At 42.6% G+C, this 72,089-nt stretch overlaps 2 pseudogenes; both read right to left on the reverse strand.

Moving 5' to 3' along the window:
* Nucleotides 1-18,331: 18,331 nt before the first annotated feature.
* LOC115176505 (uncharacterized) lies at nt 18,332-19,547 on the reverse strand (annotated as a pseudogene).
* Nucleotides 19,548-37,389: 17,842 nt separating this feature from the next.
* On the reverse strand, nt 37,390-38,733 carry LOC115176955 (protein rapunzel-like; annotated as a pseudogene).
* Nucleotides 38,734-72,089: the final 33,356 nt, after the last annotated feature.

Raw genomic sequence — 72,089 nt, forward strand, 5'->3', positions numbered from 1 at the left:
GGTTGTAATATCTTACCCACAGAGCTTTCACATTCCCTAATTGGAAAGAGCAGGGTCAAAAATACTCTATGAATAAACTGTCTGGAATAGACTTTTATGTTTTGTTGATACAAATGTGTTCAACATGAAAACTAGACTAGCGTATATTCATTGCCAAATAGGCCTCTCTCTAGTTTGTAGGGCGCTGTCAATTGTGCTGATAAGGCACAGCGGAGATGGGCTACAGATTTCACGCTAACCTATCACTTCAAAAGCAATCAATGGGGCTATTATGTTTCATTTGTTAAGGTCAACAGCATCCTAAACTTTACCCAGTTTCAGGACATTTTAGCCCAAACCTGGTTGCCTCGCCAGGAAGCTGACACTTGGCCGCTGTCACGGGCTGGCTCAAGAAAGCAGGAGAGGTAGAGTCAGGCGCAGGAGACAGAGAATTCTTGACCACACTTCTTTATTCCAGAAAATAGATATGGTCGCCAAAAAATAGGGACGCAGCCCTTAAATACTTCTGCGGTGGTGAACACCAAGAAACCAACCACAGGCAGAGGAAAACCAGCACAGGTTCCTCAAGCACACAAAACGGACAAGAAACATAACCACGCACAAACACAGACATCCTACGCTAAACTAAATAACCCCCCCCCTACTAATAACTAACCCAAAACAGGTGCGTGCCTACCTAGACCTAACCAACAGAAAGTGAAACAAAAAGGATCGATGGCAGCTAGTAGGCCGGCGACGACGACCGCCGAGCTCCGCCCGGCCGAGGAGGGGCGCCACCATCCGTCGGTGTCGTGACAGTACTCCCCCCCTGACGCGCGGCTCCCGCCGCGCGCCGACGCCGGCCTCGAGGACGCCCCGGAGGGCGAGGCGCAGGGCGATCCGGATGGAGGCTGTGGAACTCCCGGATGAGCGCTGGGTCCAATATGTCCTCCACCGGTACCCAGCACCTCTCCTCCGGGCCATACCCCTCCCAGTCCACGAGGTACTGCAGGCCCCTCGCCCGGCGTCTGGAGTCCAAGATGGACCGGACTGTGTACGCCGGGGGCCCCCCGATGTCCAGGGGGGGTGGAGGGACCTCCCGTACCTCATTTTCCTGCAGCGGACCAGCTACCACCGGCCTGAGGAGAAACACATGAAACGAGGGGTTAATACGATAATAAGAAGGAAGTTGTAATCTGTAACACACCTTGTTTATTCTCCTCAGGACTTTAAATGGCCCCACAAACCGCGGACCCAGCTTCCGGCAGGGCAGGCGGAGGGGCAGGTTCCGGGTCGAGAGCCAGACTCTCTCCCCTGGGGTGAACACGGGGGCCTCGCTGCGGTGCCGGTCAGCGCTCGCCTTTTGTCGCTCCCTGGCTCGTTCCAGGGATTCCTGCACAGCGTCCCAGGTCTCCCTTGAGCGCTGAACCCATTCCTCCACCGCAGGGGCCTCCGTCTGGCTCTGATGCCATGGCCCCAGGACCGGCTGATAACCCAACACACATTGGAATGGCGACATGTTGGTAGAGGAGTGGCGCAAAGAGTTCTGAGCCATTTCGGCCCATGGCACGAACCTTGCCCACTCCCCTGGCCGGTCCTGGCAGTAGGACTGCAGAAACCTGCCCACCTCCTGGTTTACCCTTTCTACCTGCCCATTACTTTCGGGGTGAAACCCCGAGGTCAAACTGACCGAAACCCCCAGTCGCTCCATAAACGCCCGCCACACTCGGGACGTGAACTGGGGGCCTCGATCTGAGACGATATCCTCGGGCACCCCGTAGTGCCGGAAGACGTGGGTGAATAAGGCTTCCGCGGTCTGCAGGGCCGTAGGAAGACCGGGTAACGGAAGCAGACGGCAGGACTTAGAGAACCAGTCCACAACGACCAGGATCGTAGTGTTGCCCTGAGACGGCGGGAGATCGGTCAGGAAATCCACCGCCAGGTGGGACCATGGTCGTTGTGGAACCGGGAGGGGCTGTAATTTCCCTCTAGGCAGGTGCCTGGGAGCCTTACTCTGAGCGCACACTGAACAGGAGGAGACATAGTGCCTCACGTCCCTCACCAAGGTGGGCCACCAGTATCTCCCACTAAGACCACACACTGTCCGCTCAACCCCTGGGTGACCCGAGGAGGGAAGCGTGTGAGCCCACCGAATCAGACGATCGCGAACACCGAGCGGAACGTATTTACGACCCACTGGACACTGCAGAGGAGTAGGCTCCGTCCGTAACGCCCGCTCGATGTCCGCGTCCACCTCCCAGACCACCGGTGCCACCAGGCAGGAGGCTGGAAGTATGGGAGTGGGATCGGTGGACCGTTCCTCGGCGTCATGGAGACGAGACAGTGCTTCGGCCTTAGTGTTCCGGGAACCTGGGATATACGAGATGTTAAACTGAAATCTAGTAAAGAACATCGCCCACCTGGCTTGACGCGGGTTCAGTCTCCTCGCCACCCGGATGTACTCCAGATTGCGGTGGTCAGTCCAGATGAGAAAAGGGTGACGCGCCCCCTCAAGCCAATGTCTCCACACCTTCAGGGCTCTGACCACAGCAAACAGCTCCCTGTCCCCCACATCATAGTTACGCTCCGCCGGACTCAACTTCCTAGAGAAGAAGGCGCAGGGGCGGGGCTTGGGGGGGCACCCGAGCGCTGGGACAGCACGGCTCCTACCCCAGCCTCTGACGCATCCACCTCCACTATGAAGGGCAAAGAGGGATCCGGGTGCGCCAGCACCGGAGCGTCGGTGAACAAAACCTTCAGACGACTAAAGGCCCTGTCCGCCTCCGCGGACCACCGTAACCGCACCGGGCGCCCCTTCATCAGTGAGGTAATGGGAGCCGCCACCTGCCCAAAGCCCCGGATAAACCTCCGGTAGTAATTGGCAAATCCCAAAAACCGCTGCACCTCCTTCACCGTGGTGGGAGTCGGCCAATTACGCACGGCTGATATGCGGTCACATTCCATCACTACCCCTGATGTGGAAATGCGATACCCCAAGAAAGAGACGGCTGGTTTGGAAAACTCACATTTCTCAGCCTTGACGTATAGGTCATGCTCCATCAGTCGCCCAAGCACTCTACGCACCAGAGACACATGCTCGGCGTGTGTAGCGGAGTAGACCAGAATGTCATCGATGTACACCACTACACCCTGACCGAGCAGGTCACGGAGAATCTCGTCCACAAAGGATTGGAAGACTGCGGGCACATTCTTTAACCCATACGGCATGACGAGGTACTCATAATGGCCAGATGTGGTACTAAATGCCGTTTTCCACTCGTCCCCTCCTCGGATACGCACCAGATTATATGCACTCCTGAGATCCAATTCCGTGAAGAAGCGCGCCCCGTGAAATGACTCTATCGCCGAGGCGATGAGAGGTAGTGGGTAACTGAAACCCACTGTGATGGCATTTAGACCTCTGTAGTCAATGCACTAGCGCAGACCTCCCTCCTTCTTCTTCACAAAAAAGAAGCTCGAGGAGACGGGTGAGTTAGATGGCCGAATGTATCCCTGCCTCAAAGACTCAGTGACGTATGTTTCCATAGCCGCTGTTTCTTCCTGAGACAGGGGATAAACGTGACTACGAGGAAGTGCAGCGCCCACCTGGAGGTTTATCGCACAGTCTCCTCGTCGATGAGGTGGTAATTGGGTCGCCTTCGTTTTACTGAAGGCGATAGCCAAATCGGCATACTCTGAGGGAATGTGCACGGTGGAGACTTGGTCTGGACTCTCCACCATAGTCGCACCGATGGAAACTCCTATGCACCTGCCCGAGCACTCATTTGACCACCCCTTAAGAGCCCTCTGTCCCCACGAAATCTTAGGGTTGTGAGTGGCTAGCCAGGGAATCCCTAGAACCACTGGAAACGCTGGGGAATCAATGAGGAAAAGACTAATACGCTCCTCATGATCCCCCCCCGCATTACCATGACCAGTGGCACAGTGACCTCCCTGACCAGCCCTAACCCTAGTGGTCGACTGTCTAGGGCGTGCATGGGGAAGGGTTGGTCCAACTGGACCAGGGGAATCCCTAACTTAGCCGCGACCCCACGGTCCATAAAACTCCCAGCCGCGCCTGAATCAACTAGCGCCTTAAACCGGGAGTGAGGGGAGAAACAAGGAAAAGACACTGACACATACATGTGACGGACAGGGGGCTCTGGGTGAGGCTGGTGCTGACTCACCTGAGGTGTCAAAGGAGCGCTCTGCCTGCCTTCTGGACTCCCAGGTGAGTCTCTCCAGCACCGGTCCACAGTGTGCCCTCTGCGACCACATGAGGTGCAGGAGCGAACTCCCCCTCCAGTCTTCCTGGCTGCTGCCCCCCCTATCTCCATAGGCGTGGGAGCAGGAGGGCTGGAGGGTGGAATGAGCAGGGCCCGGGTCGGACATCCGCGGGCGGCCAGCAGATTGTCCAGTCGGATGGACAGGTCCACCAGTTGGTCCAGGGTGATGGTCGTGTCCCGACAGGCTAATTCCCGGCGGACGTCCTCCCTCAAACTACAACGGTAGTGATCTATAAGGGCCCTCTCATTCCACCCTGCTCCCGCGGCCAGGGTCCGGAACTCGAGAGCAAAATTCTGCGCGCTCCTCGTCTCCTGCCTCAGGTGAAACAGCCGCTCACCCGCCGCTCTCCCCTCCGGGGGATGATCGAACACTGCCCGAAAGCAGCGGGTGAACTCTGGGTAGTTGTCCCTGGCTGAGTCCGGACTGTCCCACACGGCGTTTGCCCATTCCAGGGCCTTACCCGTGAGACAGGAGACGAGGAGACTGACGATCTCCTCCCCCGAGGGAGAGGGACGAACGGTCGCCAGGTATAACTCCAACTGGAGTAAGAAGCCCTTACACCCAGCGGCCGTCCCATCGTACTCCCTGGGGGGAGCGAGTTTCACCCCACTGGTACTGGGTGCTGTGGGTGCTGGTGGGGGCGCAGGCTGTTGACCTGCCACGTTCAGGGGGCCGAGAGCGCTTCGGTCCCAGCTCTCCATGCGCGCCAACACCTGATCCATGGCGGTCCCCAGACGGTGGAGCAGGGTGGAGTGTTGGGCTACTCTTTCCTCCATGGACAGGGTTGACGCTGAAGCTCCTGCTGACTCCATCAAGTTTGGTGCGTGATTTCTGTCACGGGCTGGCTCAAGAAAGCAGGAGAGGTAGAGTCAGGTGCAGGAAACAGAGAATTCTTGACCACACTTCTTTATTCCAGAAAATAGATATGGTCGCCAAAAAATAGGGACGCAGCCCTTAAATACTTCTGCGGTGGTGAACACAAAGAAACCAACCACAGGCAGAGGAAAACCAGCACACGTTCCTCAAGCACACAAAACGGACAAGAAACATAATCACGCACAAACACAGACATCCTACGCTAAACTAAATAACCCCCCCTACTAATAACTAACCCAAAACAGGTGCGTGCCTACCTAGACCTAACCAACAGAAAGTGAAACAAAAAAGGATCGATGGCAGCTAGTAGGCCGGCGACGACGACCGCCGAGCTCCGCCCGGCCGAGGAGGGGCGCCACCATTCGTCAGTGTCGTGACAGCCGCAAGTGGATTTTCCAGCAAGACAATAACCCCAAGCATAAAATCCCTACCAATGTGCTCTTTAATACCATAAAACATTTTATAAAAAGGCTCAGTGCCGTTATCTTTGCAAGGTGAGGAATTGAAAGGTATTGAAATCAGGGGTGCCAATTATTTTGACCCTCATCTTTTTGAGAAAGAAAAATCGTATTACTTGATAAACAAAAAGTATTTCTCTGAGCAATTGTATTAGTATAAAATAATGTAATTGTCCTTTTTTTCATACAATTTAGCTCAGTATTTGTATTAATCAGTAGAACAATAATGAAAGATTTACATGGAAGTTGGCATCACTCAGAATACATTTGGTTGTAGCTTCTGTTTGTTTTACACTGCAGCTGTGGGATTGTGAGCCAATCAAAAGACTGAAGATTAGCCTTTCCACGTAACCCAATCAACTTGATTTATTGTACTTTGTCATTGCACTCCCCATTCCAGTAGAACATAAATGAAACATTTCCATGGAAGTTGGCATCACCAGACCCAATTCCAGTAGAACATTAATGAAACATTTCCATGGAAATCGGCATCACCAGACCCCATTCCAGTAGAACATTAACAAAAAATGTTCCATGGAAGTTGGCATCACTCAGAATAAGTTTGGTTGCAGCTACAGGAGTGTTAGGTTCTAATGAAACTCACAGACGATTAGTAAAGCTCAAACCAAGCTTATTCACCCACTGGGTCATACAGTTGCATAAGGCAAATACATGTTTCCACCAGTGGTAGTATATTTTGGGTGAAGCATCCTCCTTCCCTCTAAACATGACATCTTTATTTTTAGGCAGGAAGTTAAGTGATGCTGGCCATAAACGGTTCCTTCTCCCTTAATGTGACCAGGCCTGACCTCCATTCTTCAGTAAACCACATCTCTCCACCCTTATCAGTCCCTGCAACCATGTGATTGTCTTTCCTTTACTCAATACATTGCAAGCTTAATTGCCCCCACCATATACATTCCTCCTACAGATAACCATTAACTTCTGGTGTAGAAACCTGTCACGACCGTCGTATAAATAATTGGACCAAGGTGCAGCGTGAGTAGAGTTCCACATTTTTATGATAGTGAAACTTCAAAAAAACAACAAAGGTATAACGATCATGAAGTACGTAGCGCACATAAGCACTAATCCTAAAACAATATCCCACATCGCAGGTGGGAAAAAGGACACACTAAGTATGATCCCCAATTAGAGGTAACGATTATCAGCTGTCTCTAATTGAGAACCATACACATACACCAACATAGAAATATAATCCCTAGAAACCCCCCTGGTCACACTCTGACCTAAAACACCATAGAGAACCCCGAGGGCTCTCTATGGTCAGGGCGTGAAAAAACCACACTATGGCACTCAATATTTCAAGTTTAGGAGTCAGAACCCATCAGTAGCCTACAAAATATATAGGCTGTTTGTAATAGGTTGATTACCCTATGTGAATGCAGCCCTGCACACAGTGATAAAGCAAACTAAATGCTAAACGTAGGAGCCTAGTTATTCATGCTAAACAAAAATACTAAAAAGCAGATTGGATTAGAATGCCGACACAATGTTAAGGACTGAATGTGAACAAAACCACGATACATACAAACACTCAGGTCTATGCAGGACTGATTTCCACCTCACATACCCACAGCTTTTCATACCACAACCGTCGGCAGCCAATGGCTTTGCCCCACCCGTTACTGCAAGATCTGATCCCGAACCCATCCGCTCGTCCTGCAATGTTATTTTAGGCGTATGGGACTTAACTTGCCTGCCATGGTCCCAGCAATTTTGAGCCCTATAGGCAATATCAAACTATGCAAAAATAACATAAGAAATAGGTTAAATTACCAGAGATACTCAAGTGGCACATTATATTAATCTATCAGTATTACAAGACAGTAGCTTCAGAAAGTATTCATACTGCTTTACTCATTTCACATTTTGTAGTGTTACAGACTGAATTCAAAATGGATTAAAAAAAAATACCTCACCCATCCCATAATGACAAAGTGGAAATATGTTTTTAGAAATGTTTGCTAACTTATTCAAAATTAAATACACAAATATTAATTTACAAAAGTATTCACACCGTGGGTGCAAAATGGTTCAAGTTGAAAAGTACTATTCACTGGTAATTTGTCAAGTAACCTCTTCATACACCACACAAAAGAGAGATTTGTTATTGGTTCCTTATCTCTAGTGCACTAAAGGTTAAACCAGGCTCAATTATTGTCCTGTCTGTTCAGGCTCTCAAGATCTTATCACTCGCCCAAGGGTGCCAACTTTTGAAGAAAGCTTGAAGTTAGACTTGCTATATGAATTTCATTTCCCCCTCGCACAACCCATAGACGGGTGATCTGGGGGTTCTCCCCAGGAACAAATTACTGTTTTAAAGCTCATTTAATGTAATTCTATGTATTTTGACATGGCTTAAGCCTATGACCAGGGTGGAAGATATATACAGTTAAAGTCGGAAGTTTACATACACCTTAGCCAAATACATTTAAACTCAGTTTTTCACAATTCCTGACATTTAATCCTAGTAAAAATTCCCTGTCTTAGGTCAGTTAGGATCACCACTTTATTTAAGAATGTGAAATGTCAGAATAAGAATAGTAGAGAATAATTTATTTCAGCTTTTATTTCTTTCATCACATTCCCAGTAGGTCAGAAGTTTACACACACTCAATTATTATTTGGTAGCATTGCTTTTAAATTGTTTGACTTGGGTCAAATGTTTTGGATAGCCTTCCACAAGCTTCCCACAATAAGTTGGGTGAATTTTGGCCCATTCCTCCTGACAGAGCTGGTGTAACTGAATCAGGTTTGTTGGCCTGCTTGCTTTTGTTGGCCTGCCGAGTGAGTCCGCCTGCAGTCCGGAGCCGAGTGAGTCCCCCTGCAGTCCGGAACCAAGTGAGTCGCCCTACAGTCCGTTGCTCCTAGAATCGCCCTATAGTCCGGAGCTCCGAGAAGACAGTCCAGGGTCTATAGTGACACGTGTCAGGCCTAGGTATTTGGGAGGAGTGGACTGGTCAGGCGGTGGTCTTAGGCCCGAGCCTAAGCCACCTCCACTGTAAGAGGTTTGGGGAGGGGGGGTGTAGCACAGGAGCCGTCGTTGACGGCCACCCTCCCTTCCCTCCCTTTAGTTAGGGGTTTATTTCGTTTTTTTTTGTTGAGGTGCACCTTTTGGAGGGGGGGGGGTAAATGTCACGTTCTGACCAGTATAGGGGTCTATTTGTTATTGTAGCCTGGTCAGGATGTGGCAGAGGGTATTTGTTTTCATGATTTTGTGTATATGTTTAGATAAGAGGGATATTTTGTGTAGAGTGTTTTTGGGGATTATTGGTTATGTGTATGTAGAGGGGTATTGTATTTATGTGTTCCGGGGTTTTTCGTATATGTGTTCTAGGTTTTCTAGTTTGTGTATTTCTTTGTTGGCCTGGTGTGGCTCTCAATCAGGAACAGCTGTACATCGTTGTTCCTGATTGAGAATCATATTTAGGGAGCTTGTTTTCACCTGTCTGATTGTGGGTAGTTGTTTTTGCATTGCTTTGTGTATAGCCTGCAAAACTGTTACTGTCGTGTTTTTTTTTTTTTTTTTTGTGTTCTCTTTAATAAATAATAATGATGAGCATGCAACCCGCTGCGCCTTGGTCTAATTCCTACGACAGCCGTGACAATCCTCTAGTGCAGTGTCAGCCCTTTCCTCAAACATACTATACTGTGGTGACCAAAGACAAACAGCAAACCAAATAAATCAAGATAATTTATTTTAGCATAGTAATATCCATCTTTGTTTTTATTTGATACAGTAATTTGTGTGATAAGAGTAAGGCATATTGACAGAGATACTAGAACAAAATAATAATAATGAAGTGATGATAGTGCCTTATATTATAATTTGTGTTGTTTAAGGCTCATATACGCCTATGTTGACAAAGTAATATAGACATGGTTTAACCTCTCTTGGGTAAGGGGCAGTATTTTGACATCCGGATGAAAAGCGTGCTCAAAGTAAACTGCCTGTTACTCAGGCCCAGAAGCTAGGATATGCATATAATTGGTAGATTTGGATAGAAAACACTCTAAAGTTTCCAAAACTGTTAAAAGGAGGAAAAATGCAATTCTAGTTATGCAAAATATTGACTGATTTTGTTTTACAGACAATACAAACATTAGGCAGTTATATTTACACACTTCATAAAAAGTATGTGATTTGGTCAATATAGAATTTGCATCAAGACCCAAAGTTTAATTTATATTCTCAGAGGCATAGACCATGACTATCAGTTATTATGAGGTATATTTTCTGGGTGATTTCAATATTGACTGGCTTTCATCAAGCTGCCCACTCAAGAAAAAACTTCAAACTGTAACCAGTGCCTGCAACCTGGTTCAGGTTATCAGTCAACCTACCAGGGTAGTTACAAACAGCACAGGAATGAAATCATCAACATGTATTGATCACATCTTTGCTAATGCTAAAGAAATTTGCTTGAAAGTAGTATCAAGATCCATTGGATGTAGTGATCACAATGTACAGTGAGGGAAAAAAGTATTTGATCCGCTGCTGATTTTGTACGTATGCCCACTGACAAAGAAATGATCAGTCTATAATTTTAATGGTAGGTGTATTTGAACAGTGAGAGACAGAATAACAACATAAAATGATTTGCATTTTAATGAGGGAAATAAGTATTTGACCCCTCTGCAAAACATGACTTAGTACTTGGTGGCAAAACCCTTGTTGGCAATCACAGAGGTCAGACGTTTCTTGTAGTTGGCCACCAGGTTTGCACACATCTCAGGAGGGATTTTGTCCCATTCCTCTTTGCAGATCTTCTCCAAGTCATTAAGGTTTTGAGGCTGACGTTTGGCAACTCGAACCTTTAGCTCCCTCCACAGATTTTCTATGGGATTAAGGTCTGGAGACTGGCTAGGCCACTCCAGGACCTTAATGTGCTTCTTCTTGAGCCACTCCTTTGTTGCCTTGGCCGTGTGTTTTGGGTCATTGTCATGCTGGAATACCCATCCACGACCCATTTTCAATGCCCTGGCTGAGGGAAGGAGGTTCTCACCCAAGATTTGACGGTACATGGCCCCGTCCATCGTCCCTTTGATGCGGTGAAGTTGTCCTGTCCCCTTAGCAGAAAAATACCCCCAAAGAATAATGTTTCCACCTCCATGTTTGACGGTGGGGATGGTGTTCTTCGGGTCATAGAAAGCATTCCTCCTCCTCCAAACACGGCGGGTTGAGTTGATGCCAAAGAGCTCCATTTTGGTCTCATCTGACCACAACACTTTCACCCAGGTGTCCTCCAAATCATTCAAATGTTCATTGGCAAACTTCAGACGGGCATGTATATGTGCTTTCTTGAGCAGGGGGACCTTGCAGGCGCTGCAGGATTTCAGTCTTTCACGGCGTAGTGTGTTACCAATTGTTTTCTTGGTTATTATGGTCCCAGCTGCCTTGAGATCATTGACAAGATCCTCCCGTGTAGTTCTGGGCTGATTCCTCACCGTTCTCATGACCATTGCAACTCCACGAGGTGAGATCTTGCATGGAGCCTCAGGCCGAGGGAGATTGACAGTTCTTTTGTGTTTCGTCCATAAGTGAATAATCGCACCAATTGTTGTCACCTTCTCACCAAGCTGCTTGGCGATGGTCTTGTAGCCCATTCCAGCCTTGTGTAGGTCTACAATCTTGTCCCTGACATCCTTGGAGAGCTCTTTGGTCTTGGCCATGGTGGAGAGTTTGGAATCTGATTGATTGATTGCTTCTGTGGACAGGTGTCTTTTATACAGGTAACAAACTGAGATTAGGAGCACTCCCTTTAAGAGTGTGCTCCTAATCTCAGCTCGTTACCTGTATAAAAGACACCTGGGAGCCAGAAATCTTTCTGATTGAAAGGGGGTCAAATACTTATTTCCCTCATTAAAATGCAAATCAATTTATAACATTTTTGACATGCGTTTTTCTGGATTTTTTTGTTATTATTCTGTCTCTCACTGTTCAAGTAAACCTACCATTAAAATTATAGACTGATCATTTCTTTGTCAGTGGGCAAACGTACAAAATTAGCAGGGGATCGAATACTTTTTTCCCTCACTGTAGTAGACATATCTAGGAAAACCAAAGTTCCAAAGGCTGGGCCTAATGTAGTGTATAAGATGTCATACAATAAGTTTTGTAATTATTCCTATGTTGATGATGTAAAGAATATTTGTTGGTCCGTGGTGTGTAATGAGGAGAAAACAGACACTACACATTTATGGAATTGCTTATTCCAGTTACTAATAAGCATGCACCTATTAAGAAAATGACTGTAAAAACAGTTAAATTTGGATTGATGAGGAATTGAAAAATTGTATGGTTGAGAGGGATGAGGCAAAAGGAATGGCAAAGTCAGGCTGCACAAGCGATTGGCAAGCGTTATTGCAAATTGAGAGATCATTTACATTTTAGTCATTTAGCAGACGCTCTTATCCAGAGCGACTTACAGTAGTGAATGCATACATTTCATACAATTCAATACATTTTTTTTGTTTCTGTGCTGGCCCCCCGTGGGAATCGAACCCACAACCCTGGCGTTGCAAACACCATGCTCTACCAACTGAGCTACAGGGAAGGCCCAGATCATGTGACTAAATAAAAAGAAGAAGAAACTATACTATGAAACAAAGATAAATGCCATTAAGAATGATTGTAAAAAAGCTTTGTAGCATCTTAAATTACATTTTGGGAAAAATAAGCAATCTCATCACAAAACCAACTGATATTGCCAACTACTTGAATGATTTTTTCATTGGCAAGATTAGCAAACTTAGGCATGACATGCCAGCAACAAACGCTGACACTACACATTCAAGTATATCTGATAAAATTATGAAAGACAAATTATTGTTTTGAATTCTGTAAAGTGAGTGTGGAAGAGGTGAAAAAAGTATTGTTGTCTATCAACAATGACAAGCCACCGGGGTCTGACAACTTGGATGGAAAATTACTAGCGGACAATATTGCAAACTCCTATTTGCCATATGTTATATTTAAGCCTACTAGAAAGTGTGTGCCCCCAGTCTTGGAGGGAAGCAAAAGTCATTCCGCTACGTAAGAATAGTAAAGCCCCCTTTACTGGCTCAAATAGCTGACCAATCAGCCTGCTGCCAACCCTTAGTAAACTTTTGGATAAAATTGTATTTGACCAGATACAATGCTATTTTACAGTAGACAAATTGACAACAATCTTTCAGCACGCTTATAGGAAAGGACATTCAACAAGCACAGCACTTACACAAATGACTGATGATTGGCTGAGAGAAATTGATGATAAAAAGATTGTGGGGGCTGTTTTGTTAGACTTCAATGCGTCTTTTGATATTACCGATCATAGTCTGCTGCTGGAAAAACATATGTGTTATGGCTTTACACCCCCTGCTATATTGTGGATAAAGAGTTACCTGTCTAACAGAACGCAAAGGGTATTCTTTAATGGAAGCCTCTCCAACGTAATCTTAACAGAATCAGGAATTCCCCAGGGCAACTGTCTAGGCCAATTACTTTTTCAATCTATACTAATGACATGCCACTGTCTATGTATGCGGATGACTCAACACTATACATGTCAGCTACTACAGTGACTGAAATTACTGCAACACTTAACAAAGAGTTGCAGTTAGTTTCAGAGTGAGTGGCAAGGAATAAGTTAGTCCATTCACTAAACCCTAAACCTCAACTAAATCTTGTAAAATATAATGTGGAAATTGAGCAAGTTGAGGTGACTAAACTGCTTGGAGTGACCCTGGATTGCAAACTGTCATGTTCAAAACATATTGATACAACAGTAGCTAAAATGGGGAGAAGTACAGTACCAGTCAAAAGTTTGGACACACCTACTCATTCAAGGGTGTTTCTTTATATTGACTATTTTCTACATTGTAAAAGAATAGTGAAGACATCAAAACTATGAAATACACATATGGAATCATATAGTAACCAACAAAGTGTTAACCTGTTAGTGATCCCTTACCGTGCCAATCCCTTTAGCGGGATCGATTTGACAACCTCCAGTGAAATGGCAGAGCGCCAAATTCAAATTAAATTACTATAAATATTAAACTTTCCTGAAATCACACATGCAGTACACCAAATTAAAGCTACACTTGTGGTTAATCCAGCCATCATGTCAGATTTCAAAAAGGCTTTACGGCGAAAGCAAACCATGCTATTATCTGAGGATAGCACCCCATCAAACAAACACAGACAATCATAATTCAACCCGCCAGGCGTGACACAAAACTCAGAAATAACGATATAATTCATGCCTTACCTTTGACGAGCTTCTTCTGTTGGCACTCCAATATGTCCCATAAACATCACAAATGGTCCTTTTGTTCGATTAATTCCGTCGTTATATATCCAAAATGTCAATTTATTTTGCGCGTTTGATCCAGAAAAACACTGGTTCCAACTTGCGCAACATGACTACAAAAATATCTAATAAGTTACCTGTAATCTTTGTCCAAACTTTTCAAACAACTTTCCAAATACAACTTTAGGTATTTTTTTACGTAAATAATCAATGAAATTCAAGACGGGATAAACTGTGTTCAATAAAAAATGAAAGCAAAGTGGAGCGAGCTTTCAGGTTGCGCACACCAAACAAAAGAGTACAGCAGGCTGGAGCCTCGTTCTGAATCGCCGTACTTCTTCATTTATCTAAAGAAAAACATCAACTAATCTCTAAAGACTGTTGACATCTAGTGGAAGCCATATGAACTGCAACCAGGTCCCTTATAAATCTAGTTCCCCATAGAAAACCAATTGAAAAGACAGTGACCTCAAAAAAAGAAATCCTGAATGGTTTGTCCTCGGGGTTTTGCCTGCCAAATCAGTTCTGTTATACTCACAGACATCATTTTAACAGTTTTAGAAACTTTAGAGTGTTTTCTATCCAAATCTACATGCATATCCTAGCTCCTGGGCATGAGTAGCAGGCAGTTTACTTTGGGCACACTTTTCATCCGAACGTGAAAACAGTGCCCCCTAGCCCAAAGAAGTTTTAAACAATAGTAAAAATTAAGAAATACCCTGGAATGAGTAGGTGTGTCCAAACTTTTGACTGGCACTGTATGTCCATAATAAGGCGCTGTTCTATCTTCTTAACAGCACTATCAACAAGGCAGGCCCTAGTTCTGTCGCTCCTGGACTACTGTTCAATCGTGTGTTCAGGTGCTACAAAAAAGGACTTTGCAATTGGCTCAGAACATGGCAGCATGGCTGGCCCTTGGATGTACACAGAAAGCTAATATTAATAATATGCATGTCAATCTCTCCTTGCTCAAAGTGGAGGAGAGATTAACTTCATCACTACTTGTATTTATGAGAGGTATTGACATGTTGAATGCTCCGATCTGTCTGTTTGAACTACTGGCGCACAGGTCGGACACACATGCATACCCCACAAGACATGCCAATAGAGGTCTCTTCACAGTCCCCAAGTCCAGAACAGACTATAGGAGGCGCACAGTACTACATAGCGCCATCACTACATGGAACTCTATTCCACATCAAGTAACTGATGCAAGCAGTAAAATTTGTTTTAAAAAAAAATAAAAAAATACACCTTCTGGAACAGCTAGGACTGTGAAGCAACACAAACATCAGATCAAATCAAATTGTATTTGTTAAATGCGTCGAATACAACAGGTGTAGACCTTACAGTGAAATGCTTACAAGCCCTTAACCAACAATGTAGTTTTAAGAAAATACCTAAAATATACAGGAGGTACCGGCACAGAGTCAATGTGCAGGGGCACTGGTGTCGAGATAGTTGAGGTAATATGTATAGGTCGGTAGAGTTATTAAAGTGACTATGCATAGATATTAACAGAGAGTAGCAGAAGCGTAGAAGACATGGGAAGGGCAATGCAAATAGGCTGCTTAGCCATTTGATTAGATGTTCTGGAGTCTTATGGCTTGTGGGTAGAAGCTGTTTAGAAGCCTCTTGGACCTAGACATGGCGCTCCGGTACCGCTTGTCCTGCGGTAGCAGTGAGATCAGTCTATGACTAGTGTGGCTGGAGTCCTTGATGATTTGTAGGGCCCTCCTCTGACATCACCTGGTATAGAGGTCCTGGATGCAGGAAGCTTGGCCCCAGTGATGTACTGGGCCATATGCACTACACTCTGTAGTGCCTCGCGGTCGGAGGCCGAGCAGTTGCCATACCAGGCAGTAATGCAACCCGTCAGGCGGCTCTCGACGGTGCAGCTATAAAATCTTGGTGCTCAGTCCTCCTTTACCTGTAGTCCACAATAATTACCTTTGTCTTGCTCACGTTGATGGTGAGGTTGTTATCCTTGCACCACATGGTCAGGTCTCTGACATCCTCCCTATAGGCTGTCTCATCGATGTCGGTGATCAGGCCTACCTCTGTTGTGTAATCAGCAAACTTAATGATGGTGTTGGAGTTGTGCCTGGCCATGCAGTCATGAGTGAACAGGGAATACAGGAGTGGACTGAGCACGCACCCCTGAGGGGCCCCCGTGTTGAGGATCGGCGTGGCAGATGTGTTGATACCTACCCTTACCACCTGGGGTGGCCCGTCAGGAAGTCCAGGACCCAGAGGTGTTTAGTCCCAGGATCCTTAGCTTAGTGATGAGCTTTGAGGGCTGAGCTATAGATTGCATCATCTGTGGATCTGTTGGGGCAGTATGCAAATTGAAGTGGGTCTAGGGTTTCTGGGATAATGGTGTTGATGTGAGCCATGACCAGCCTTTCAAAGCATTTCATGGCTACAGACATCAGTGCTACGGGTCGGTAGTCATTTTGGCAGGTTTCCTTAGTGTTGCTGGGCACAGGGACTATGGTGGTCTGCTTTAAACATGTTGGTATTACAGACTCAGACAGGGAGAGGTTAAAAATGTCAGTGAAGACACCTGCCAGTTGGTCAGCGAATGCTTGGAGTACACGTCCTGGTAATTCATCTGGCCCTGCAGCCTTGTGAATGTTGACCTGTTTAAAAGTCTTACTCACGTCAGGCAGCGGAAAGCGTGATCACACAGTCGCCCGGAACATGCACAGTCGCCCGGACTGTGCAGTGTTACTTGTCTCGAAGCGGGCATAGAAGTTATTTAGCTCGTCTGGTAAACTCGTGTCACTGGGCAGCTCTCGGCTGTGCTTCCCTTTGTAGTCTGTAATAGTTTGCAAGCCCTGCCACATCCGACGTGCGTCGGAGCCAGTGTAGTACGATTCGATCTTAGTCCTGTATTAACGCTTTGCCTGTTTGATGGTTCGTTGTAGGGCATAGCAGGATTTCTTATAAGCTTCCAGGTTAGAGTCCCGCTCCTTGAAAGCGGCAGCTCTACCCTTTAGTTTAGTGCGAATGTTGCCTGTAATCTATGGCTTCTGGTTGGGGAAGGTACGTAGTGTCACTGTGGAGATGACGTCATCGAGGCACTTATTGATGAAGCCAGTGACTGATGTGGTGTACTCCTCAATGCCATCGGAAGAATCCCGGAACATATTCCAGTCTGTGCTAGCAAAACAGTCCTGTAGTTTAGTCTCTGCTTCATCTGACCACTTTTTTATAGACCGAGTCACTGGTGCTTCTGTTTGCTTATTGCGGTATACAGCTCTTTGAGTGTGGTTTTAGTGCCAGCATCGGTCTGTGGGGGTATGTAGACAGCTACGAAAAATACAGATGAAAACTCTCTAGGTAGATAGTGTGGTCTACAACTTATCATGAGATACTCTACATCAGGCGAGCAAAACCTCGAGACTTCCTTAGATATCGTTCACCAGCTGTTGTTTACAAATATGCATAGGACCCTGCCCCGTGTGTCACATTGGTATGAATGATACGGGAGACAAGCGAAGGAATGCGTAATAGGGTTTTTATTTATACCCAAATTACGGCGTGCACAGGGAGGAAGACCAAACAAACACTATACAAAACACAGGTTAGAAACCCAAACAAAAGAGCGAGGAGTACCTCAAATAAATAACACAAGCGCACAATGATTAACACACTGGACGAGACCCGTAATCATCTGTGCAATCCACAAGCGGCACGAAAGCCAAAACACGCAGCACAGGTACTCACACGACCAACGGACATAGAAACAATAGTGGACAGCCTAATGGAAACCAAAGGGCACACTTATACAAGTACTAATCAGTGGGAATTGGGGACAGGTGTGCCTAATGAAAGCTCTGGAGGGATAAAACCAGTAAATTGGCAGCCATCCCCTCTGGAGCCATCAGACACCAGCATGCACACACACACGATAACAAATGCACTATAAACACACGTACACGTGAATTTTGTATTGTACTGTAGATATGTGGTAGTGGTGGAGTTGGGTACACAATGTGTTGTGTTTATTGTAATGTTTTTAAAAATGCATAAACTGCCTTAATTTTGCTGGTCCCCAGGAAGAGTGGCAGCAGCTAATGGAGATCCATAATAAATACAAATTCAAATGTGTGGTTTATCTGAAAATGTACAGTATTTCTACAAACAAATCATTTTAGTTACACTATTTTAGTAGGGGGGATACATATTTTTTTTTTACAAAGAATAGATTAACAGGTAAAACAGTTGTTGGTAAGTATCTTGCATTATTATAAGTGTTATGCCTATGTTCCTCTTCATTAGTATAGCTGGGGATCAGAACTCAACTGAGAAAGAGAGAAAGTACTTGGCAATGTCAGCCTTAGTGCAAAGATCAAATTGGACTGAATATAACCCCGGGAGCTATGGCTAATTATTCATGAATTTTTAAGTAAGAAAATTTAAATTGTAGTGAATGCAAACATAAAACGTATTGTGCTCCTCCCAGTAGTGTAGCTCTTTGGCAAAGTTCCAGGCACAGGCCAGGTCTTTGCAAGTCTTGACCATGTGGACTGCACATGGACCTGGCAACTGCTGAAACAGGAGCTCAGCTGTACCCACTACGGTGAGATTCTTCTGACCCTGGATCAGCTACTGGATGTGGGCCTTGTTCAGAGGCTCGGGCGAGGCATTGTAGGACACCATGACGTTCAGCTTCTCGTCTGACACTGCCACCTGAAAGTGATTTTTTCCTGTGGGGCACTGGATGTCTTTTTTGTTGGAGAACAGGCCCGAAGGGGAGCTGAATATACAGACAGACAAGCGCACCCAGTCATACTTTTTCTTCAGCTTCTCCAAAATGGTGTCAGCCAGCTGCTGGTTGTTCAGGTCAGAGTGGTCCATAACCAACCTCCAGGAATCCAGTTCAGCCTGCTTGGAGACGCTATTGATGCAGTCCTCGATGACAGCATTCATTATCACCTGTGTATCCTTCATCTTTTTGCCCCAGTCTTGAAGAAGCATCTCTTCATCACCACAGTCCTTTAGAGCGGTGTTGTCCATCAGAGCGATGAAGCCTATGTAAAATATTGGATTCAACCTGGCACATAAGTCTTATATTGCGCGTTGACTTTTCTCCTCATAGTTAAGAGCGATCTCCAACACTGACTCTCCAGAAAAGTTGTCTCACGTCACGGCACTGCAGAGGTTAATTAGGTTTTTGTCACCACCTGTTTTGACAAAATGCTCCATGAAAAGCTTCTTCTTCACCTCTTCATGAATAGCTTCTTCTTCACCTCACAAAACTTGTGTTTGGCATTGAGGATGTCCATGTACTTGCGGAACTGGTTGGAGATGTTCTCCTCTACAGAAAATTAGGCAGCGTCCACTCCGCTCTACTTGATCCCCTCGTTAATCCGTTGCATCTCCTCTGAAACCACCTCCAGGCATTCACAAACGTTCTGGAACTGCTCCTTCATGAACCCAGCTTCCTTGCTCTCCACATTGTCCAGGGGCAATTTCATTACGGGAGCAGCGATGGCGAAACAAGGAAGAGGTCACCTGCGATACTGGCCACCACCTCAGCTCCCTGTTCAAACACTTCCATTACAGTCTCTATCACGTTCTTCTTCTCTGCTACGATCTTCTATAGCTGGCTGACCATTTTTGCTGGTATTGTTATTATTCAGTGCATAACACATACCAGTATTACATCTGAGAAAAGACCATAAGGTCATGGTCAAGAGGATGTTTAATTTACATTGGACATAATAAAGTCTATGGTCTATAGAATTACTTTTGACTAAATGGACACCTTTCTACTGACACTTAACTAAAGTATTATTGAAGAACCATTTAAAATATAGACAACCAATCATCACCCAGTTCAAGACCTTAGTTAAAATGGAGGAAAGGTTCAACAGCAATACCAAAGTCTCTGAACTTCTGGTATTGTTGGACTGTGGCCTGCTTCCTTGCTCAAACTCTCAACTAGAGTGAATCCCTGCATGCATCACAGTGAGAACTGATAAAGAAAGCGAGAGAGAGATGGAGCGTTGTAAATTTCAGTACACAAGCAAAGCCTACTGGGATTACAGCTGGGTACACCCAGTGAGCAATAAGGCAACTATGCAAAGACAATTCACCAGTGAGGAAAGACACGTATAGGTAGGTACTCTATGGAGTGTTTTAATGGTTTTATGTTATAGAATTTTTTTAAGTATTCACAGTTTGTTGTCTGCATTATACACTCAATTCAAGTGTGTTGTATATCACATCATCAAAGTGCCAAATGAGGAAAAAACAACCAACCAATGAAGATCTGAAATACAGTATGAAGTATAAACAGCAAGCAGGAGGCCAATTAGCAACTTCAAACACTATGATGTACTAGAGTAGACTGTGACTGAAGGGGTGGTGCTAAGTGCATTGTAACAGTGTCCATTTAAGGAAATCGCGTATAGTATCTAGCATTGGAATAACATAATACAAGCAGTGATTAAGACTAATTTCAGCCTGGAGGCCATTTTAGATGTAATACTATCATTATATGTCACAGAGGAAGTTACAGAACATTTACTACACAGTATATTATGTATTATACAGTAGAATGCATATACCTCTTCTGCAATAAATCAAGGCAAATTGTATTGACTAATCATCAAAATTATTGAAATAATATAAAAGCACCAATTTGACAACTGGCGTGAAATTATTTCAGGTCAAAATACAATGTTATGAGCTTAATAATGAGCTTAATAACCTTAATAATAAAAACCTAATCCATTCTCCTTTGGCCCTTCAACTACAACCACCATCGCCACCACGGTCGCTTGTCAGCCAGTCCAGTCAATTCCAAGTAGGGTGTTGGCGTGATAAACTGTCTGTATGAGATTAAACTTGCCAAGCTGAAGTGCATGTTCCACAGAAACACCTGGAACAACAGCAACAAGACAATGGAAACTATTCTGTCAGCGTCTTAGTCAGCCTTTCTCTGCTGCTGAGGTCTGCCCCAAATGGGTTTACACCGCAGAAGATTAGGGAAAATGTCACCCTCATATCTCAACCTGATCTATCACCTACTTTTACAGCTGTCAAAGGAGGCACAGTCTTTAAGACCATAGAGAACAGTGACTACTGAGTGAGATGTCTAAGAAAATCCAAGAACTCTAGAACAGTCTAAATAAAGCCACAATAAGAGATTTTCACTCTGTATTTGTATTTATTATGGATCCTCATTAACCTGTTGTGGTATAGGGGGCAGTATTTTCAGGGCCGGATGAAAAAAATGTACCCGATTTAAACTGGTTACTACTCTTGGCCAGAAATGAGAATATGCATATTATTAGTAGATTTGGATAGAAAACACTCTGAAGTTTCTAAAACTGTTTCTCTAGGGATTCAAAAGTAGAACTACAGTTCTCAGACCGGCCTCTTCCTGCTTGGAATTTTCTCAGGTTTTTGCCTGCCATATGAGTTCTGTTATACTCACAGACACCATTCAAACAGTTTTAGAAACTTCAGTTATAATTATAATAATAATAAGAATATTATTGCATTTTTACGAGAAAAATACCATAAAAATTGATTTTAAACAGCGTTTGACATGGTTCTAAGTACGGTAATGGAACATTTTTACTTTTTTGGTCTCGAAATGCGCTCGCGCATTACCCTTTGGATAGTGACCTGAATGCACGAACGAAACGGAGGTATTTGGACATAACTATGGATTATTTCGAACAAAAACAACATTTGTTGTGGAAGTAGCAGTCCTGGGAGTGCATTCTGACAAAGATCAGCAAAGGTAATACAATATTTCTAATACTAATTCTGAGTTTAGGTGACCCCGAAGTTGGCGGGTGTCTGAATAGCTAGCCGTGATGGCTGAGCTATGTACTCAGAATATTGAAAAATGTGCTTTCTCCGTAAAGCTATTTTAAAATCTGACACAGCGATTGCATAAAGGAGTAGTCTACCTATAATTCTTAAAATAATTGTTATGTATTTTGTCAATGTTTATGATGAGTATTTTTGTAAATTCACCGGAAGCTTTTGGTGGGAAATACATTTTCTGAACATCAAGCGCCAATGTAAAAGGCTGTTTTTGGATATAAATATGAACTTTATCGAACAAAACATACATGTATTGTGTAACATAATGTCCTAGGAGTGTCATCTGATGAAGATTGTCAAAGGTTAGTGCATAATTGAGCTGTGTTTTTGGTTTCTGTGACATATTTCCCTACTTGGAAAATGGCTGTGTGATTATTTGTGTCTATGTACTCTCCTAACATAATCTAATGTTTTGCTTTCGCTGTAAAGCCTTTTTGAAATTGGACAATGTGGTTAGATTAACGAGAGTCTTATCTTTAAAATGGTGTAAAATAGTTGATTGTTTGAGAAAATTGAATTGTGGTATTTTAGTAGTTTTTGTATTCTGCGCCATGCGATCCCATTGGCTGTTGGCTAGGTGTCCCACTGGCGGAACGGGGTTCCGCTAGCGGAACGCCTAGATGTAAGAAGTTTTAACTGCTGCCAAGGCAAAAATTAAGGCAGTTATACAATTTTAAAACATAATACGTTCACAAAATATTTCATAACACATAAAGTGTGTGCCCACAGGCCACTACTCTACAACCGCATACAGTTGAAATCAGAAGTTTACATTCACCTTAGCCAAATACATTTAAACTCAGTTTTTCACAATTCCTGAAATTTAATCCTTGTAAAAATTCCCTGTCTTAGGTCAGTTAGGATCACCACTTAATTGTAAGAATGTGAAATGTCAGAATAATAGTAGAGAGAATGATTTAGTTCTGTTTTTATTGCTTTCATCACATTCCCAGTGGGTCAGAAGTGTACATACACTCAATTAGTATTTGGTAGCATTGCCTTTAAATTGTTTAACTTGGGTCAAATGTTTCAGGTAGCCTTCCAAGCTGTTTAAAGGCACAGTCAACTTAGTGTATGTAACCTTCCGACCCACTGGAATTGTGATACAGTGAAGTGAAATAATCTGTCTGTAAACAATTGTTCAAAAAATTACTTGTGTCATGCACAAAGTAGATGTCCTAGCCGTCTTGCCAAAACTATAGTGTGTTAACAAGAAATTTGTGGACTGGTTGAAAAACGAGTTTTAATGACTCCAACCTCCAGACATGACGCTTGGCATTCGGGCCAAAGAGTTCAATCTTGGTTTCATCAGACCAGTGAATCTTGTTTTTCATGGTTTGAGTCCATTAGGTGCCTTTTGGCAAACTCCAAGCAGGATTTCATGTGCTATTCATTGAGGAGTAGCTACCGTCTGGCTACTCTACCATAAAGGCCTGATTGGTGGAGTGCTGCAGAGATGGTTGTCCTTCTGGAACGTTCTCCCATCTCCACAGAGGAACTCTAGAGCTCTGTTAGAGTGACCATCGGGTTATTGGTCACCTCTGACCAAGGCCATTCTCCCCTGATTGCTCAGTTTGGCCAGGCGGTCAGCTCTATTAAGAGTCTAGGTGGTTCCAAACTTCTTCCATTTAAGAATGATGGAGGCCACTGTGTTCTTGGGGACCTTCAATGCTGCATAAATGTTTTGGTACCCTTCCCCAGATTTCACACAATCCTGTCTCGGAGCTCTATGGACAATTCCTTCAACCTTATGGCTTGGTTTTTACTCTGACATGCACTGTCAACTGTGGGACCTTACATAGACAGGTGTGTTTCTTTCCAAATCATGTTCAATCAATTGGATTTACCACAAGTGGACTCCATTCAAGTTGTAGTAACATGTCAAGAATGGTCAATCGAAACAGGATGCAGGAACTCAATTTCGAGTCTTGTAGCAAAGGGTCTGAATTCTACTGTAAATAAGGTATTTATGTTTTTTTATTTTTAATACATTTGCAAAAAATTCTAAAAACCTATTTTTGCTTTGTCATTATGGGGTATTGTGTGTCGATTGATGAGGATATTTATTTATTGAATCCATTTTAGAACAAGGCTGTAACGTAACAAAATGTGGAAAAAGTCAAGGGGTCTGAATACTTTCTGAATGCACTGTCCCATCAATATTTAGGCCTATATAGCATTTGCGATGTCATCAACAGCTATTTTGTCAATTCAAACAAGGGTTCAACAAAAAAAATTCAATAAACTACATACTGTATATTACCCAAATGTCCGCTTTGAAATTATTTGGTGTGCCGAGTGGGACCTGTACACATTTTTTTTTAATGAGAATGTTTAAATTATAGGTTGAAGTTGAAATTGTTGAAGTTGAAGTGTACTGCTCTGTCTTCATCTGCAAGGATAGCTTCTCTGTCCTGTAGATGTGTCCAGGTCACAGAGAAAACATGTAATATGATGACAGATGACTTAAATGTAGGCGATTCAACACCACTCGGTTGATTTGAGGCAGTCGAGGGATATGGAACCGAATGAAATGACGTCCTCTGCTGGATGAGGGAGGTCCCACAGGAAATTAAATTAAAGTGACCAAAAACGTGGACCACTCCTTCTTGTGGATAATTCACTGCACTACACTTGAGCAATTGTTGTTGAAGAAACTGTACTCAGTGAAACAGAGCAAGTGGATGTTGAACACATCAACCAGGCTGAGTACGTCAATGTTACTGACCAGCGCCTTGTACAAATTAGACAGCACACAGACAGGGACGAGCACCTCCAGGTCTGTGATTCCAATGGCCTGGCCCGACTGCAAGGAATAAACAGCTCTATCCTCCAGAGAATATTTGCCAGTCAAAGAGGAGCCCGGTGTTCAAAATTGAGAAATATTCAAGGGTCAGAGAGTCGTTATTCCCCGGTCCCTGCGCCCTGAGATGTTGGCACGTATCCACTCAAATCACATTGGAGGTGAGGCCTGTTACAGACAAGCAGGTGACACACTGAATTGGCCAGGAATGCAGAGTGAAATAAAAGACTATGTAAATAGTGTGCAGAAAGTTGCACCACGCTCTTACTTGGTCAAATTGAATGTATTGCTGTACCGTCATAACATCACCTACTCAGAACACTGATGGTCATAGGGATCGCGTGACAAAGGACGGAACCCCAGCAAGTCACATGGGGCCTGAGGCACTGGTCAAAGAGCCAGGGTATCACAGGACGCCCGCTCCCTCGTCCATCAATAGCCCCTCAGACAGTCAGGTGACACACCTGTGCGTGATCCCACAGTCCTCACAGAAAAGCCCGCTGTCTTTTCACGCTGCAGGTAGCTGTCCCAGCCACCTAAAATACTTAATCTGTAGGTTTCCTATTATGCATTGCTGACAGAGGTTTGAAAAAAGGAAGAAATGGTCAAAGTGAAGAGACTATCAACATGTGTTGTTTATTTTTTCTATCTGAAAAAAACCTAAACTGTTCATGTTGGATATTATTACTAGGTTTGCTTTGTTAGTGTATTGACATCTCCTTTCCTATTTTATAAAAGGGGAGATGTTATGGGTGTAAGATGGCAGGTTAATGCCATCTGTTGGTAAATGTTAATTGCTGCAACACCAGTGTTTTTACCAGTGTGCTTGACATACCCGGATGTATTACAATGTGCTGAACAAGACTGGTTACTCGCATCAATGACTCCTTCTCGTCATTTAACATCCAAACAAATGCTGGCAATGAACTATTTCATAATGATTAACGTCACTAACAAATACAATTTCTCACTCTCCCTTTCCCTCTTTGTCATGTGTTGTTGTGTACAGTAGACTAATAATCCATAAATGCTGTACTCTAACTGAACTTTGACCCATCTGAGTCATAACCTAATGGGCACACACTGGTTGACTCAATGTTGTTTCCACGTCATTTCAATGAAATTACGTTGAACCAATGTGGAATAGATGTTGAATTGACGTCAGAGCTCAGTGGGAAGCCACTGATCTGTATGCACACAGCCGCCCTGGTGGTGAGGGATGCTAGTCTGTGTCTCCATCACAGAGACAGGCCCAAGCCATCAGTCAGTTCAACGGATCGATACAAACTCACGTTGGATCAGAGGAAACAGATAAAGGTTCAGAGGCTAGGATAGGGCAGCTTATTGATTGCAGACAAATTCACCCCAGAGGTCATCCTTGCCCCTACAAACCAAGTGAACCACCTTCAAACTTTATGCAAATTAAAACGTAATTACTCTGACTGTCGTGAATCTTGTTTAAGCATATGTTTTTACTCCCTAATTTCAGGATTGCTTTTTGCTGTAAGTTTCAGCAGAGCCGCTCATACATTAAAATGTCTCTGATGCATGCAGATAGAAGCAATGTTAGAAAATGTGGACAACAGCCACATTCCAATAATCTGTTTAATTGTAACCAGATTAAATCAAATCAAATCAAATTTATTTATATAGCCCTTCGTACATCAGCTGAAATCTCAAAGTGCTGTACAGAAACCCAGCCTAAAACCCCAAACAGCAAGCAATGCATGTGAAAGAAGCACAGTGGCTGGGAAAAACTCCCTAGGAAAAACTCCTGAGAAAGGCCAAAAACCTAGGAAGAAACCTAGAGAGGAACCAGGCTATGAGGGGTGGCCAGTCCTCTTCTGGCTGTGCCGGGTGGATATTATAACAGAACATGGTCAAGATGTTAAAATGTTCGTAAATGACCAGCATGGTCAAATAATAATAATCATAGTAATTGTCGAGGGTGCAACAAGCACGTCCGGTGAACAGGTCAGGGTTCCGTAGCCGCAGGCAGAACAGTTGAAACTGGAGCAACAGCATGGCCAGGTGGACTGGGGACAGCAAGGAGTCATCATGCCAGGTAGTCCTAGGGCTCAGGTCCTCCGAGAGAAAGCAAGAAAGAAAGAAAGAAAGAGAGAATTAGAGAGAGCATATTTACATTCACACAGGACACCGGATAAGACAAGAGAATACTCCAGATGTAACAGACTGACCCTAGCCCCCCGACACATAAACTACTGCAGCATAAATACTGGAGGCTGAGACAGGAGGGATCAGAAGACACTGTGGCCCCATCCGACGATACCCCCGGACAGGGCCAAACAGGCAGGATATAACCCCACCCACTTTGCCAAAGCACAGCCCCCACACCACTAGAGGGATATCTACAACCACCAACTTACCGTCCGAAGACAAGGCCGAGTATAGCCCACAAAGATGTCCGTCTATTGTGTCTCAAATCATATTCTGAGGTCTATTTGCTTGATGAGTTGCTCACAACCCAGTGAGGCTGTGTAGCTCTCTTTAGAAGCTGGCCTCATCAGTATTTGAGTGGGGTAGGTGGTCAGCTAGACAGTCACCTGATTCTTTCACGTGCCTCATTGTTCCAGTATCATTTGTCACGGCCCCCTGCTGTGGACCCCAGTCTACCACACACAAGCCCACGATTTTCCGGCCAAACAACTAATACCATTAACAGGAAGAGAGGAGTGCCACAGTGCTTAGTAGAGGCCACATATGGTAACCATGAGTGTCCACCAAAGTCTGCTAAATAGTTAAATACAGTAATACTTGTACGGTGGCTTGCGAAAGTATTCACCCCTTTGGCATTTTTCCTATTTTGTTGCCTTACAACCTTGAATTAAAATAGATTTTTGGGGGGTTTGTATCATTTGATTTGCAAAACATGCCTACCACTTTGAAGATGAAAAATATGTTTTATTGTGAAACAAATAAGAAATAAGACAAAAAACAGAACTTGAGTGTGCATAATTATTCACCCCCCCAAGTCAATATTTTGTAGTCACCTTATGCAGCATTTACCGCTGCAAGTCTCTTGGGGTACGTCTCTATAAGCTTGGCACATCTAGCCACTGGGATTTTTGCCCATTCTTCAAGACAAACCTGCTCCAGCTCCTTCAAGTTGGATGGGTTCCGCTGGTGTACAGCAATCTTTAAGTCATACTACAGATTCTCAATTGGATTGAGGTCTGAGCTTTGACTAGGCCATTCCAAGACATTTAAATGTTTCCCCTTAAACCATTTGAGTGTTGTTTTAGCAGTATGCTTAGTGTCATTGTCCTGAGGGAAGGTGAACCTCTGTCCCAGTCTCAAATCTGTCGAAGACTGAAACAGGTTTCCCTCAAGAATTTCCCTGTATTTAGCGCCATCCAGCATTCCTTCAATTCTAACCAGTTTCCCAATCCCTGCCGATGAAAAACATCCCCACAGCATGATGTTGCCACCACCGTGCTTCACTGTGTGGATGGTGTTCTCGGGTTGATGAGAGGTGTTGGATTTGCACCAGACATAGCGTTTTCCTTGATGGCCAAAAAGCTACATTTTAGTCTCATCTGACCAGAGTACCTTCTTCTATATGTTTGGGGAGTCTTCCACATGCCTGTTGGTGAACACCAAACGTGTTTGCTTATTTTCTTCTTAAGCAATGTATTTTTTCTGGCTACTCTTCTGTAAAGCCCAGCTCTGTGGAGTGTACAGATTTCAGTGATCCTATGGACAGATACTCCAATCTCCGCTGTGGAGCTTTGCAGCTTCTTCAGGGTTATCTTTGGTCTCTTTGTTGACTCTCTGATTAATGCCCTCCTTGCCTGGTCCGGATTTGGATTTAATGGTGCTCCGTGGGATGTTCAAAGTTTAGGATATTTTTTTATAACCCAACCCTGATCTGTACTTCTCCACAACTTTGTCCCTGACCTGTTTGGAGAGGTCCTTGGTCTTCATAGTGCCGCTTGCTTGGTGGTGTTGCAGACTCTGGGACCTTTCAGAACAGGTGTATATATATTGAGATCATGTGACAGATCATGTGACACTTAAATAAAGTCCACCTGTGTGCAATCTAACTAATTGTGTGACTTCTGAAGGTAATTGGTTGTACCAGAGCTTATTTAGGGGCTTCATAGCAAAGAGGGTGAATACATATGCACGCACCCCTTTTCCGGTTTTATTTTTTTAGAATTTCTTGAAACAAGTTATTTTTGTTCATTTTACTTCACCAATTTGGACTATTTTGTGTATGTGCATTACATGAATTCCAAATAAAAATCAATTTAAATTACAGGTCGTAATGCAACAAAATAGGAAAAACGCCAAGGGGGGTGAATACTTTTGCAAGGTACTGTACCAGTTTTGTGATCCAGAATGTTGATTTGTCGAACAGACAGACAATTTTACACCATTCGATTTGCACACATGGAACTTGCTATGGTGTCAGTCTCAAAGGACAAGGTAAGAAATTCTAACTATTTAAAGAATATGTATTGTATTTTATCAATGCTGAAGTTCTGGAGTGACTGGTTGTACATGCCTTATATGTGTATGTAAGAGAGTGAGGAGAGAGAGCGAGACTACAGAGAGAGCAAATGTTTTACAGAGCGCACTGGGTTGTTCAGATCAATCTTTTTCCTCCAAACATACCGATGGTTATTATGGCCAAACAATTCTATTTTTTGTTTCATCAGACCAGAGGACATTTCTCCAAAAAGTACGATCTTTGTCCCCTTGTGAAGTTGCAAACTGTAGTCTGGCTTTTTTTATGGCGGTTTTGGAGCAGTGGCTTCTTCCTTGCTGAGTGGCCTTTCAGGTTATGTCGATATAGGACACGTTTTACTGTGGATATAGATACTTTTGTACCTGTTTCCTCCAGCATCTTCACAAGGTCCTTTGCTGTTGTTCTGGGATTGATTTGCATTTTTCGCACCAAAGTACGTTCATCTCTAGGAGACAGAACGCGTCTCCTTCCTGAGCGGTATGACGGCTGAGTGGTCCCATGGTGTTTATACTTGCGTACTATTGTTTGTACAGATGAACGTGGTACCTTCAGGTGTTTGGAAATTGCTCCCAAGGATGAACCAGACGTGTGGAGGTCTACCGTTTTTTTCGGAGGTCTTGGCAGCTATACTTGTACCAGTGTTGTGATCCAGAATGTTAGTTTGTTGAAAAGACAGACACCTTTACACCATTTATGTTGCACACATGGAACATGCAATGGTATCATTCTCAAAGGACAAGGTAAGAAATTGAAACAATTTGAAGAATATGTATTGCATTTTTTCAATGCTGAAGTTCTGATGTGACTGGTTGTAGATACAGTATATATGCATGGAAGAGAGTGAGAGGTGAGTGTGTGTGGGGGTGAGTGAGAGTAAAGAGAGAGAGAGCTAGAGAGAAAAAAGAGAAAGAGAACAGAGAAAGAATAGAGAGAATAGAGAGAGAACATATTTTACAGAGCACAGATCAATATACAGATTACAACTTTAATTTGCTAATGGTTTTGTGGACAGACAAATAAAAGGAAGCCCGGGGGACTATTTATAGTCCTGCTACAGGGAACCACCCAGACTGAGGTTGAAGCTGGTTCTCTACTGTACATGTAACAATTTCCCTGAAAGTCTACTGTCAAATTAGGAATCCACACAGCCAGTTATAATGTGGATTGTTTAGATGGGGATTCAATGTAGATTCCAAATGTTGCCGATAATAGACAGCTGCTGTGTGGTTTCCTGATTTCCCTTCCTCCATTTCCGTAGCCCCTAACCCCCAGCTCATACAAGGCTACAGTAGATAAGTCCTCTGAATGAATTGGTTGATGTGCTGGACAGTATAAAAGAGGAACTATCCTGTGTGTAGTTTGGGGAGGATGTTAAGTGTGGGAGAAGAGAGCAAACAAGAAGTTCTGGAGACAGAGAGGGCATATAGGGTATAGAGAGAGAGATGACACAGACAAATCTGCTGAGATTCTTGGCTGCTGACGTGATGTATGAACCGCTATGAGGAGAGGAAATTGGCTGGGGGAAATCTATTCTACACTACTAACACAAACTTCATGGGGCCTTGAGGGGAGAGCACTGGGGGCTTGAGGGGAGACTGGAAGTGTTGCCCAACATCAGGGAACTGTTTGAGGCAGTGCAGATGGCAAAAACACATGTTTTATATTCCCTGGACACACTTTCTCTATGGTATTTCACCATAAAGATGTGTTCTACAGACATTCCATACACTATTTCATAGAGTCCCATATACCACTACTCCTAGCTGAACACTCACAAGACTACAGCCCCAACCTCTAAATGCAGATCCTCCACACAGGAGAGAGACCTTTTAGAGAGTTGATCCTGAGTGCTGAGCTGCACCTGCTACCGCGTGTCACTGAACAAATGTTTTAATGCTTTTTATCAGATTAGCCCCCTTAAACAGTAGCGGGCTGGTCGATGGTCCACTCCGATGGGTAATAACATTATCCTGGCTGGGATTGGCAGAGACAGCCAGGCAGAGCCATCCTGCCATTGATCCAGACCCTACAGGGCCACTCTGATGCTGCCCTCCATCAAATCAGTCATTTGTTTATGAAATATTGATATTAGGTGCGATCTCTTCCTGAAGACGGGTAAACGTGGCTAGTAGGGGAATAACATGTCTCTGAACAGGCCTTGGATCTACTAGATAGGGTTTATTAGAATGTCTAAGCAGGGTAAAATATTAAGTCCAACAAACCTGTTGCTGATTGTTCTTTAATTAATGTCTCCTAACATTCGGGGGCTCATCTATTCTGTGCAAACAACATGATGGATTTTGTTTCCTGTCTACTCAATGCTGATTGTCACAGAGTGGAAGTGCATAGACATAGATTCCAATGGAAATGTCAGCCGTCGCGTCGTTTCTATTTCATCTGTATCTAGGGGAAATTTGGAGATGGAAGACAGGGATCAATACTCTGATTTTCAATAGTGCCACTGCTTACATCAACTACATGTGGTCCTGTTGAATTATGTGAATCTTCGAATTCTTTATGAAAGTGAAAATAAAAATCAAGCATTTTCAGGTTTTGAAAGGTTTAACATTTTACCACATATTGCAAATAATCTGGTATTAAAAGTCAAACATAGTCATGCGCAATATATGTTAAATAGCCTCAAATTGTAATCGCTAACTACTTTGAGACAGCTGTAGATTGTGGAGAATCACCATGCAAAACCTGTCTTAGAGAAGACTGTTGATCTGTTTGTTGATAGCGCCCTCTGTCGTCAGAGTAGCACTTCTCATTCATGATGGAGAAATCCAGATAATCTTTTTAACCAGATGAACAAGGTAACCTTGAATCCTTCACCACAACGCAGATTCCCTCAATAGAGCAGCCTAGCAAACAGATGCTTTGGTCGTTCCATACTGGCAGTTGGAATTGACGTGCTATCACAGGGAAAGCTCTTTATACAGGAGTAGAGCTCCATGGATCAATAGATGTTACCCAGGAAAAGCCCACAGAACCACTAATGAATACAAGAGGTTCCATGGGCTTATGCTGTATGGTTTCTGCAATAAGATCTGAACTAACCACCAACCTACAGTGATAAACAGACCATGGACAGTAACAACATGGCTCCAATCCTGTATTAAAAAACATCAACAAAAAAACACAAACTCAAATAACCTATGAATTGAGAAGTTGCAATTATTTCAATACTTACAGTGCCTTCGGAAAGTATTCAGACCTCATGATTTTTTCCACATTTTGTTACGTTACAGCCTTATTCTAAAATGTATTAAATTGTTTTCCTCATCAATCTACACACAATACCCCATAATGACACAGTGAAAATATCACATTTACATAAGTATTCAGACCCTTTAATCAGTACTTTGTTGAAGCACCTTTGGCAGCGATTATGGCCTTGAGTCTTCTTGGGTATGATGCTACATGCTTGGCACACCTGTATTTGGGGAGTTTCTCCCATACTTCTCTGCAGATCCTCTTAAGCTCTGTCAGGTTGGATGGGGAGCGTGCTGCAAAGCTATTTTCAGATCTCTCCAGAGTTGTTAGATCAGGTTTAGTCAGGGCTCTGGCTGGCCTACTCAAGGACATTCAGAGACTTGTCCTTAAGCCACTCCTGCGTTATCTTGGCTGTGTGCTTAGGGTCCTGTTGGAAGGTGAACCTTCGCCCTAGTCAGAGGTCCTGAGCGCTCTGGAGCAGGTTTTCATCAAGGATCTCTGTGTACTTTGCTCCGTTCATCTTTGCCTTGATCCTGACTAGTCTCCCAGTCCCTGCCCCTGAAAAACATTCCCACAGCATGATGCTGCCACCACCATGCTTCACCATAGGGATGGTGCCAGGTTTCCTCCAGACGTGGCACTTGGCATTCAAATAAAATTCAATCAAATCAAATTGATTCATATAGCCCTTCTTACATCAGCTGATATCTCAAAGTGCTGTACAGAAACCCAGCATAAAACCCCAAACTGCAATTAATGCAGGTGTAGAAGCACGGTGGCTAGGAAAAACTCCCTAGAAAGGCCAAAACCTAGGAAGAAACCTAGAGAGGAACCAGGCTATGAGGGGTGGCCAGTCCTCTTCTGGCTGTGCCGGGTGGAGATTATAACAGCACATGGCCAAGATGTTCAAATGTTCATAAGTGACCAGCATGGTCAAATAATAATAATCACAGTGGTTGTCGAGGGTGCAACAGGTCAGCACCTCAGGAGTAAATGTCAGTTGGTTTTTCATAGCCGATCATTGAGAGTATCTCTACCGCTCCTGCTGTCTCTAGAGAGTTGAAAACAGCAGGTCTGGGACAGGTAGCACGTTCGGTGAATAGGTCAGGGTTCCATAGCCGCAGGCAGAAGAGTTGAAACTGGAGCAGCAGCATGGCCAGGTGGACTGGGGACAGCAAGGAGTCATCATGCCAGGTAGACCTGAGGCATGGTCCTAGGGCTCAGGTCCTCCAAGAGAGAGAAAGAAAGAAAGAGAGAAAGAGAGAATTAGAGAGTGCATACTTAAATTCGCACAGGACACCGGATAAGACAGGAGAAATACTCCAGATATAACAGACTGACCTTAGCCCCCCGACACATAAACTACTGCAGCATAAATACTGGAGGCTGAGACAGGAAGGGTCAGGAGACACTGTGGCCCCATCCGATGATACCCCCAGACAGGGCCAAACAGGCAGGATATAACCCTACCCACTTTGCCAAAGCACAGCCCACACACCACTAGAGGGATATCTTCACCCACCAACTTACGATCCTGAGACAAGGCCGAGTATAGCCCACAAAGATCTCCGCCATGGCACAGGGCTGGTTTCAAGGTTTTACTGCTAATCTACAAAGCATTACATGGGCTTGCTCCTACCTATCTTTCCGATTTGGTTCTGCCATACATACCTACACATACGCTACGGTCACAACTCTTGAGATGTGTCTTCAGTAAAGACTTAAAGGTTGAGACTGAGTCTGTGTCTCTCACATGGGTAGGCAGACTATTCCATAAAAATGGAGCTCTATAGGAGAAAGCCCTACCTCCAGCTGTTTGCTTAGAAATTCTAGGGACAATTAGGAGGCCCACGTCTTGTGACCGTAGCGTACGTGTAGGTATGTACGGCAGGACCAAATCGGAAAGATAGGTAGGAGCAAGCCCATGTAATGCTTTGTAGATTAGCAGTAAAACCTTAAAACCAGCCCTTGCCTTAACAGGAAGCTAGTGTAGGGAGGCTAGCACTGGAGTAATATGCTAATTTGTTTTGGTTCTAGTCAGGATTATAGCAGCCGTATTTAGCACTAACCGAAGTTTATTTAGTGCTTTATCCGGGTAGCCGGAAAGTAGAGCATTGCAGTTGTCAGGCCAAAGAGTCCAATCAAAGTTTCATCAGACCAGATAATCTTTTATCTCATGGTCTGAGAGTCTTTAGGTGTCTTTTGGCAAACTCCAAGCGGGCTGTCATGTGCCTTTTACTGAGGAGTGCCTTCCGTCTGGCCACTATACCATAAAGGTCTGATTGGTGGAGTGCTACAGAGATGGTTGTCCTTTTGGAAGGTTCTCTCATCTCCACAGAGGTCCACTGGAGCCCTGTCAGAGTGACCATCGGGTTCTTGGTCACCTCCCTGACCAAGGCCCTTCTCCCCCGATTGCTGAGTTTGGCCGGACATACAGCTCTAGGAAGAGTCTTGGTGGCTCCAAACTTCTTCCATTTAAGAATGATGGAGGCCACTGTGTTCTTGGGGACCTTAAATGCTGCAGAAATGTTTTGGTACCCTTCCCCAGATCTGTGCCTCGGCACAATCCTGTCTCGGAACTCTACGGACAATTCCGCGAACTCATGGCTTGGTTTTTGCTCTGACATGCAGTGTCAACTATGGGACCTTATATATATATATATATATATGTTTGTGCCTTTCAAAATCATGTCCATTCAATTGAATTCAAGTTGTAGAAACATCTCAAGGATGATCAATGGAAACAGGATGCACCTGAGCTCAATTTCGAGTCCAGTAGCAAAGTGTCTGAATAGTTATGTAGAGAAGGTATTTCAAAAACCTATTTTCACTGTGTCATTATGGGGTATTTTGAGTAGATTGCTAAGGATTTTTTAATTTCATCCATTTTAGAATAAGGCTGTAACATCACAAAATGTGGAAAAGTCAAGGGGTCTGAATACTTTCCGAAGGCACTGTATATACTATAGCAAGCTAAGCTAGGCTGCATGAAGAGCAAAATTACGTTCAGGGATGCCCTGTTTACCCCAATTTCCCATCCTCCTGAGGAAAAGTTGGTAATGGATTTCAACTTTTTTGCATTGCATTTCACCAGTAGTCTGCAGGACAGGTTTGTGGTGTGTTTGAAGATAAGTGCTCTTTTATGGTGACTATTTAACACACCATTTGGTCTGCAGCATTTGATCTCTTTTCAACACACCACCTGTTTTTTAGTGGTGGTAAATGTATGATCAATGAGACCCTTCTTATGGAACTCTGTCACGTCCTGACCAGTAAAAGGGGTTATTTGTCATTGTAGTTTGGTCAGGGCGTGGCAGGGGGTGTTTGTTTTGTGTGTTTCTGTGTTTTTGGTTCAGGTTCTATGTTTTCTATTTCTATGTGTATATCGAGTTTTCTATTTCTATGTTGGGTTTTTGGCAATGACCTCCAATTAGAGGCAGCTGGTTGTCGTTGTCTCTAATTGGAGGCCATATTTAGTTGTGTGTGTTTCACTTGTGTTTTGTGGTTGGTTATTTTCTGTATAGCCTGTGTGCCTTATGGAACTGTTTTTTTGTCATTTGTTTATTTTGTTCAAGTGTTATCTTTAAATAAATGAAGTATGAGCACTTTACCCGCTGCGCCTTGGTCCTATCCTTACAACGCCTATGACAACCTCATACCCTTGACTATGAAACTCAACCTTCAGAGAAGAGCAATGTTATCCCATAAAGCCACCCTAGTAAACAACAAGTAAACAACAAGAAATATCCTAACTCCTGTTTTCCTCACACAGCCCATAGACACATTAAGAGAGGGTGCATGGAAGACAAGGGGATGATTAAAATACATATATTTCCTACTGCACTGTGTGTTACAGACTGCGCTCAATGAATTTTGACAGGCTTGATTAACGATAGTGTAGCACTGAGGCTAAAGCCCTAGCAGAACCATATAGCTACTCCACCGGCCAAGAAATGATGGCCGTCTCCACCGCTCTCCACCTCCAACACGGCTAATGAGTGATTCCATAATGCTGATCCAAGCACTTTGGAGCTCGTCCTCAGGATATTAGCTCAGCCAAAGATTATTCATAGACTATCAAACCAAAGCTGTGGACAGGAAACGCTGACTTATGTGCAAATATCAATTCAATTAGTAGAGGCCCCGATGAGTGCGGGTGCACTAGCTTGCTTTAATGGCAATAGACGTCAACATGTTTACACAAGACAGGCAAGACACACATATATACATCCAATAACAGCTGATGTGTTGCCGTTTGTCACAAAGCATAATGACAAATGTAGAATTTAAATGATGTTTTTATTATGACTGAATTATCACGAATTAGAAAGATTAGTCAATTAAACATCACTTCACATCCATGCTGTAACAACTGGCATGAATAATGTGTTCACAAATAGGCACAGCTTGGGAGGTAATACCATTAAAGTTCTGCTACTGCAGCATGCTTGATATGAGTTCAGAAGCAAGAGTTTGAGTGTATTGTGAAGACAAGGCACAGTAGAGAACACTGAGTGCCAAGTTGTTTTCCCGGATGGCAGAACAGCTTCCATGCTCTCTTTTATTACAATGTAGGCCAGCCTGTGTTGTAGAGAGACAAAATGAGAGCACAGCTCACCAGCTACAATCTCAGCAAAATCATCTCTGTGGAATTGTGGGCAGCAAGGTTATTTCTCACATAAACTGTGAGTATTTGGCAGCAGGGTAAGATGCATTGAGTTAAGCTAATGAACTATGAGAGAATATTGAGTAAAATGTGGTCATAAGCTATGGTAGGAGTTAGTCACTTATAATAATAAAATGCATATACAGTTAATTAAATACTCTGCAAACACTTTGCTATGTAACACTGCCTCAAATTAGCAATACATTCTGATTTCATTACAGTGAATCTAATTGCAACCAAAGTCTATTGCTAGGACAAACTGCATGGTGTATTCACAAAACCTCATCACCATTTACCTTAATTACGCACACATCCTCTTTAAGGTGGTCAAATAGGCACCTTAAAGAGAATAACCCCGCAGGTGTTATTTAGAATAACCCCTCAGGTTGATAACATAATGATCCCTATTTGTCTGACTTGTTGAACCTCTATCAGCATCACTCTGAGTGTACGCACAGCGCCACGTTCTTGTGCATCTCCCAGTAGTGGCAGTCCTCAGGGAAGCTCCAGTTGGCCTCACTCTCTTTGTGGTTACTGACAGCATGCACCGCAAACCCCTCCAGCTGCTTCTCCAGGGCCTCCGCCATGGCCTGGGCACCGCCCTTCTTCTCTAGCTCCTCCATCAGTTGCCGGATGCAGTCGCGGGGCACTGGTTGGGGACTGGTGCTGTAGGAAACCACCAGGTTGGTATCGTTCTCTTGCAGCACCTCAAACCAGTTCTGACCGGCCCTATGTTGGAAGTGGTACCCCGGCACGCCAGTTCCAATAGCTGCTGCCAGAGGGGTTGACCACTCGAACCGACCAGCTCACCCAGTCGTCCTTCCTGGTGAGTAATTCCTGTAATTCCTGAGCCATGTCCTGAAGATTGCGTTCCTGTTTTTCCTGGAGAAGATGCCGGGGGCCAAGGCAGGCCTGTTCAGGGAAGGCTGCTACGCAGGCCTCGATGCGTGCCTTCATCTTTGATTCCATTTCATGGATGGTTTTCTGTTCCTCATCGGTGCCCTTGGTGAGGGCACAGTGGCCCAGCAGGGCAATCAGGCCCAGGTAGAAGAGCTCCTTCATCCTCACACAGCAGTATTCCAGTACGTGCCTGTTTCTCGCTTCATACCTGAGACAGATGGAGAACCAACCACTCAGCTGTTGTGAATAACAATAAAATGAATCATCCTATTTACCATAATCACAAGTTACCAGTTCAAATTCATGTGTTCTCAAACTAAAATACTCAACAAACACCATGCTCCACAGATGCATAAAGGTCCATTTAGCATGGTTAAGAACACTTTACCGCTCCACCACCTCGAAGATGGACTCCCCAAAGCTGTTTGTGCCCATCAGAGCATCATACAGCACATACAGGTTCTTCTCCCCTCCGGTTTTGGAGAAGTGCTCCAAAAACAGCCTCTTCTTGACCTCCTGAAACTGTGGCTTGGCCTCCAGAATGTCCATGTACTTACAGAACTGGTTCCTGATGTTCACCTCCACCGAGAAGTACTGGGAATCCAGCCGGCCCTTCCTAATCTCACAGTCAATGTCCTCCAGCTGGATGGACAGTATGTCCAGCTTGTTCCTCACCTCCAGGAACTGCTCTTTGACATAGAAGACCTCTGTTTTTCACGGTGTCCAGGGCTAGTCATGGGACAGTGGCGGCTGGCTTACAGAGAGGGAAGAGCTCCCCTACTGCGCTGGCCAACACCTCAGCCCCTCACCTCAAAACTCTCCATCACAGCCTCGATGGCATCTTTCTTCTGGGCCATCACCTGCTCCAGAGGACTTGCCATGCTCTGGAGGGAGAATCAATATGAAAGTTCAACTATGTATCAATGCCTGTTTAAGTGTGCCGGTCTTCAGAAAACATGCTCAAAATCAGGACGGAAAAGCTGCACATTGCTCTCAAGTAAAGTGGTTGAATGCCATTCAACCCCTTATGGGGGCACAGTCTGAGTTCTCTGTAGAGTAACACAGATAACATTATATATTCAGATATCGCTATTGGACATTTACAGATTAGATTGATAACCTTGTTAAAGACCAAAACACACATTTATGAGCCACATCACTATTACATCTTAAAGAGGCAATTAGCAGTTCCTACATACATTTTTGGACTTATAAAGTAATGATGTCACGGATATGTAGGGCAGGAGGAAGGAGCAGAGTCAAATGCAGGATGTGATAGTTCAGTAGGCCGAAGTTTAATGGCACTCAACATGCTAGGTGTATCAACAACACAGAGATCGCAGAAAACCCCAAAAGGGAAACAGGTAATCCAGATGAAGAGGCGAAAATACGCACAGGGCGCAGCCCGGCTTGAATCAATACTCCCAATAATAAAATGCTGGAGCAAAATACAAAGCACAACCACACTGCCCGCTGACAATCAAAATAATCCCGCACAACACACAACCCCCACAGGAACAAACTAAATACCCCCCCCCACTAATGACAGAAACGAAAACAGGTGCGGACTTAGACAGACAAAACACAACGAACACAGAAAACATAGATCGGTGGCAGCTAGTAAACCGGCGACGACGACCGCCAAGCGCCGCCCGGCCGAGGAGGGGCACCATTTTCTGTGGATACTGTGACAAATGATATGTATCCATTGATTCTTAAATAATATAACTTATAAATGCCTCATAAGCTAAGTTCAACTGTTGTACACCATCAGAACCTAAAATACAAGCTTGTTTTACTTCAATGTTTTTCAACAAAGTAAATGTGAACAAACACTTTAAAGTCTCAAAACTTGGTTAAATTATAATTATTATATTATGGATGGTCATTCCTTACATCCATATCTCTGTTTATGATTTTTATTTTCATGTCACATTTCTCCAGCCCCATCCCTCAGTTTTTTACCAAAACAGTGGTGGGGAAAAGAGTGGTCAGTGGTCTTTGTTGTTGTCTCCACCCCCTCCAGGTGTCGTTTGTTTTTCCCAGTGTATTTATCCCCGTGTTTCCTGTCTCTCTGTGCCAGTTCGTCTTGCATGTTCCATGTCAGCCAGAGTTTTTCCCCGTACTCCTGCCTTTGCTATTTTCCTTTTTCTAGTTCTCCTGGTTTAGACCGTTGCCCGTTCTGGACTCTGTACCCGCCTGCCTGACCACTTTGCCTGCCTTGACCTCGAGCCTGTCTGCCACTCTGTACCTCCTGGACTCTGAACTGGTTTTGCCCTTTTGCCTGTCCACGACCGTTCTCTTGCCTACTTCTTTTTGGATTATTAAGGCCTTTTTCAATCAGAGCTTCAATAATATTCAAGGCGGACGATTGCATTGTCTTACTAAACGTTTCGGAACGAAAGGGTACCCACGGGCGCCCGCGTCATAGTAGTAATGGCCCTCCCCCTATGACCAACTTTCCAGGCCTCTCGTTCAGTCAGTTTCTACCGGAGAAGACTCAAACCACTTTGCAAAGACTGTTGACATCTAGTGGAAGCCTTAGGAAGTGCTCAATGAATCCTAACTCACGGTGTGTTTCATAGGCAAAGACTTGAAAGTGATTCCACAAATCAGATTTCCACTTCCTGTTAGGATCTGTCTCGGGGTTTTGACTGCTATATGAGTTCTGTTATACTCACAGACACCATTCAAACAGTTTTAGAAACTTTAGAGTGTTTTTTATCCAAATCTACTAATTATATGCATATCATAGCTTCTGAGTTTGAGTAGGAGGCCGTTTAAAATGGGCACGTATTCTTTCCAAAATTCGCTGTAGCGCCCCCTATCCTTAACGTGCGTCAAGAGGTTAAGTCAAACGACACCGCTGGTCCTGCTCACATTGCCCTACCCTATGCTTTGACCTCTTTCTCCCCTCTTTCTCCAGATGAAATCTTGCGACTTGTGATGGCCGGCCGCCCAACAACCTGCCCGCTTGACCCTATCCCCTCCTCTCTTCTCCAGACCATTTCCAGAGACCTTCTCCCTTACCTCACCTCGCTTATCAAGTCATCCTTGACCGCTGGCTACGTCCCTTCCTTCTTCAAGAGAGCGAGAGTTGCACCCCATTCTCAAAAAACCTACACTCGATCCCTCCGATGTCAACAACTACAGACCAGTATCCCTTCTTTCTTTTCTCTCCAAACTCTTGAGAGTGCCTTCCTTGGCCAGCTCTCTTGCTATCTCTCTCAGAATGACCTTCTTGATCCAAATCAGTCAGGTTTCAAGACTGGTCATTCAACTGAGACTGCTCTTCTCTGTGTCATGGAAGCTCTCTCCTCTGCTCTCATACTTCTAGACCTATCTGCTGCCTTTGATACTGTGAACCATCAGATCCTCCTCTCCACCCTCTCCGAGTTGGGCATCTCTGGCGCGGCTCACTCTTGGATTGCGTCCTACCTGACAGGTCGCTCCTACCAGGTGGCGTGGTGAGAATCTGTCTCCGCACCACGTGCTCTCACCACTGGTGTCCCCCAGTGCTCAGTTCTAGGCCCTCTCCTGTTCTCGCTATACACCATGTCACTTGGCTCTGTCATATCCTCACATGGTCTCTCCTATCATTGCTACGCAGACGACACACAATTAATCTTCTCCTTTCCCCCCTCTGATAACCAGGTGGCGAATCGCATCTCTGCATGTCTGGCAGACATATCTGTGTGGATGACGGATCACCACCTCAAGCTGAACCTCGGCAAGACGGAGCTGCTCTTCCTCCCGGGGAAGGACTGCCCGTTCCATGATCTCGCCATCACGGTTGACAACTCCATTGTGTCCTCCTCCCAGAGTGCTAAGAGCCTTGGCGTGACCCTGGACAACACCCTGTCGTTCTCCGCTAACATCAAGGCGGTGACCCAATCCTGTAGGTTCATGCTCTACAACATTCACAGAGTACGACCCTGCCTTACACAGGAAGCGGCGCAGGTCCTAATCCAGGCACTTGTCATCTCCCGTCTGAATTACTGCAACTCGCTGTTGGCTGGGCTCCCTGCCTGTGCCATTAAACCCCTACAACTCATCCAGAACGCCGCAGCCCGTCTGGTGTTCAACCTTCCCAAGTTCTCTCACGTCACCCCGCTCCTCCGTACACTCCACTGGCTTCCAGTTGAAGCTCGCATCTGCTACAAGACCATGGTGCTTGCCTACGGAGCTGTGAGGGGAACGGCACCTCCGTACCTTCAGGCTCTGATCAGTCCCTACACCCAAACAAGGGCACTGCGTTCATCCACCTCTGGCCTGCTGGCCCCCCTACCTCTGCGGAAGCACAGTTCCCGCTCAGCCCAGTCAAAACTGTTCGCTGCTCTGGCACCCCAATGGTGGAACAAGCTCCCTCACGACGCCAGGACAGCGGAGTCAATCGCCCCCTTCCGGAGACACCTGAAACCCCACCTCTTTAAGGAATACCTGGGATAGGATAAAGTAATCCTTCTAACCCCCCCCCCCAAAAAAAGATATAGATGTACTATTGTAAAGTGGTTGTTCCACTGGATATCATAATTTGTAAGTCGCTCTGGATAAGAGCGTCTGCTAAATGACGTAAATGTAAATGTTAAACTCCAACCATCTGCCTCCTGTGTCTGCATCTGGGTCTCGCCTTGTGTCGTTATAGTAATAGTTTCTACTGCTGATTGCCCCTTTAATGATTGACAGTCAGTAAAAAGAAAAACATTGAATTTCATAATTTAATCAATAAAATGCAGTAGTCAGTTAGCAAGTGTAATCACTGGCCTGGAATGCCATTATTTACAGACATGTTATATAGATGCTTGTATACAAGAGCTACATTTTTATGTCTGATATTGTGAAGGTTGAAGGTACAAATCTGTATAATATTGAATGAGATGCAACATTTGCATGTAAAACAAATGACAATCTAAAGCCAAAAGGGGATGATACATTTATCATGTCATAAAATGACTGAAATAGACAGAGGTGTGAGCAGCCCTTCACTGGGTCTGTTTATGCCTCATTTGGTTTCAGAACGACCAAGTCCAAGCAATAGATATAAAAAAATCCCCTTTCATCCATTGTCTGCAAACTCTAATAGGCTAAATTATTATGTCCTTGATCAATCCACAATCTGTAGAGGATGGACGGTCATACATACCAATTTTCAAATACCTGATGTCCAATTAACCAAGCCTTAATAAATAAACACCAATTTTATGTGTTTTATTTGAATATCTTGGATTATATTTTTAAGAACAGTCTGTGTTGTAATTTCCAATGTTTGAAAAAAAAGATTAACAATTTACAGCAAATTCTGAAACTGACTTTATTTTACTTTTACATTTATATTACTCCAACTGCAATTAATAACTATTGCAGTTGGGTAGGTCGAATAATATAATAATTCGGTGTTTTCATTCATGCCCATGTTTGATGGAGACACACTGTATAGGTACATTTACACATGCATTTGAGAAACATTGGGCACATCTTGCAGTCTTTACCCCTGTCTTGTTGTTAGAGAAACCCATTCCTCTTACAACAGCATAGTGTTACTTTACCTGGTAGTGGCTCGACTTGTCCTTTACGCACGATCAGACACCACTGCTGCAGTTAAGATTTTTTTTCTCATGTTTTCTCAAATATTCCAAAGACTCTCTCTTCGCTGTGATGTTGAGGATAAGTCCTAAACGAGAGGAGGAATCACCACCACGCATTAAATATCTGCAGTTTGGCTTGTGGAGACAAAGAGAGAGAGGGGGAGAGAGAGAGAGAGCGTGAGGGAGAGAGAGATACAACCCATATTTATGTTAATTTATTTTTATTTTTATACTTTAACTATTTGCACATCGTTACAACACTGTATGTACCCATAATATAACATTTGATATGACTCTATTTCTTTGGAACTTTTGTGAGTGTAATGTTACCTGTTCATTTTTTATTGTTTATTTCACTTTTGTATATTATCTATTTAACTTGCTTGGGCAATGTAAAAATGTGTTTACAATAAAGCCCATTGAATTGAATTCAATTTAATTTCAGAGAGAGAGAAGAGAGAGAGCGAGAGAGCGAGAGAGCGAGAGAGAGAGAGAGAGAGAGAGAGAGAGAGAGAGAGAGAGAGAGAGAGAGAGAGAGAGAGAGAGAGAGAGAGAGAGAGAGAGAGAGAGAGAGAGAGAGAGAGAGAGAGGAGCGCACACTATGCGGTGGAATATTTTTGGATTCCCTCTCCCGTCTCAACCGTCAGTGCTTACATGAAGAGGATTTTGGTAAGATCTTATGAGAGAGGGAAAGATAGATGTGACTGTGACTATATTGCGCACTTTGCGTGAAAGAGTCAGCTCTTGAAAATGGGTGCGGGATGTGCACACATTGTATATTCTGAAATGATAAAAAAAACTCAGTAAGTACAGCACGTTTGTATAAATGTGGGACAGTGTAACATGTTTTAGCGGTTAAGACATTGATCGATGGGTCCCCTACAGGGAAAGCTTTTATCTGCTACCTATAACACATACAATATTTTCTAGCCCAGTGTTTTTGTACAACCAGCATTGTATTCAAGATTTGACTTATTGAAATCCAATTAATGAGGTCAAGTGCACAATTTGGGAATGTGCATGACTGTTACATGTAGAAAATAACTAAAGCTTTCGACCTCATAATCAAAATAATATTGTGCCTATAATATTGTATAGGCTTATATGACAGTTAAATTACATTGATAATAGTGGTCCATTTTTACAGTTTTTTTTTTACAATGAAATTAATAAACTCCCTAGTGTCTAAAACAATGAATTGCATCAGTTGTAATATCTCTGTCTCTCTCTCTCTCTCTCTCCCCGAGTGCGCGCCATAGACTCAAGAGCTACTCCCCATCCCAGTACGATCAGAAACCATTATTTATAAATCATCATAATCTGATTATAGATTTGGTGAATGAACAAGTACACCTTTTTTTATTAATTTAAATGTTATGAAACTGATTACACAACACAATATAATTTAATGGCATTTATTTGCAGTTTAATAAAACAAATATCCTATTTTTCGATGTCTTTGAAGCATGCAGCAGTCAGTCTCAAAAGATGACTTCTGACTGATGCATAAAGTTGTGGGAGCTGCACATATTGGCCAATTTCATATAAAACAAGTGCTTCCAACACGTCATGAAGTTATGCAGGTAAGACAATATCTTATGTCTCAGACAGCTGGCCTACTAGTCTTATTACATTTCAGTTTTGATCCACCGACGCAGGGGACAGGGTGTGGGGGGAAACCTGTTTTACTGGCTGGCATGGGCACATATCACAGAGGTGAAGCCTATATATGTGTGCACTGTCTCGATGTCTCCTCTTTAACAGTGCAGTGGCCTAAAAACAAAAGCAGACGCTTAAGTAAGCCTACTCTCATAGTAACATATTTGACCAAATAATTTATTTTTCATTTAGGCCCACCATGAGGCTTATCAAAACGGCCCATAGGCCTATACATTGATTTTCTAATACAGCGAGGTAAACACCAGGCCCTCTGGTGGAAATATACACTCTTAGAAAAAAGGGTTCCAAAAGGGTTCTTCGGCTATAGTGAAAACCTGCAGGAAGGTAGCTCTACAGGAACAGAGATGGACAGACATGTACTACAACCACTACCAGATTGGCTTTATTCAACACATGGGTCCAATCCCAAAAGGACCCCTAGACCCTATACTATACCCTATGCATTTGTGGAGATCTGATCATATTAGACATCTGCCATCAATATGGTAATAGCTCCACCTTGCCTTCTGATAGGCTAAGTGGAAGTTTCACCATATTGCTTATAAGCCTTAAACAAATCAAATCATCTCAGATCTTCGCAAGTGCATAGGGTCTGGAGGTCCATTTGGGAAATATGAAAGGCGCAAAGCCCAGGTAAAAAGTTAGATGAAAACTCGCCTCAGTCTTCTGAAAACCTAACGCTGGGATAGAGTTTTATTTTTCAGCAAGACAATTACACACATTTTAATTCCCAAGGCACACCAGAATGGCTTTCCATGAGGTGTTGCTTAATGGTCTAGTCTCAGTGCTTGAGCAATTTTGACAAAAACACTGGATATATGTTGACGCAAGGGTTGTGCAAAGTTGGTGTTTCCTCCAAGTATTAGGGGGTAGAGGGGTAGAGACTTATCCAAGTATGATTTTTCTGTTTATTTTGTATTTGTTTTGAAACATTTCTATAACTTTTTTCACTTTGAAAATTTAGAGTAGATTGTGTAGATATGTAGGGGGAAAAAATCAGGTGTGCTTCTAGATATGAATTTAATCCCTTTGTAGATACAATTTTAAGGCATCAAGATGTTAACTTCCTATTCCATGCTCAAAAAAATGTAAATTATTATATTTTATACTAATACAATTGCTCAGAGAAAGAGATTGTCTCAAAAGATATGGTAAAAAAATATTGATACCCCTGTATTCAATTCTCAGCCTCCCTTTGATTATTTTTCAAATTATATTATATTGTCTTTTTTTTATCAAAGTACAAATAATTTTAGACCTGAATGTATGTATTGACCCTCATCATCATTTTGAGATAAACCAAGTTAAAATGATGATACTATTTTGAATGCCTCAAGATATTTTAATGCATAAAATCAACCTAATATAAGTGATATTGCCTTCTCTGTGGCTCAGTTGGTAGAGCATGGTGTTTGCAACGCCAGCATGGTGTGTGCAACGCCAGGGTTGTGGGTTCAACAAAAAAATAAATAAAATAAAAATAAAATGCATGAAATTAAATGTATGCATTCACTACCGTAAGTCGCTCTGGATAAGAGCGTCTGCTAAATGACTAAAATGTAAATATTGAACTTTAAATATTGAAGTACAACCAGGCAACAAAGAACAACTAAACAAAAAATAGGCTATGACGTTTAGATGAGGAGCATATATTTTCAGGAAGCCCTATAGAGGTAAATATATTCCCATCTATTCATTTTAATAGTGCATAATTATAACTATTTAACAGCTATACATATCGGTTGTAACAATATTAGAGACAGGGACTGGTACCACAGAATAGCCATTCCATTGAATATAGGGTAATGAATCACAGATATGGAGAGCTCTCTTGGATCTGTGATCATAGAAATGGCACCATGAATACTGGAAATCTGAGTGGTGGGGTTAATAGCACAGAAGAGATCAAATCAAACTGCAGTGCTTTAGAGCACAAGAACAAATGAAGTAAAGAACAGAGAACAGCACTTTGTGAACCCTTTCTTAGGCAAAGACACAGTAAGGGGACACGGAATATGGACCACACTGTTGGTTGATGAGAGGATACTGATCAAAATCAAAACTATTATGGCAAAACATCTAGAAAAAATCCACATAATATATTTTAGAGTAATGTTTTATTACTTTTGGTGTAAATTGCTTCAAAATATGAAAAATATATAATAGATTACGTAAAAAGAAAGATATGTGCAGAGTTACCAGAGTTACCAGCCTCAAAAATTGCAGCCCAAATAAATGCTTCAAGTTCGACACATCTCAACGTCAACTGTTCAGAGGAAAATAGTGAATCAGGCCTTTATGGTCGAATTTCTGAAAAGAAACCACTACTAAAGGACAACAAGAAGAAGAAGAGACTTGCTTGGGCCAAGAAACACGAGCAATGGACATCAGACTGGTGGAAATCTGTCTGATTACTCAAAATCTGCTGTGTCTTTGTAAGACGCAGAGTAGGTGAACGGAGGATCTCCACATGTGTGGTTCCCACCATGAAGCATGGAGGAGGAGATGTGATGGTGTGGGGGTGCTTTGCTGGTGACACTGTCAGTGATGGAGAACACCATCTTTCCATAGAGTTGTCATATTAGTTAGTAGGCCAATCCGTGCAGACGCTACAGACCTTTTTGTGAGAAAAACAATTTTCAGGATGTCTCCTGGTCTGACTAACAGTGCTGTAGCTCTGCCACTTTCCACCGCAGATGCGGAAGGGCAACATAGGTGGATACGGAGGATTGAGACGCAGCCCTTGCAAAATAATATATCTCCAGCTTAAACTAACACATTTTGATGGGCTTTTTTTTTTTTATGTTCAAAAGATTGACAAACAGGTGTGTCAATAGAACCTTAATGAATTATAGAATAATCAATGACTCCACATTGACAGTCAACGTTAAACAATTTAAAGCCAATGCTACCATATACTAATTGAGTGTATGTAAACTTCTGACCCACTGGGAATGTGATGAAAGAAATAAAAGCTGAAAGAAATAATTCTCTCTGCTATTATTTTGACTATTCACATTCTTAAAATAAAGCGATGATCCTAACTGAGCTAAGAGAGGGAATTTTACTAGGATTAAATGCCAGGAATTGTGAAAAACGGAGTTTAAATGTATTTGGCTAAGGTGTATGTAAACTTCCGACTTCAACTATATGTGGCAGGGTCTACAGGCAATTACAGAGTATAAAAAGAAAACCAGCCATGTCACGGACACTGACGTCTTTCTTCCAGACAAGCTAAACACCTTCTTTGCCCGCTTTGAGGATACTACAGTGCCACCGACGCGGCCTGCTACCAAGGATTGCGGGCCCCCCCTCTCCTTCTCCGTGGCCGAAGTGAGTAAGACATTTAAACGTGTTAACCCTCGCAAGGCTGCTGACCCAGACGGAATCCCTAGCCGTGTCCTCAGAGCATGCGCAGACAAGCTGGCTGGTGTGTTTACGGACATATTCAATCACTCCCTATTCCAGTCTGCTGTCCCCACATGCTTAAAGATGGCCACCATTGTTCCTGTACCGAAGAAGGCAAAGAGAACTTAACTAAATTACTATTGCCCCGTAGCACGCACTTATGTCATCATGAAGTGCTTTGAGAGACTAGTCAAGGATCATATCACCTCCACCTTACCTGCCACCCTAGACCCATTTCAGTTTGCATACGGCACCAACAGGTCCACAGACAATGCAATCGCCATCACACTGCACACTACCCTATCCCATCTGGACAAGAGGAATACCTATGTAAGAATGCTGTTCATTGACTACAGCTCAGCATTCAACACCATAGTACCCTCCAAGCTCATCATTAAGCTTAAGGCCCTGGGTCTCAACCCCACCCTGTGCAATTGTGTCCTGGACTTTCTGACAGGCCACCCCCAGGTGGTGAGGGTAGGAAACAACATCTCCACTTGGCTGATCCTCAACACTGGGGCCCCACAAGACTGCCTGCTCAGCCCCCTCCTGTACTCCCTGTTCACCCATGACTGCGTGGCCATGCACGCCTCCAACTCAATCATGAAGTTTGCAGACGACACAACAGTAGTGGGCTTGATTACCAACAACGATGAGACAGCCTATAGGGAGGAGGTGAGGGCACTTAGAGGGTGGTGTCAGGAAAACAACCTCTCACTCAACGTCAACAAAACAAAGGAGATGATCGTGGACTTCAGGAAACAGCAGAGGGAGCACCCCCCTATCCACATCAATGGGACAGTTGTGGAGAAGGTCGAAAGTTTTAAGTTCCTCGGCATACACATCATGGACAAACTGAAATGTACTGACAGACAGCCTGGTGAAGAACCTCATGAGGCTGAAGAAATTTGGCTTGTCACCTAAATTCCTCACAAACTTTTACAGATACACAATCGAGAGCATCCTGTCGGGCTCTATCACCGCCTGGTAGCAACTGCACTGCCCTCAAACGCAAGGCTCTCCAGAGGGTAGTGCGGTCTGCACAATGCATCACCGGGGGCAAACTACCTGCCCTCCGGGTCACCTACAGCACCCGATGTCACAGGAAGGCCAAAAAGATCATCAAGGACAAAAACCACCCAAGCCACTGCCTGTTCTCTATCATCCAGAAGGTGAGGTCAGTACAGGTCCGGAGAAGCTGGGACCGAGAGACTGAAAAACAGCTTCTATCTCAAGGCCATCACTAACATAGAGAGGCTGATGCCAACATACAGACCCAAACCTCTGGCCACTTTAATAAATGGATTTAATAAAGGTATCACTAGTCACTTTAAATAATGCCACTTTAATACTGTTTACATATCCTACATTACTCATCTCATATGTATATACTGTATTTCATACCATCTATTGCATCTTGCCTATGCCGCACAGCCATCCAGGCAGTGCTTGGTTGGGGAGGATGGTAGCTTCTGACACAAAGATAGGAGCCTGAGAGAAAGAGAGAGTAGAGCAATGTACTGACAAGTTCTTAAACATTTTTTTATTGTACACAGCAAAATCACAAGTGGAAGTGTTAAACTCTAATAGTGTTAAATGTAACATTCACTATATTGTCCTATACCACACGTAGTTAATGTTACACTTTTGAATGTGTTGGCTTTTTAACAATTTCACAGAGTTTCTGTAACCCTGTTAATACACTGAACAAAAATATAAATGCAACATGTAAAGTGTCGGTCCCATGTTTCATGAGCTGAAATATCCAGGAAATGTTCCATTCGGACAAAAAGCTTATTTCTCTCAAATGATGTGCACTCATTTCTTTACATTCCTGTTAGTGAGCATTTCTCCTTTGCCAAGATAATCCATTAACCTGACAGATGTGGCAAATCAAGAAGCTGATTAAACAGCAGGATCATTACAGAGGTCCACCTTGTGCTGGAGACAATAAAAGGCCACTCTAAAATGTAGTTGGGCCAATGCGGCTTCTGTCTGAACATTCGAGAGCACCACTTTCTCCTCCATAGCAGTTGCTAAGCAGTAGTTGACACTTCCACATTGTGCTGTTTATTTCTGAAAGTTTTCAAAACCTATGAAGCTATTTTTTGACACAACAACACAGTACTGTATATGTCTCTGCAGTGGACTAACTTTTAACATCATTGGTTCCATTTACATTCAATCTAAGAGCTTAAAGAATGAATAACAACACACCATATGTGATGTATTTTTTTAATTAAGTGCATAAAAGCATTTACTTAGAAAACGTACATTTCATTCAAGGAAGAAAAAACAAGGATACTGTATATAAGGTTATCGTAAAGCATGCATTCAGACTCATTTCTGAAAGTAAACTTGACAGAGTTGGCAGTGGAAAATAGAAAACATAAGAACTGAATTGCAACACTGCGCACACTGATAATCCATGGCAAGATTCCTCCGTTCAGAATCTTTCCAGATCCTTGGTATCCTTCGTCTGCGCTTATGGACTACCCTGTTCAATTCAAACCACATTTTTCAATGGGGTTCAAGTCAGGAGACTGATGGCCATTGCAAAATGTTGATGTTGTGGTCAATTTACCATTTCTTTGTGGATTTTGATGTGTACTTAGGGTTATTGTCTTGCTGAAAGATCCCCTTGCGGCCAAGTGTCAGCCTCCGGGCGGAGACAACCAGGTTTTTGGCTGAAATGTCATGGTAGTGTTTAAAGTTCAGGATGCCGTTGACCTTAACAAGGGCCCCAGAACCAGCAGAAGCAAAATAGCCCCATAACATCAAAGGGCCACCTCCATATTTTACAGTAGATATGGGGTTCCCTTCTGCTTCCTTACTTTAACGCCAAGCCCACAACTGGTACGTGTGGCCAAAGAGCTTAATTTTAATTTTATTCAACAAATGTAATAGCCTAATAACAACATAGGCACTTTGATTGGAATCTGTAATTCTCTCTCTCTCTCTCTCTCTCTCTCTCTTTCTCTCTCTCTCTCTCAACCACTCCCGGAGGACTTGACCCCTAGGACCATGCCTCAGTACTACCTGGCCTGATAACTTCTGGCTGTCCACCTGGTCGTGCTGCTGATCCAGTTTCTGCTGTTCTGCCTGTGGCTATGGAACCCTGACCTGTTCACTGGATGTGCTACCTTGTCGTGCTGCTGACACAGCTTCTGCTGTTCTGCCTACGGCTAAGTAACCCTGACCTGTTCAGCGGTCACCCTACCTTCTCCTGTAGCTGATGTTTTGACCCCTTCTCTCTCTGTCTCTGTCTCTCTCTTGCTTTCTCTTGCTCTCTCTCTCCCCCTCTCTGTCTCGCTCTCTCTCCCCCCCTCTCACCGTCGTTCTATCTCTCTCTTTCTCTGTGCCATATAAGGGAAAGTTTAGGGAGTGACTTATGCATGCTGATTGGGTTATGTGGAAAAGACAACTCTTAAATACACCTTTGATTGGCTAACAATCCCACGGCTGCAGAGCAGAACATAGCTGCAACCCAATTTATTCGGAGTGATGCCAATTTCCATGGAAATCCTTCATTTAAAAACCGCTCAAGGATCCGCCCCTTTTTTTCAATTTTAGCCTAAAATGACATAACCAAATCTAACTGCCTGTAGCTCAGGCCCTGAAGCAAGGATATGCATATTCTTAGTACCATTTGAAAGGAAACACTTTGAACTTTGTGGAAATGTGAAAGGAATGTAGGAGAATATAACACAATAGATCTGGTAAAAGATAATACAAAGAAAAAAACAACCATTCTTTTGTATTTTTTTGTACCATCATCTTTGAAATGCAAGAGAAAGGCCATAATGTATTTTTGCAGCCCAGGTGTAATTCAGATGTTGGCCACTAGATGGCAGCAGTGCACGTGTAAAGTTTTAGACTGATCCAATGCATTTCCATTCAAAATGTTGTATCAAGACCGCCCAAATGTGCCTAATTTGTTTATTAATAACTTTTCATGTTCAAAATTGTGCACTCTCCTCAAATAATAGCATGGTATTCTTTCACTAAACTAACAACTGTAAATTGGACAGTGCAGTTAGATTAACAAGAATTTAAGCTTTCTGCCAATATCAGATATGTCTATGTCCTGGGAAATGTGTTACTTTCAACCTAATGCTAATCGCATTATCCCACATTAGCGCAACCGTCCCGTGGAAGGGACGCTGATCCTGAAGAAGTTTTTAATGTTCCACTAGAATGAGGAGTGACAATGACAAAGCGCAGAAATTATTGTTCCAAAATTGGAGAGCACATTGGGAGGGATCTTAGTCCTTTTCCCATATACAGTGTTTTCAGAAAGTATTGACACCCCTTCACTTTTTACAGATTTTGTTGTGTTACAGCCTGAATTTAAAATTGGTTAAATTTATATTTTGTGTCACTGATCTACAAACAATACCTCATAATGTCAAAGTAGAATTTTGTTCATAGAAAATGATAGAAATTAATAAAAAATGTAAAGCTGAAATGTCTTCAGTCAGTAATTATTCAACCCCTTTGCTTTGGCAAGGCTAAATATGTTCAGGAGTAAAAATGTGCTTAACAAATCACATAACATGTTGCAGGTACTCATTCCGTGTTCAATAAACAAGATTTTTTACTGACCTCTCCATTCCTGTACTCCACACATACAATTATCTGTACTTTCCCTCAATCGAGTAGTGAATTTCAAGCACAAAAACCAGGGAGTTTTTTCAATGCCTCACAAAAAATGGCACCGATTGGTAGATGTGTAAAAAAAAAACAGACACTGAATATGCCTTTGAGCATGGTAAAGTTATTAATTAGGCTTTGGATGGTGACTCATGCCTACACGATGCTGATTGGGTTACGGGGAATCCACTTTTGATTGGCTCACAATCCCACGGCCAGTGTAGAACATAGTTGCAATCCAATTTATTTTAAGTGATGCCAACTTCCATGGAAATCTGTTGTTAAGACCGGACGTGAGAGAGAGAACAATAGCTGAACATGGGCTTAAACTTGCGACGCTCCTACCCCTTGACCCCCCCCGGAATGTGGCCAACTCCTCAGTAAGAAAGTAGCTATTGGCTGTCCTAAAAGTCGCTAGAAGCATAATTGGCAAAACCCTAAATATATTTAGAACTACAAATGAACTTTTTTCTGTCGATTCTTGTTTTTTTATGTCACAATTCCAACCCTCCTCCTTTATCCGGGCTTGGGACCGACAAAAGTGACCCAAAAGAGACACTCTGGCGGAGTTACTTTGTTTATTATATATATATATATATATTTTTTTTAAGTTTAGTTTTCTTAATTTGGTTTGGTTTTTAACCTCATGGTCCACTTAGGAGCCTACAACAAGTCACAGTAAAACATGAACATTTTTAACCATAACATTTTTGTATTTTTTTTGTATACAATCTACATTAACAATCTAAATAGACCAAAAAGAGACAATAGAAAAAACTGTCAATGGAAAATTATGGTAACTAGTCTGGCCCTAATTCAGGTTAGTTTAATTTTTTAATGTAAGCCAGGGCGGGATTAGCCAGCGGTGGCTTCCGCATGCGCAATTCATTTGCAGTCTGGACACGTAGGGGTGAACATCTCCTGCTCTGACTGCAGCTGGGAGGGACTGCAGCGCGAGGACTGGGCCGCCTGTGAGTGCCTTGGAACAGGGGGTGGGGCCCACGGCAGCACCCGCTGCTCGTTGAGAAGAGTAAGAACAATACGTGCTTTCACATCAGAGTCTCCAAAAGTCTCCAATAACACCAGAAAAAGTTGCACGATTTGTCGCTAGTCGATTTTTTGGAAAATGTATCACCAGAGGGGTCTGAATACTCGCTAAATATAGCGACAAAGTTGCTAAGTTGGCAATACTCCCCCCCCCCCGCCGCTCCAGTGTGGTTAAGCTTAGGGTTAATTTTAAAATCACATTTTAAGACTATAAATGTTTTTAATGCTGTGTTAACATTTTTCTCTGTCAAAATAACAAAGTGTCATTTAGACAGAGAAATGTAGAAAATGTGTTACTAATTATCAATTTGATGGAAATTCAGGTTAATTGATGGTTAAAGCCACTTCCACCCTGACAGATCTTAACCTCTGCTCAGTGTCTGCGGTTTGTAGCCGTTTGTTCCTGCATAGATCCTGTTTTCGTGTTGTGCCTGTTTTCCCTTGCCTGACGCTGTTTTCATCTCTGCTACAATTCTGTCCTCTCTGAGTTTGGTCCCTGTCTCCAGTCCCATGTCTCGTCAGTCCTGCTACCCTGTCCTGGACCCCCCACTCTACCGCTTTCTTGGATTCCTCTTCGGACCTGCTTACCCAGCCCCAACTCCCCTCGCTCCAGCCTCAGCCTCAGCACCTGGCTCCCTGCAACCCGCCCAAGCTTCCCCTGGCCTGCACCCCATCTTCCCTCTGTTTTTTAATACATACCATGGTTACCTTATCCCAGTCTCCTCGTCTGAGTCTGCTCTTGGGTTAACCTGCGCCGCTCCGCGTAACAGAATGTAAGCAATAAACTGTCACATAGTATCAGTATTAATGTTGATGACTGCATGTACCAGCTGCGTAGTAATAGAACACAAAAGTCCTATTTTACAACTGCGTAATAATGACCATCACAATGTCCTTGATATTGTGATTTATGAATGAAGACAATAAAAATGACAAATGATAGCTGTAAAAAGGAATGTATGACTATAGACAGAGATGTCATGTTTTAAGGCTCTTTTAATAGTCTTTGCTTTAGATCTGCACAGTGTGGTGGATCTATAAACTGCAATTTCAAAATAAGCTTGATTAGGTCCTCAGTACTCATTATTACGTTGATTGGTGTGCTAATTTATAGTATGGTCATAATGAAATACTGGAATGCAGGTAAAATAAGATATTCCATTCTCTTTGGTAGAAGGAAGTATCACATTCTCATACTTTGTCACTGTTCAGTAGATACCCACAGCCTGACATAAAATGACTCATATACATTGTTATACAAATACAAATCCTAATAGTTTAAACTATCACAAACTACACAAACCTACAAAGCCGATGAACAAATAAACAAGAGATTACATTTCCCACAATCACCAGCTAAACCATCAGCTATGTTTGAGATATCAATAAAAACACCTTAAGTTAATGATTTTATTTGTAGTTTTAATCATTATAACTACTCTATTTTCCATTGCCCTGTGAAACAAAAGCCTAAACAGCATGAATGTATAGGTGCACTTTTTGGTATATTCCATAGTAGAAACAATCCTTTTGGAAGTTGTTGGACTCCACCACTACTTTATAGTAGCTGACAGCATGCACCTGGTAGTTGGGGAGACTTCTGCTGAGGACCTGAGCCACATCCATCATGTTCCTCTTCAGCTTCTAGAAAATAAAGGAAAGCCGCACACTCTAAGAGCTCAGATGCGAGTGATTGCGATTGGCTGGAGGTACAAAATAACTCTTGCTTCTAAAAGGAGTCGGAGTATGTACAGGTAAGTAACCTACTGGTTCAATAGAAGTGTCAGGATTGGGGGAGCTAAAGTATTCCCTTAAACGGATGTTTCTAAAAAACTTAAACATGCTGCGTTCCCTTTCATTTCTAAAGACAAAGGAATTGTCTGGTTGGAATATTATTGAAGATTTATGATAAAAACATCCTAAAGATTGATTCTATACATCGTCTGACATGTTTCTATGAACGTTAATGGAACTTTTTTGACTTTTCGTCTGGACTTAGTGCCTGCGCATTGTGCATTTGGATACTGTACTAAACGCGCAAACAAAAAGGAGGTATTTGGACATAAATGATGGACTTTATCGAACAAAACAAACATTTATTGTGGAACTGGGAATTCCTGGGAGTGCATTCCGATGAAGATCATCAAAGGTAAGTGAATATTTATAATGCTATTTCTGACTTTTGTTGACTCAACAACATGGGGGGGTATCTGTATGGCTTGTTTTGGTGGCTGAGCGCTGTACTCAGATTATCGCATGGTGTGCTTTTGCCGTAAAGCTTTTTTTAAATCTGTCACAGCGGTTGCATTAAGTTATGACTGCTTTACCCTGAGTTCATAGCTATCACACATTTTTAATCTAGTTCTTATTTCACTTTTCATTCATTTTCATTGTTTGAATGGCTTAAAACTTCTTGCCGCGCGGATCCCGTAACCGGGATCAACATCCAGCGAAAAAATCAGAACGCCATATTCAAAACCAAATCTAATAATTTCTGTTTCTCAAACAGAGGACTATTTTACACCATTTTATAGATACACTTCTCCTGAATCGAACCATGTTGTCCGATTTCAAAAAGGCTTTACAACGAAAGCAAAACATTAGATTATGTTAGGAGAGTACATCGACAAAAACAACCACACAGCCATTTTCCTAGCAACTAGCATGCATCACAAATACCCAAAACACAGCTAAATGCAGCACTAACCTTTGACGATCTTCATCAGATGACACTCCTAGGACATCATGTTACACAATACATGCATTTTTTGTTCGATAAAGTTCATATTTATATATAAAAACAGCATTTTACATCGGCGCGTGACGTTCAGAAAATATTTTCCCTCAAATACTGCCGGTGGATCAGCGCCACAATTTACAAAAATACTTGTCATAAACATTGATACAAAATTAAACTGTCATTCAAAGAATCATAGATTAACATCTCCTTTATGCAAACGCTATGAAAGATTTCAAAAAAGCTTCACGAGGAAAGCACTCTTTGCAATAATCTGAGTACTGAGCTCAGAAAAATACACTAGGCTATACAGATAGCCGCCATTTTGGGGACATCTAAAATCATACATCGCATTAGAAATATTCCCTTACCTTTGATCATCTTCATCAGAAGGCACTTCCAGAAATCCCAGGTCCACAACAAATGTTGTTTTGTTTGATAAAGTCCATAATTTATGTCCAAATAACTCCTTGTTGTTCGTGCGTCCAGTAAGCTCCTCCAAGTGTAGAAAGCGCAAGGACGATGTCGCGACGAAAAGTAAAAAAAAGTTGTATTTACGTTTGTTCAAACATGTCAAACGTTGTAAAACATCAATCTTTAGGGCCTTCAGAACGTGAAGATTCAATAATATTTCAACCGGACGGTTCCTGTGTCTTGAAAAAGGTTTTGGAACCGGAGGATCCTCCCTCGTGAACGCGCCCCAAGAAGTGATGTCACCCCCTGCCTCAACAACTTCCCCTCCTTGTCATTCGGGCTCTGTTCATCGTAGAAGCTTCAAACAACTTTGTAAAGACTGTCGACATCTAGTGGAAGCCGTTGGAAGTGCACAATTATTACTACGTCACTGTCTATTCAATAGGAAAGGACTTGAAGAGAGCCCATGCATCCAGATTTCCACTTCCTGGTAGGATTTCTCTCAGGTTTTTGCTTGCCAGTTCTGTTATACTCACAGACACCATTCAAACGGTTTTAGAAACCTCAGAGTGTTTTCTACCGAAATCTACTAATAATATGCATATCCTAGCTTCTGAGTTTGAGTAGGAGGCAGTTTAATATGGGCACATATTTTTTCAAAAATTGTCAATTCTGCCCCCTATCCTTAAGGAGCTGTAAGAGGTGGAGTGAATCTGTACCTCTAAACCTGTGGTGGAAAAAGTACCCAATTGTCACGTTATACTTGAGTAAAAGTGAAGATACCTTAATAGAAAATGACTCAAGTAAAAGTATAAGTCACCCAGTAAAATTCTACTTGACTAAAAGTCTAAAAGTATTTGGTTTTAAATATACTTAAGTATCAAAAGTTAATGGAATTGCTAAAATGTACTTAAGTATCAAAAGTAAAAGTATAAATCATTTAAAATTCCTTATATTAAACAAACCAGAATTTTTTTGATGGATAGCCAGGCGGCTAGCCAGACACACTCCAACACTCAGACATAATTTACAAACTAAGCATGTGTGTATAATGAGTTTGCCAGATCAGAGGCAGTAGGGATGACCACGGATGAGAATTGGACTATTTTCCTGTCAAAATGTAACAAGTACTTGGGTGTCAGGGAAAACATATGGAGTAAAAAGTATATTATTTTCTTTAGGAATGTAGTGAAGTAAAAGTAAAAGTTGGCAAAAATATAAAGAGTAAAGTACAGATACCTAAAAAAACTACTTAAGTAGTACTTTAAAGTTGTTTTACTTAAATACTTTACACCTCTGCAGATTTCCAATGTCCATTGTTCGTGTTTCTTGGCCCAAGCAAGTCTCTTCTTCTTGTTGGTGTCCTTTAGTAGTGGTTTCTTTGCAGCAATTCGACCATGTAAGCCTGATTCACGCAGCCTCCTCTGAACAGTTGATGTTGAGATGTGTCTGTTACTTGAAGTCTGTGGAGCATTTATTTGGGCTGCAATCTGAGGTGCAGTTAACTCTAATGAACTTAGCCTAGTGGTTAGAGCGTTGGGCTAGTAACTGAAAAGTTGAAAGTTCAAATCCCCGAGCTGACAAGGTACAAATCTGTCATTCTGCCCCTAAACAAGGCAGTTAACCCACTGTTCCTAGGCCATCATTGAAAATAATATTTTGTTCTTAAATGACTTGCCTAGTTAAATAAAGGTAAAATAAATCCTCTGCAGCAGAGGTAACTCTGGGTCTTCCTTTCCTGTGGCGGTCCTCATGAGAGCCAGTTTCATCATAGCGCTTGATGGTTTTTACGACTGCACTTGAAGAAACGTAAAAAAGTCTAGAAATGTTCCACATTGAGTGACTTTCATTTCTTGAAGTAATGATGGACTGTCGTTTCTCTTTGCTTATTTGAGCTGTTCTTGACATAATATGGACTTGGTCTTTTACCAAATAGGGCTATCTTCTGTATACCACCCCTACCTTGTCCCAACACAACTGATTGGCTCAAACGCATTAAGAAGGAAAGAAATTCCACAAATGAACTTTTAACAAGGCACATCTGTTAATTGAAATGCATTCCAGGTGACTACCTCATGAAGCTGGATGAAAGAATGCCAAGAGTGTGCAAAGCTGTCATCAAGGCAAAGATTTGGCTACTTTGAGATTCTTCAAAGTAGCCAAATCTCAAACACTTTTTTGTTTACTACATGATTCCGTATATGTTATTTCATAGTTTTGATGTCTTCACTATTAGTCTACAACGTAGAAAATAAAGAAAAACCATTGAATGAGTAGGTGTGTCCAAACATTTGACTGGCAATTGTAGGCCGATAGTTTTTTACATTTTCCGGGTCAAGGTTTGACTTTTTGAAGAGAGGCATTATTACTGCCACTTTTAATGAGTTTGGTACACATCCGGTGGATAGGGAGCCATTTATTATGTTCAACATAGGAGGACCAAGCACAGGAAGTAGCTCTTTCAGTAGTTTAGTTGGAATAGGGTCCAGTATGCAGCTTGACGGTTTAGAGGCCATTACTATTTTCATGAATGTGTCAAGAGATACAGGATTAAAAAAACGTGAGTGTCTCCATTGACCCTAGGTCCTGGCAGTTCTGAGCAGACTCAGAACAACTGAGCTTTGGAGATATACGCAGATTCAAATTGGAGCCTGTAATCTGCTTTCTAATGATCATGATCTTTTCATCGAAGTTCATTAATTTATCACTGCTGAAGTGAAAGCTATCCTCTCCTGTTGAATGCTACTTTTTAGTTAGCTTTGCCACAGTATCAAAAATAAATGTTGGATTGTTCTTATTCTCCTCAGTTAGGTTGGAGAAATAAGATGATTGAGCAGCAGTGAGGGCTCTTCGATATTGCACGGGACTGTCTTTTCAAGCTCGTCGGAAGACTTTCAGTTTGGTGGAGCGCCATTTCCGTTCCAATTTTCTGGAAGATTGCTTCAAGGCTCTGATATTTTTTGTATACCAGGGAGCTAGTTTCTTGTGACAAATGTTTTTTGTTTTTAGGGGTGCGACTGCATCTAGGGTATTACGCAAGGTTAAATGAAGATCCTCATTTAGGTAGTTAACTGATTTTTGTACTAACATCCAAGGGTAGGTGGAGGGAGTCTGGAAGGGCATCTAGGAATCTTTGGGTTGTTCGAGAATTTATAGCACGGCTTTTGATGATCCTTGGTTGGGGTCTGAGCAGATTATTTGTTTGCAATTGCAAACGTAATAAAATGGTGGTCCGATAGTCCAGGATTATGAGGAAAAACATTTAAATCCACAATATTTATTCCACTGGACAAAACTAGGTCCAGGGTATGACTGTGTTAATGAGTCGGTCCGGAGACATGTTGGACAAAACCCACTGAGTCGATGATGGCTCCGAAAGTCACTAAAATGGGAATATTATCTGCCATAACTACAAGGTCCGATAGGAATTCAGGAAACTCAGTGATGAATGCTGTATACTGCCCAGGAGGCCTATAAACAGTAGCTATAAAAAGTGATTGAGTAAGCTGCATATATTTCATGACTAGAAGCTCAAAAGATGAAAACACAGCATTTTTTTGTTGTGTAAATTGAAATTTGCTGTCATAAATGTTAGCAACACCTCTGCCTTTGCGGGATGCGCGGGGGATATGTTCACTAGTGTAACCAGGAGGACAGGCATTTAACACAGTACATTTAACACAGTAAATTTAACACAGTAAATTCATCAGGCTTGAGCCATGTTTCAGTCAGGCCAATCACATCAAGATTATAATCAGTGATTAGTTAATTGACTACCTTGACTACCTTGAAAGTGAGGGATCTAACATTAAGTAACCCTATTTTGAGATGTGAGATATCACAATCACTTTCATTAATGACAGGAATGGAGTAGGTCTTTATTCCAGTGAGATTGCTAAAGCGAACACCGCCATGTTTTCTTTTGCTCAAAATAGATTGAGGCACAGACACGGTCTCAATGGGGATAGCTGAGCTGACTACACAGACTGTACTAGTGGCAGACTCCTCTAAGCTGGCAGGCTGGCCAACAGCCTGCTGCCAATAGTCTGGTTTCTGGATTATTGTTTGCCACTGACTTCACTGGTATTTCATTTGCAGACAATTTAGAAAGATTATACAGTCATTTAATAAGAGACTAAACAAAAAAACTGGCATTTGACAAACACATGAAAATGAAGTTATAGGTAATAACTGGTTGCTGTTTATATAAAAGGAAACCATTCTTTAATCCACATTACCACACTGTATTGTTGAGTTACTTGGAAGGAGGGATGCTTATGCAAACAAAAACGTGTCACTGTTTGAGGACTTTGCACCCATCATCCCGGATTTGAACAATTCCCATTGGAAAACAGATGTGGATTGGAATGACAGTTCCCTAGAAATAGGGTTGAGCCACAGAAAACAAAGGTGCTTCTCTGGCATAGTGGGTGCTATGAGACGTGAGATACATCCAGAGGTTCCTAGGTTGGGTCACAGCCAGATACTGTACGCGCATTACCATAATTTGCCTGTATCATCAACACTGCTAATATAAGCATAAAATGTGATATCATAAGCATTTCGCTACACCTGCAATAACATCTGCTAAATACGTGTATGTGACAAATACAATTTGATTTGATTTGAATGTCACTTCATGGCTTGGTACACTGAGAGCAGCTTAGTTATTAGGTCACTTCTGCCACACTCTTAAAATATATGCACTCTTTTTATCCATATCCCACTCCCGTGAGACACCCTCGGAGAGTGGCACGTATACTTCCTCAAATGAAAGGTTATCATAAACGGTTGTGTCTAATCATTTTGTTGTATATCTAGCTATAGTATTTCCTCCTTGCCACAAGATGTCACTTCAGTTCACTGGAAAGCCCCCCAGTGTCTAATCCAAGAACCCCATTAGGTTCTAGATAGCAATTTTTTTCTAAGAGTTTAGAAATAAATAGGTTTGAGCCACAGAAATAAAAGTGCTTCTCAGGCATAGTGGGTGCTATGAGACATGAGAGGTTGGGTCACAGCCAAATGCTGTAGATGCAACATCATATGTCTGTATCGTAAAAATAGGTGAGTGCTAATATGAGCACAAACTGTGATATCACAATATACTATCACTTCATGCCATGGTATACAGAGAAATGCTTAGTTATTAGGTCACTTATTCTGTCTCTCACTGTTCAAATAAACCTACCATTAAAATTATAGACTGATCATTTCTTTGTCAGTGGGCAAACGTACAAAATCAGCAGGGGATCAAATACTTTTGTATGTGAGTGACACACTCAGCAGGGCTTCTGCATCAGGTAAACACGCTCCATGCATGAACAACACGTAGTGTGCAGCTTACAAACAGAGCAAGTGGATGTTGAACACATCAACCAGGCTGACTACCTCAATGTCACTGACCAGCACCTTGTACAAATCAGACAGCACACAGACAGGGACGAGCACCTCCAGGTAAGCGGTACTGGAGCACTAAGTCTAGGTCCAAGAGGCTTCTAAACAGCTTCTACCCCCAAGCCATAAGACTCCTGATCATCTAATTAAAATGGCTACCCAGACTATTTGCATTGCCCCCCCCCCCTCTCTTTTACACTGCTGCTACTCTCTGTTTATTATCTATGCAAAGTCACTTTAATAACTATCTATCTACATGCACATATTACCTCAATTACCTCAGTGCCCCCGCACATTGACTCTGTACCGGTACCCCTATACATAGCCTCACTATTGTTATATTACTGCTTCTTTTTAATTATTTGTTACTTTTATTTCTTATTTTTTTAGGGGTATTTTTCTTAAAACTGCATTGTTGGTTAATTAAGGGCTTGTAAGTAAGCATTTCACTATAAGGTCTACACCTGTTGTATTCGTCGCATGTGACAACTCAAATTTGATTTGATTTGAAAAAAGCTCTGTGAGAGGGCAAGGATGCCTGGAATAGTCAATTAACTATTTGATAATGATTAATGTCACTATCAAATACAATTTCTCACCCTCACTTTCCCTCTTTGTCATGTGTTGTTATATACAGTAGACTAATCATCCATAAATATTGTGCTCTAACTGAACTTTGACCCATCTGAGTCATAACCCACTGGGTACACACTGGTTGAATCAACATTGTTTCTACGCCATTTCAATGAAATTACGTTGAACCAATGTGGAACAGACGTTAAATTGACATCAGTGTCCAGTGGGAAGCCACTGATCTGTATGCACACAGCCGCCCTGGTGGTGAGGGATGCTTGTCTGTGTCACCATCACCGAGACAGGCCCAAGCCATCAGTCAGTCCCACGGATCAATACAAATTCTGGCTAGATCAGAGGACACAGATAAAGGTTCAGAGGCTGGGATAGGTCAGCTTACTGATTGCAGACAAACTCCCCCAAGATGTCATCCTTGCCCCTACAAACCAAACAAACCACCTTCATACTTTATGCAAATTGAACATTTAATTACTCTGGCTGTCGTGAATCTTGTTTAAGTATGTGTTTTTACCCCCTAATTTCAGGATTGCCTTTTACTGTAAATTTCAGCAGAGCGGCTCATACATTAAAATGTCTCTGATGCACGCAGGTAGGAGCAATGCTAGAAAATGTGGACAACAGCTTCATTCCAATAATCTGTTTCATTGGAACCAGATTATACTGTCTATTGTGTCTCAAATCATATTCTGAGGTCTATTTGCTTGATTGAGTTGCACACAACCCAATGAGGCAGTGTAGCTCAAAAGAATCTAGCCTCATCAGTATTTGAGTGGGGTAGGTGGTCAGCTAGACAGTCACGTGATTCTTTCACATGCCTCATTGTTCCAGTTTCATTGGTCATGGCCACCTGCTGTGGACCCGTCTACCACACACAGGCCCACGCTTTGGAAGCCAAACAACAAAACCCATTCATAGGAAGCGAGGACTGCCACAGAGCTTAGTAGAGAGACCACATAGGGTAACCATGAGTGTCCACCAAAGTCTGCTAAATAGTTACATACAGCTATACTTTTACCAGTGTTGTGATCTAGAATGTTGATTTGTCTTATAGAGAGACAATTTTACCCCATTTAAATGGCATACATGGAACTTGCTATGGTGTCAGTCTCAAAGGACAAGGTAAGAAATTCAAATATTTTGAAGAATATGTATTGTATTTTGAGAAGAGAGAGAATGTTTTACAGAGCGCACTGAGTTGTTTAGATCAATATACAGATTACAACTTTAATTTGCTAATGGTTTTGTGGAAAGACAAATTACAGCAAGTACAGGGAACCAGCCACACTGAGGTTGAAACCGGTACTTTACTCTAAATGTGACCCTTTCCCTGAAAGTCTACTGTCTAATTAGGAATCCACACAGCCAGTTATGACGTGGATTGTTTAGATGGGGATTTCATGTAGATTCCAAACTATTACTTCCTGTGCATTGACGATCATTGATTGCTGCTGTGTGGTTTCCTGAATTCCCTTCCTTCAATTCCTCTTTCTCACGCTTTCGCTCACACTCCCTATACTCCCCAGGGGGAAGGCCTCTTAGCCCCCTCCCCACACACTCTCCGTAGCCCCTAACACCCAGCTCATACAAGGCTACAGTAGATGAGTCCTCTAGCTAAATTGGTTGATGTGCTGGACAGTATAAAAGAGGAACTACTCTATGTGTAGTTTGGGGAGGAGGGTAATAGGCTGACCACACCGCTCGCGTCGCAAAATATATTTAGAAATCTATGTTATTCAATTATTGCACCCACACTGCTCGCGTGCGCCAACGAGCATCTGTGTTGCCAAGGGTTAAAATAGAACTCCTTTCTATTTCTGACACAGATCGCGCTGCAAGTCCTGCCTCTCCCATCTCCTCATTGGTTTGTAGAAGCAGGTACCGATGTGCCATCTCCTCATTGGTTATACCCACGTGGGTGACTGAAGACGAACGAGGTCAGTGGCGGTAATGCACCTAATTTATGAAAGTTGCCAATCGCAATATAAAGTCAAGAGAAGAAAAAGCCTGGAAGGAAGAGAGATGACTAGAAACGAGTCGGTTGACCGTTTTATGTGTGGATTAATTGTTGGAGTAGAGGACCTAGGGCATTTAAGGTAAAATAACAACTCAATGTTCATATCCCAGGACAAATTAGCTAGCAACAGCAAGCTAGCTAAATAGGACAAATTAGCTAGCAAGTGCAAGCTAAATTGCCATAAATGTTTAATGCTTTTCAACCTGTGCCCAAATTAATGTAATTGGTTCAGAGTTTGTTTTGATATTTTAACCAGCGTGTCGTGATCGCGTTTGGTGTAGGGGGACAAAATAAATGTATGCACGATGGCCCACGCGCGCAGCAGGTTTGGGTTCCGTGTAAGTGTGGGGGAGGAGAGCAAACAAGAAGTTCTGGCTCTAATCTGAGAGAGAGATTGAGCCATGGCACAGACAAATCTGAGATTCTTGGCTGCTGACACAATGTATGAAAAGAAAGAACAATATTCCCCAACATTCGTATGTATTTGGACAGTGACATTATTCAAAACATGCTGTAATTTCTAAATGGTTCATTTGATATGAATAAAAACACCTTATAGCTGACTGTCTGCACTTTAACCTCATTGTATCTTTTAAAATCCAAATCCAATGGGCTGGACTACAGAGCCAAAACAAAAATGTCATTACACAAATAAATACAGATTGCACATTATGAGTTGGTTTAAGATAATGTTCCTAAAACCAAACTGGTCAGGCTATAATCATTTTTCCCAGAATGCCGCAATAATTTTGTCCACAGAGGAAACATCCATTAAAGATGACAACCTACAATATGCTCACCTTGGCAACCACAAACAAACGAACCAAGGAACTATCAAACACCTTTCAACTTGCAACCAAGCAAAGATGTTTGAAATGATGGCAGTGGGAGGAGCCAGGTGAGTCTCACAGGCAGCTGTTGACAAGCAGCTGTTGACAAGTCATTAATTGATCTGTGAGGGCCAACAGCCATTCTGTGGTCGAACAACCAGCTTTTAAAAAGTTGGTAACCACCCTGCACCCTCAATGCAAAGTCATCTACAGACCTACTGTTCGTTCAAGAATACATGAAACTGCCAATCACATGAAGAAGACAGTTATAGCACACCTTGGCAGGGTAAATTATGTTGCCACCACCACTGATTGTTGGACAGCTCATCAAAGGAGTTACATGTCACTGGATAAATGAATAAACTCTGGTGAGACGTTCTGTGCACTTGCTTGCAGTAGATTGAGAGGTTCCCACACATTTGATGTGCTTGCAGGTGCCGTCGATGACATCCATTGTGCATACAGTATCAGAGGGAAAGTGGTAAGATTCACAACAGACAGTGGAACAAACTTCATCAAAGCATTCAATGTTTTTGGTGAGCAGAGCCAGGCAGTCGAATCAGCAGATCGAGACTCAGATGCTGACAAGTCAGCAGAGCAGGTTGAATACCAAGAAACCTATTCCATCCTGGAAAATGACAGTGGCCTAGAATATCAACTCCCTCAGCATCAACGGTGTGCATGTCACCTGCTGAACCTCATTGCAACAACAGATTCTGCATTGACAGAAACAAATAGTGATAGCTACAAAGGTTGTCCAGGTCGTCTTTTGCGAAATGCCAAGCCATGTTGTGACGATCGTCGTAAAGAGAAGACCAAGGTGCAGCGTGGTAAGTGTTCATATTTCTATTTTATTTAACTCAGAACACTAAATCAAAATAATAAACAATGAAAAACAGAAGTCACGTTCTGCAGGCTTACTGAGCTGTACAAAAACAAGATCCCACGCTGAAGGAGGGAAAAAGGGCTGCCTAAGTATGATTCCCAATCAGAGACAACGATAGACAGCTGCCTCTGATTGGAAACCATACTAGGCCAATCAAAGAAAAAGACAACATAGAAATATAACACCTAGAATGCCCACCCCACACCCTGACCTAACAAAATAGAGAAATAAAATGTCTCTCTTAGGTCAGGGCGTGACACATGTGGAATACAACAGGGCGGTCAACCTTAGTTGTGGAAGTTGTAGAGAATGAGTGCAGACTGCAGTTGATCCGTCCAAATCAAAAACGTTGGAACTCAACTTACCTGGCTGTGGAGAGGATCACACGTATCATACAAGAGAAGGGGGAGGATGCCATAAGAAATGTGTGAGAAGAATTAAAAGTGAAAATGTGAGTAGCAATTCTTTGAATCAATGTAATGTTTTCCGATTACAGTAATATTTATTGTCCATGAAATGTTAGAATTCTAAGAGGTATTACATTTACCTTATCTTTCAGGCTGAGCCCGGCAGAAATGTCCTTCTTGAATGAGTACTGCAAAGTGATGAAACCTTTGGTCTCAGCTTTGAACATTCTACAGTCTGAGACCAACACGCATATGGGGTGGCTGCTGCCAATGATCTTCTTACTAAAAACAAAACTTCAAAGTCTGGAAGCATCTTGCTAAATGTGCCTACCAGTTATCAGAGCCCTTCAGAACGGTCTCCAAAAGCGCTTTGGAGAAATGATGGAGGAGCTACAGCTTATTGCTGCTGCAATCCTTCTGCCAAAGTTCAAGGCGTCTTGGACTGACAAAGCTGATGTCATCACAGCCGGTATGATTACTTTAATTAAAGTTTTGAACCTCATTGTCCATATGATGATATCTTTTGGTCTTTAACTCTTTTCTTTAATAGTTTTTTGTTATGTTTTTCTTTTTTTCATTATTTAAGTTGCATTACAGGTGCTGGACAATAACCGTTGCATATAACTATGTTTGGGTACAGCCAGACATGGTCTCACCTTAACATTACAGAATTTGTGAGGTCTGAATGTATTTGCACAACTCAAATCAATCTCAGTGTCTGAGAATAACAAGTGTGGAAGTCTGTGTTAGAGCTATTGCAATGCCAATAATATGATTGTGTTGCCAGCCACATACAACAGAGTTTGCTGAAACACTGAATATGGGAATGTTGTGTTGTTTCCAGTGTACAGGTTTGGCGTACCTGAAGAATCATCTTGGCACAATCACACAGGACTAGACTGAACATCTAAGGCAGCATTCATCTGATGAAGAGAATTTCTTCTCATCACTGACAACCAAACGGTCAGAAGGTACAGCAGACCTGGATGGGTATCTTGCTAGTCCATCGGACAAAATGGATTTACTTCATTTGTTTCCGTACATAAAGAAGTTGTCCCTCAAACTCAACGCAGGCCTGCCTGCATCTGCCGCCTGTGAGCGTCTTTTTAGCTGTGCTGGACTACTCTTCACTACAAAGCGAGCCAGGATAGACTCAATTAACTTAGAAAATCAGCTCCTACTGAAACTGAAAGGCAAATTCAGAGAGAAGTGAAATTAGTTAAGTGTTCGATAGGTAGTTCCACAGAAAATGTGCCTTTTGAACATTCCTTCATTTGTATATGTGAAGTTGAAGATTTAATATTAAAATCAGCTGTGCTGGATCTTATCTTGTTGGTTATTTTCTGGTGTTTTATGGAACATTTAGCCTGTCAATCATTATATGTAAACAATATTACATATACAGTATTTTATAGAAAAGTAAACTTTTTTGGTTTGTGAATCTTGCATTCAATTGCCACACCATTTTCACATTGTAAAAGGAGAATAAAAATAACCATCAAAATAGCAAATTATTTTAGAAGTAACTTAGTAAATTTTACTCTGAGTACTTTTTAAATGTGCCTCTTTTTACTTTTACTTGTATTTTTTTTTTTTTTTTTTTACACCTGTACTTTTACTTCTACTTGATTAGAATTTCATTAAAGTAACAGTACTTCTACTTGAGTAGAATTTTACAGTACTCTTTCCACCCCTGTCCCTAACTGCTTTGAGACAGCTGTATATTGTGGAGAATCACCATGCAAAATCTGTCATTCTGAGGGTGTCTTGGGGAAGACCATTGAGAAGCCTGTTGATCTATTTGTTGATAGCGCCCTCTGTCTTCAGAGTAGCACAGGCTCCATGTCACCATACAACCGTTCTCATTCATTATAAAGAAACACAGATCATATTTTAACCTGTTAGGGCTAGGGGGCAGTATTTACACGGCCGGATAAAAAAAACGTACCCAATTTAATCTGGTTATTATTACTGCCCAGAAACTAGAATATGCATATAATTATTGTCTTTGGATAGAAAACACCCTAAAGTTTCTAAAACTGTTTGAATGGTGTCTGAGTATAACAGAACTCATATGGCAGGCAAAAACCTGAGAAGATTCTGTACAGGAAGTACCCTCTGACCATTCCTTGAGCTTCTTGGCTCTGTTTATTGAAAACTTAGGATCTTTGCTGTAACGTGACACTTCCTACGGTTCCCATAGGCTGTCAGAACCCGGGAAAAAGCTGAATGATGTAATTCCAGCCCCTGGCTGAAAAACATTAGCGCCTTTCGTAAGTGCTCTATCAGAGGACCATCAGACTGAGGCTCGTGCACGGGGCGACACCATGTTTTTATTTTCTCTCTCTTTGTACTAAAACACAATTTCCCGGTCGGAATATTATCGCTTTTTTTACAAGAAAAATGGCATAAAAATTGATTTTAAACAGCGGTTGACATGCTTCGAAGTACGGTAATGGAATATTTAGAATTTTTTTGTCACGAAACGCATCGGGCGCGTAACCTGTATTTACCCTTTTGGATAGTGTCTTGAACGCACGAACGAAACGCCGCTATTTGGATATAACTATGGATTATTTGGGACCAAACCAACATTTGTTATTGAAGTAGAAGTCCTGGGAGTGCATTCTGATGAAGAACAGCAAAAGGTAATAACATTTTTCTTATAGTAAATCTGACTTTGGTGAGGGCTAATCTTGGTGGGTGTGTAAATAGCTAGCCCTGTGATGCCGGGCTATCTACTTAGAATATTGCAAAATGTGCTTTCACCGAAAAGCTATTTTAAAAATCGGACATAGCGAGTGCATAGAGGAGTTCTGTATCTATAATTCTTAAAATAATTGTTCTGTTTTTTGTGAACGTTTATCGTGAGTAATTTAGTAAATTCACCGGAAGTTTGCGGGGGGTATGCTAGTTCTGAACGTCACATGCTAATGTAAAAAGCTGGTTTTTGATATAAATATGAACTTGATTGAACAAAACATGCATGTATTGTATAACATAATGTCCTAGAAGTGTCATCTGATGAAGATCATCAAAGGTTAGTGCTGCATTTAGCTGTGGTTTGGGTTTATGTGACATGATATGCTAGCTTGAAAAATGGGTGTCTGATTATTTCTGGCTGGGTACTCTGCTGACATAATCTAATGTTTTGCTTTCGTTGTAAAGCCTTTTTGAAATCGGACAGTGTGGTTAGATTAACGAGAGTCTTGTCTTTAAAATGGTGTAAAATAGTCATATGTTTGAGAAATTGAAGTAATAGCATTTCTAAGTTATTTGAATAACGCGCCACAGGATTCCACTGGCTGTTACGTAGTTGGGACGATTTTGTTCCACCTACCCTAGAGAGGTAAACCAGATGAAAAGTAACCTTAGCTCCTTCCCCACAAAGCATATTCCCTCAATAGATCAAGCTAGCAAAAATAAGCTTTGGTCGTTCCATATTGGCAGTTGGAATTGACGTGCGATCACAGGGAAAGCTCTTTATGCAGGAGTAGAGCTCCATGGATCAATAGATGTTACCCAGAAAAAGCCCACAGAACCACTAATGAATACAAGAGGTTCCATGGGCTTATGCTGTATTGTTTCTGCAATAAGAGTTGAACTAACCACCAAGCTACAGTGAAAAACAGACAATGGAGAGTGACATGTCTCCAATTCTGTATTTAAAAAAATAAAAACAAACCCCACCAGCCTATGAATTGAGACGTCGCAATTATTTCCATACTTTTTTACTATACTATAGCCTACTATGCTAGTCTGCATGAAGAGCAAAATGACATCCAGAGATGCCCTGTTTACCCTAATTTCCTGTCCTCCTGTGGAAAAGTTGGCAATGGAATTCAACTTTGTGGCATTGTTTATCCTGTTGTGATGATGCATTTCACCAGTGGTCTGCAGGACAGGTTGTATGGTGTTTGAAGAGAAGTGCTCTTTCATGGTGACTATTTGACACACCCATTGGTCTGCAGCATTCTCTCTCTTTTCAACCCCACCTGTTTTTCAATGGTGGTAAATGTATGATCAATGAGATCCTTCTTATGGAACTCATACCCTTGACTATGAAACTTGTCCTTCAGAGAAGAGCAATGTTATCCCATAAAGCCACCCTAGTAAACAACAAGTAAACAACAAGAAATATCCTAACTCCTGTTTTCCTCACACAGCCCATAGACACATTAAGAGAGGGTGCATGGAAGACAAGGGGATGATTAAAATAGATATCTTTCCTACTGCACTGTATATTATATACTGTACTCAATTGACAGGCTTGATTTACGATAGTGTAGCACTGAGGCTAAAGCCCTAGCAGAACCATATAGCTACTCCACTGACCCAGAACTGCTGGCCGTCTCCACTGCTCTCCACCTCCAACACGGCTCTAATGAGTGATTCCATCATGCTGATCCAAGCACTTTGGAGCTCGTCCTCAGGATATTAGCTCAGCCAAATATTATTCATAGACTATAAAACCAAAGCTGTGGACAGGAAACGCTGACTTATGTGCAAATATCAATTCAATTAGTAGAGGCCCCGATGAGTGCGGGTGCACTAGCTTGCTTTAATGGAAATAGACGTCAACATGTTT

This window comes from Salmo trutta, chromosome 37 (genome assembly GCF_901001165.1).
Source record: "Salmo trutta chromosome 37, fSalTru1.1, whole genome shotgun sequence".
Lineage (NCBI taxonomy): Eukaryota > Metazoa > Chordata > Actinopteri > Salmoniformes > Salmonidae > Salmo > Salmo trutta.